The sequence below is a fragment of the Diachasmimorpha longicaudata genome, chromosome 7, assembly GCF_034640455.1.
Source record: "Diachasmimorpha longicaudata isolate KC_UGA_2023 chromosome 7, iyDiaLong2, whole genome shotgun sequence".
NCBI classification, from domain to species: Eukaryota; Metazoa; Arthropoda; class Insecta; order Hymenoptera; family Braconidae; genus Diachasmimorpha; species Diachasmimorpha longicaudata.
The window spans coordinates 531,934-596,132 of NC_087231.1; the positions used below are offsets into that span (position 1 = coordinate 531,934).

Here is a 64,199-nt window from a genome sequence, read left to right on the forward strand (position 1 = left end):
AATTAAAGAAATGGTGGCAGTTTTGTAGCGAGACGCGAGTTAATCCTTATGAGACTTCAGTTACTTTATTGTTAGAATGTCTCACAAAACTGTATAAAAAAGGGCCGTCATATGGGACCCTAAATTGTCGCAGATCCGCGGTAACACTGTTAGACGAATCGGATGTAGGTAGTGATCAAAAAATTAAAAGGTTTCTGAAAGGAGTTTCGAACGAGAGACCACCTAAGCCAAGATATGACGAAACTTGGGACCCAAAGATTGTTTTAGATTTTATTCAAAAGTTAGGATCAAATACTGATCTCACGTTAAAAAGTTTATCCAAAAAATTAGTCACGCTATTAGCTTTGGTAACCGGGCACAGAATACAGACTCTGACCTTTATTGATATCCGTAATTTTTCAAAGGAAAATAATATTTACGAAATTAAAATTCCACAAATGATAAAAACATCGAGGTTTGATCGCCAAAAACCACAACCGATCCTGATAATACCCTTTTTTGAAGGAAATCCTATGCTTTGTCTAGCAGTAGCCTTGGAAGCATACTTGCAAAAGACAAAGCCCACTCCTATCAACGAACATAAGTTGTTTGTTTCGTATAAAAAACCACATGTAGCGGTAGGCATTCAAACCCTCAGTAGATAGATAAAGACAGTCCTTAGTGAAAGTGGACATTACATGCATCCGTCTTTACTGCTTATAGCACGAGACATGCGTCTACTTCCACTGCCAATCGTAAGGGTGTCAACATTAACACTGTCGTTAAAACCCTAGGGTGGACACAGAATTCCAAAACTTGCGCGCGTTTGTACAATCGTCCCCTTGCGCAGTAGAAAACAGCGTTTGGAATGGCAATTTTAAACTAAAAATATAAATATTTTGAAATCTACATGCTGAAGAATTGTTTTTTCTTCTTTTGCGTGGTGTGCAATTCCATAAAAAAAAAGAAGGGTTGCACTCCGGGAGTGCAGGCAGAAGTGAAAACTTGGACTTATGGCGCGTTGGGCACTTTTTTGGGTGAGCATTTTTAGGTGCGCTTGCGACATCAGAAATCGTACATAAAAAATCAAGTTTACCAAAGCAATGTGGGCACTTTTTGAGTGGACATGAAGTATAATAATATCACGTCCCTAGTAAAGTCATCTATCGAGTTTTTTCTTTTTCTTTTTCGAGCATTATTTGAATCATCCGCATCCATTTTCAAGACAAATCTATAATCAAAAATAAACATGTGGATTTTTTTAAAGCTATAATCGTAGCATATGTATTTTTTCGGGTTTTCCTACTTTTCCGGCTTTCCCATAATTTTTAATTCTTAGCTGAAATGAGCATAGAGTTAATTTTCCTTATTCCCCAAAATTTCGAGATTCTCTGTCATTTTGTAAAAATTTATCAACTTCACACTTTAAATGCAGCGCCCTTTTGAACGCTAGCCCCAAACTTGTATTTTTGTAATGTAACTGTTGGTAAAACAGGAAGTTGTCTCCCTAGCCGAAGAAAGAGACAGCTGATATATACCTAGGCTTATACTAATAGTATTGTACACTATTGTAAACATATATATACCCCACGTGTTTCTCATTTTTTAGATAATTTTATTTAATAACGTGTTGCATTTGCTTATTTACGTAGCTGTTGTAATAATGTATACACAATATAGTAACACTATAGTAGACAAAAGCACTACAGGAATGTTTTCATTAATTCTATTAACCCTTTAGATTTGTTTTTTTTTTTAATACCATAGCAGCAACACAAGTCAAAAGAAATATTTAAATAAAATGCCAGAAGAGGGCAAAAATCCCACGCGTGGGAGTTTCATGCGCAACTCCCTCGCGCAACTACTGCTACGGCAAGAGCGCAGTGGTACGCGGAGTGCGGCTGTGGGCGACTTGGGGGTCCCGCATCTGGCATCACTGAAAAATCTCATCTGCCGCAAGCCCACCTAAAAACGCTCACCCAAAAAAGTGCCCAACGCGCCATAAGACGTTTTCACTTCAAAAAACTTTGAACAGCTAGCAATTGATCTCGAGGAAGAGGCGCGAAATACAATTGAATGATTAAACGAACTTACCTGTAAGTGAAGTTCTATCATAATTGTATGAGCGCCTCTTTCGAAGAGATCAATCCCACCCGAAAAAACCCAACCCTCAAATATTATTATTATTTTTTGTTTTTATTTTACGGACACTTTCAATACGAATGAGCTGGCACACTAGGGCCGCCGGGCGGTAAACGAAAAATCGTTTTACATTAAAACTGTGGCGACATCGCTATAGAATAGAGGTACTACCAGTTGATCTCTTCGGAAGAGTCGCTTCATACAATTATGATAGAACTTCACTTACAGGTAAGTTCGTTTAATCATCCAATTTAGTGGGGTTCATGAATACTTTTCCGCGTTTGAATACTCATATCCGATTTGAATATTTGTCGCAACCAGGTTTTGTGAAAATTGTAAAACGCTGCAACTCCAGAAACTGCGGTAGCACAGTTCATGCGTTAGACTTTACCGATAAAGTAGCCGATATGTTGGGATTTGAGAGACGTGTACACAACTTCACAAACGCCAAGCCCTATTGTGAAGGATCTTTACCAGCAAGTTTGGCCAGGGATTTGCCTGCGAATTTGTTCATCTACAGCGATCTTTGTGTGCCCTCCGTAACAGGTGACGTGCAGTCATCGCTGTTATGAGTGGTACCCTTCAGCGGTTCTACGTATACCTATGGGTTCATACACTGTACTCCGTTTTTCACTCCTCATTATATTCCGTTGATGAGGTATTCATTTCGCGCAATTGAAATAGATATAAGATGCAATCAGGGTGAAATGATTCCATTCACGTATGGTCCTTTGAACGTGACACTTCATTTCAAGAGGATTGATTGACTAAAAAATGAGTCCCTACATTGCATATGACGCAAACCAAGCTGGTGGAGGAACAGTGGATAGGTATACCGATTTTGGAAGGGTATTCGTTGGAACTCCTTATCAACGAGGTCATGGAATTAGTGCTTTCCTTGGAGGTCATTTTCGACGCATTCTGCCCTATCTGGCAAGCGCAGCCCGAGCTGTCAGTAAAGAAGCTCTCAAGGCGGGTATTAACGTTGATGGGGATATAGTGACAATTGGCAAGCTTTTGAAGGTGGCGCTGGAAGACCGATTAGCCGAGTGTGGATTAAAATTGATAAGGAGGGCCCAGAACAAAATTGGGTCAATGATGCGTGGCTCAGGATATAAGAGGAAGCTTAAACGCCTCGCCTCTCATAGGCTCACTGGCCGTGGTTCTGCTAAGCCATCCAAAACTCGGAAAAATAAAAGGAAGCGAGCCGTTGCAAACAAAAAAAGTAAGAAAGTGAAAAAAGTAACGAGACATAAACCAAAGCGGAAGACTCATGATTTGTACGATATTTTCAACTAATCATCATGTCGTTTCTACATTCGCACTCTTCTGGGTGTGTGAAGTCGGAGCTGGCCCTACTTACCATACCACCTACCCAACCAAGTATTGAAAATTCCCAATTCGTTTATTACAATGCTGTATCCACGCTGTTGAACGATACCCCTATTGAATTCATCGTACCAGGCCATAGAGAAAAATATATTGTTTTGGCACATACCTTGATCAAAGTTCGCGCCAGAATCCTGAAACCCGAAGGCGCTGCAGCTCTAGACCACTTTGTTGGTCTTGTGAATAATTTTTTACATTCAATGTTTAACCAAGTGGGTGTATACTTCAACCAAAAGGATGTTACGCCTCCAAATAATCTGTACACCTATAGAGCATACATTGTAACATTACTGAACTATGGAACAGATTCAAAGTCCTCACATCTTGGAATGCCATTTTGGGCTACGGATAGCTATGGGGCAATGGATTCTACTGCAGTAGCGGTGGGCGATGCAGGAACCAACAATGGGCTAGCGGCACGTCAGGCATTTAATAAAGGTGGAAAAACATTTGATCGACTGGGACATTTACATTGTGACGTGTTCGATCAAGATAAGTTTTTGGTGAATGGCGTATAGCTACGCGTTCGTCTTATCCGTGCAAAGGATGACTATTGCTTTATGGACGATATGGCCGAGAATTATAAGTTGCATATAGAAGAGGCCTCCTTGATTGTTCGTCGTATGAAACTCAGCCCCGGAATTTTGATTGCTCACGCTAAAACGCTTGCAAAGACAACTGCGAAATATCCTCTGACACGGGTAGAGGTCAAATCTTTTGTTCTTCATAATGGGATTATGCGAGAGACAACAGACAATGCGATTGTGGGGCAACTCCGTAAAAGAATCATACTGGGATCGGTTGAAAACACCAGTTTTAACGGATCGATGAAGAAGAATCTCGTCAACTTCCAAACTTTTGGGATACACTTATTATGCCTGAATGTCGATGGTCGCCAAGTACATAGGAAAACTCTGCAGCCAAGATTCACCTCTGGCGTCTGCCTAAATGTGGAAGCATTCAACACGCTATTTGCTGGTACTGGAACACATGTCAACCACCATGGAAATAGCATCTCTCGTCAGCCTATTCCGATGGATTTTGATTGTTCGCGGTCGATCTGACCCCTGATTTATCTGCAAGTTCCGCTAGCCATTGGAATTTGGTGAAAAGTGGAAGTATTGGCATTGAAGTCCGCTTCAATACAGCAACAGAGCAGAATGGAAATTGTTTGTTGTACGCCGAATATGACAGTCTGTATAGAAATTGATTCCACAAGGCGGGTTATTGTCGACTACACCCGATGAAAATGGAAGACTACGTAATAGAAGCGCATCGTAAGATCGCATTAGTTGCATCCAGACTGCTGTACGAGACCCAGGCTAATTTCCCGGATTACCGCCGTTCTATGAATACGCTTGAGCTTCTGGAGGTATTACCGCATACAGATGCATGCATTGGAGGTGTCCACCCTGCCGACCGTGTCCCCTGGTCATGGCCCCGACCCTGTGCTATCATCATCAACACCGACAACCACAATTAGGCAGGAAGCCACTGGGTTGCCATTTACCTCGGTTCAAATAGGCGAGGAGTCTATTTCGACAGCTTCGGAATGCGATCCTTCGATGCAAGAATCTCTCAGCACCTTAAGCGAAATTGCAATGTTTGTGAATCGAGCCAGAAAAGACTCCAAGATATATCGTCTGATATTTGTGGGCAGTACTGCATTGTTGTGCTTCCCTGGTTGTTCAATGATCGGTCTTCACAGTCCTGTCATGAACTAGTGACTTCAGACACAAAACGAAACGATCGCATTGTTATGAAAATGTGTAACAAAATTATTCATAAACACAATTGTAATTATAGAAATTCAAGTCAGCCTTTTCAGAACTTATCTGGTAAAGGTAGTTTGCACTGTAACGAACGGTCTTTAAAAAACGTATTCCAATTGCACTAATTTAATAATAATAATAATAGTTTTGATGACTACTATTTTTTAAATCCCTAATATTATGTACCCCCCCCCCTCCATACAAGTATAATTTCTGAATAAGTGATTTATATAATCCATAAATTATGTATTATATATTTATTTTATTTTCCACAGATATACCAACATTTCCCACGCCACCCACTTTCCACCCACCTCCCCTTTTGAACTACGTGACCCTTATCACCCACTTTCCACCTACTTCCTGTCGAGCGAAAACATTCCTTTGGGGACCCTCACCCTCTAGCGCTAGCGACATCCCAACACTGTCGGAGTAAGACGAGACGATACTTCTATCTCACTCCAGCAGTGTTGTTGTAGTTCGAATTCCTCACCGGATTACCCTTACCACTCTCGGCAAATTTCCTGCCGAAGACCTCCAAATCGAGTGTCCAAGACGACAGTAATATACTCTAGTCGGCACGCGTAACATTGTATATATATTATATTGCATTAAGAAACTACGGGTTATATATTTTTTTAATCGAACGTATATGTATATATAGTGTAGAACCAAACTCCGCTACATAATTGGTGACCCGGCAAGTGAATAATAACTTTTTTTCCAAATTATTCAATAAACCGCGCACGTGCTCGCAATAATTAATTTTATATCTAAACGGCGGCACATAACCGGCGGCATTTAAATAGTCGGGAGTGATAAAATCGCGATAACATCAACTAACTTGCTCAAGACACAGTGCGAGTGATTTTTTAGTTATTGGTGAAAAACAATCGGCAGTGCAAATCGCTTGGCAAATTTTCGCCACGCAGTCAATTCTTTCGACACGCAGAGAATACTTTCCCGTGCGGGCAATACCTCTCCGGCGCGTCAATACTTCCTCCGCGCGGGCAACACCTTTTCGGAAGGACAATATTTTTCTCGCGTGTCAATACTTTTCCGAGAGGTCCGTATTTTTCCCGCGCAACAATACTTTTTCGGGAGGACAATGTCTTTCCTACCCGTCAATGCTTACGCCGCAGGGTCAATAAATTTCCAGCGTGCCTAAAAACCCACGGACGGAAAATTACGTAATTTAGAAAATTATGAATATTTAAAATTAGTAATTTTTCCGAAATATATTACTTTTCGAAGTGCGTTAAGTGAATTCAAGTGCCGTATTCTCTGTCGTACACCCTCGCGCGCGTGTGATGCCCAATCCAGTGCTTCCACAAGACATCACACCCCCGCCCTTCCAGGATGACCAAGAACGCATTCTCAACGTCACTTCGACCACCCGCATTCAGCATCGACTCGATCAGAATATGGTTCACACAGGAGGAGACGAATTTTGCGATCGCTGGAATCGTCACCGAGCGCGACAAATTCAACAGGATCGTTGCCTCAATAGACACCAGCATCTGCAAGGAGGTTAGTGACGTCATTGACCCAATACCCACTGACTCACCCTACCAAAACTAAAGCACGCGCTGATCTCACGCTTCACAAGCTCGCAAGAAGCCAGGACGTCAGCTTTTAGACAAGGAGTCCCTCGGCAGTCGCACTCATCCAGCACACTTACGGCATCTCAGGGGTCTAGTCTCAGGAATCGGCGAAGACGTCCTCAAGTCAAAATGGCTTTCGCATCTGCCAAATCAGATGGAAGCTTTTCTCTCAGAAGACGAGGGCACCGACCTGACGAAGCTCGCTGAACGAGCCGACCGACTCAACGAGATCTTCAGTCCAGGATCAGTACCCATGGTCAATGCCCTGTCACACACGCCGACGCCTACGTCACAGGAGTCGGAAATAGCCGCACTGTCTAAACAAATCTCAGCTATCCAAGCTCCTGTCCGACAACTGAAGGCTACGACATCCAGGCCAAGCACCAGGGCTTCATGAAACCGTTCCTGCAACACTTCACGGAACAGGCTTCCCAACAACACTGGCGTCTGCTGGTACCACAAGAGATTCGGTAAGCAAGCAAAGAAATGTTTTCCCCGTTGCAAGCGTGAGGGAAACGCTAACGGGGGTCAGTGATGGCCGACACTGACTCTCACTTAGCTTCCCGCCGTCTGATTATCAGGGACGTCAAGTCGAATCTGGAGTTCCTGATCGACACTGGCTCAGACTCGTCAGTCATACCGTCCAGACGGCACCACACGAAATGCAAACAGGCGGAGTACCAATTGTTTGCTGCAAACGGCTCAGTAATCAAAATCTACTGCTACGTTCTGCTGAACCCTGACCTTTGTCTACGCAGATACTTCCCTTGGCAATTCATTGAATCCAACGTCTCACGGCCAATCATCGGGCAGATTTTTTGTACCATTATCATTTGGTACCTGATCTACATGAGGGCGTGCTCATCGATCAGTCTACCGGACTCAAGGTCACACGATCTCTCAAGGACGTAGCCTATTGCTCCATCAAGACACTCCAGGCAAACAGGACCTCGAAGTGGACGGAGATTCTCGAAGAATTCCCGGCGATTACTCGCCCTGATGGAAAACTGAAAGCCGCAGCACATAAGACGCAGCACATAAGACGCAGCACTACATCATGACGTCACCTGATCCACCGATTTCCTGCAGGTTCCGTTGCCTGTATCAAGACAAGCTGAAGCTGGCAAAGGCGGAGTTCACGGAGATGGTTCAGATCGGCATCGCTAGACCTTCAAAGAGTCCCTGGTCTAGTCCACTCCATATGACTCCTTAGAAAAACGGGGAATGGAGACCGCGCCGAGATTATCACCCACTAAACGCGAGAACAATCCCCGACAAGTACCCTATACGGTACATCGAGGATTTCTCGGCTAACCTGCATGGGACGATAATATTCTCTGCGATCGACCCAGTGAAGGTCTTCAACCTCATTTCTGTCGCAGCTGATGGCATTGAGAAGACGGTCATGATCACACCTTTTGGGCTCTTCGAGTTTCCTTTCATGACCTTCGGTCCACGGAGCGCTGCCCAAACCTTGAGACATTTGATCGACGAGGTCACCCGAGGTCTGCCGTTCACGTACGCCTACATCGACGACATCTTGATTTTCTCCAGAGACCCTGCGGAGCACCGGGAACATCTCCGAGCTCTTTTCGCCAAGCTGCAAGAATTCGCCCTCGTCGTCAACGTTGGGAAGTCAGCATTCGATAAGCCTGTAGTTATATTTCTCGGTCACCTCATTTCAGCACAGGGAATCAGGCCACCTCAGGACAGAGTCGCAGCCATCAGAGAGTTCCCGCGGCCTGCTACAGTTAAGTCCCTCAGGAGATTCCTCGGCACCCTTAATTTTTATCGACGATATATTCAGGAAGCTGCCAAAATCCTCTCTCCACTGAGTCACCGTCTACAATGCCCGGACCTAAAACGCTCTCATCCGGTGGAATGGACCACGGAACTGGACCAAGTTTTCGAAAACGCCAAGCGAGCCCTGGCAAAGGCCACTTTGCTGTCACACCCGAACACCGAGGTAGAGTGGGCAATTTTTAGCGACGCATCGGACCACGCCATCCGAGCGGTTCTCCAACAGCATCATCAGAGATCTTGGCAGCCGATAGATTCTTCAGCAAGAAGCTATCCGATTCGGAACTCAAGCACTCAACCTACGATCGAGAATTGCACGCAGTGTATGAAGCTACCAGGCACTTCAGGCATATTTTTGAGGGTCGTCACGTCACTATTTTTACGGACCACAAGGCCTTGATGCATGCCTTCGCCCATAAGCCGGAACGTGCAACTCCATGGAAGTCCACGCGGCTGAACTTCATCGCACCGTTCTCGACTGACTTACGTCACATAGCGGGAGCCGACAACATCGTCCCCGACACTCTCTCTCGCATTGAAGCCGTGTCAGCAGTTGTTTCTACCGAATAACTGACACAAGCCCAACGACAGGACGAGGAGCTTCAACAGCTCATCCAACGAGAGGAAGGCGACCTTCGACTCCAGAGAATCGACTTTCCTGAGCTGGGCACCGCACTATACTGCGACGTTCATCGAAATCAGTGCGGCCATTCGTCCCTCAGCCTCTACGGAAGCAGGTGTTCACTTCGCTGCATTCGTTGGCTCATCCACGAAAGAGGGCTTCACGGATATTCGTATTGGCTAGACCCGTCTGGCCTTCGATCCAAAAGGACTGCGCTGAATGGCAAACACTGCCTTGATTGCCAGAGGAATAAGCTAACCCATCATTGTGCAACCCCGTAGAGAAATATTTAACACCCATCGCAACGGTTCGAGAACATTCACATCGACCTTATTTCGCTGCCTCCATCGAAGTGCCATAGATGGTGCCTAACAATCGTCGATCGGTTCACCAGGTATCCAGAGGCAGTACTGCTTATCGACTCGAGCCTCAATACAGTCGCTCAAGCTCTGCTGTACCACTGGATATCTCGACATGGAGTGCCACTGAGGATCACGTCTGATCGAGGTGGTCAGTTCTTCTCGGATACCTTCCAGAAACTATCGGAACTTTTGGGCAAATGTCGACTGATGACAACGCCATACCACCCGCAAGCAAACGGCTTAATCGAACGACTCCACCGACAACTAAAAGCCACCATACACTGCCACGGAAACGAGTGGTACGACGCCGCCCCAATCGTGTTGCTGGGCCTACGAAACGCCTGGAAAGAAGATATCTCCACCACGCCAGCCGAGACGGTCTACCGTGAGCCGCTGCGTCTCCCAGGCGAATTCTTAGCCCCTTCAGCCGACCAGTCTCTAGCTTCAGACTTTGTCGGGAACCTGAAGAAGCGTCTCCGCACCATGGCACCGCAACAGACGTCTCAGCACGGAAGTAGGCAGATCTTCGTTTTCAAGGATCTGGTGACTTGCTCTCATGTTTTCGTCTGGAATGACCAACTCCGTAGGGCTTTTGGATCGCCTTACTCTGGCCCATTACGGGTCATCAGTCATCACGAGAAATTCTACAAGGTTCACTTCCGTACCAGACGATTCGGGGAATATCAGAGCGTCTACATCTCAATTGACCGACTAAAGCCAGCCTAGGTCCTTCCAGAGGATTAGGACCAGGTGCTTGGTTAGCCTCCAGAGCCATCGCAGCAGCAAGGTCGAGACGATCCTAAGCCGTCCACCAGCACGGCAACCAACCTGGCTGTATTGAATACCCAGGCCGGCCGCAAGCGAGTAACTTCCCGCCACCCAAGGCGAGCAAGATAGGCATCATAGCTATCGCAGCAGTTACCACGCCATACGTTTTTTTTTTTGTTACACATCTTTTTTCAAACTACCACGGCCACTTCACGAAACAAGGGAGCCATGCAGCTAGCTACATTCCAGCACTGTCTGATTGAGACGATACCTTCTGTCTCACTCCTACAGTGCTGTTGTAGTCCGAATTCCTCACCGGATTACCCCTGCCACTCTAGGCAAATTACCTGCCGAAGACCTCAAAATCGAGTATTCGAGGTCAGTAATATATTGGATCTATCACGGGTAACATTGTATATAAATTGTGTTAAATTAATAAACAACGTATTGTATTTTATAATCGAACGTTTATACTATATCTAGTGTAGAAACCCAACTCCGCTACAGGGCGAGGGTCCCCAAAAAATGTCGTTGTTCAATCGGAAGTGGGTGGTGGGTGGGTGGTAAAGTAATACGAGAGGCCCCAAAAACGCTCAAAATCATTCCATTGTTGTGCATTAAAATGTCATCCACGTGTCGACGGAAACTGTCCATTATTGAAGTGAAAACTTCTTATGGCGCGTTGGGCACTTTTGTGGGTGAGCAGTTTCTTGTGAACTCGCCACAGATGATATTTTACAGTGATGCGAGATACGGGACCCACACGTCTCCCACTGCCCCACTCCGCAGCAGTAGTTGCGCATGGGAAACAACTTCCTGTTTTAGCAACAGTTACATTAAAAGAATACAAGTTTGGCGCTAGCATTTAAAAAGGCGCTGCATGTAAAGTTTGAAGTTGATAAATTTCTACAAAATTACAGAAAATCTCGAAATTTTGGGGAATTAGGAAAATTATCAGTATGCTCATTTCAGCTAAGAATTAAAAATTATCGGAAAGCCGGAAAAGTAGGAAAACCTGAAAAATCGAAAATATACTCGTTTTATTAGAGAATTTTACTAGGGACGTGATTCGATGGCCGGGAAATCGCAAAAAATTATGGGAACGCCGGAAAACTAGGAAAACCCAAAAAATCGAAAATATACTCAATTTAGTAGAGAATTTCACTAAGGACGTCAATCGACGATCGGAAATTCGGATGGTCGGAAAAAATATATATGCTACGATTATAGCTTTAAAAAAATCTACATTTTTATTTTTGATTATAGATCTGTCTTGAAAATGGATGCGGTTTTATATGAAGAATTTGATTTAACGATGTCCAATAATCGCAATCTTAGTACAAAAAAATAGTAAACTACTAGTGATGCAGTATTCAAAAGAAATATAAATAGATTTAAATCAAAATTGTTCATTTCACACTTTAGTTGCCATAGACCTATTGTGTCAGTTTTAGAATTTGATGAAAATGCTGATAATCTTGATGTAAGAGTTGTTGAAATTATGGATGAGAATTGCTAAATTTTGTATTTACTATTCACTAATATTTACTCATTTAAATAAAACCACTTCCTTCGAATATAGTTTCTATATTATTATACTTCATGTCCATTCAAAAAGTGCCCACATTGCTTTGATAAACTTGATTTTTTATGTACAATTTCTCATGTCGCGAGCGCACCTAAAAATGCTCACCCAAAAAAGTGCCCAACGCGCCATAAGTTCAAGTTTTCACTTCTGCCTGCACTCCCGGAGTGCAACAAGTTTTTTTTTGTGCCTTAGGCCATTGTGGTTACACTCCGCTGTCCAAAGTGTCAAATAATTTGTCATTTTCGTATGGTTTTAAATTCGTTTATGATACGCGCCTCCGCGAAAATCTCCCGCGTATTTTCTTACGCCAAGGTCGCGCCTCCGTATAGAGTATATCCCGCGTCCGTCGTTTTAGCTGTTACGTGTTATGCTCTCGGAGCCCGTATGTTTTATGGCTTATGTTGCGTTATTAATTGCGTTTATGACGCTTCAGAATTTATTTAATAAATCAATTAAAAATGAGTTAAGAATTATAAACTGTAAGGTGAATTTTCGGGAATATTAATATTATTTAGTCCAACATGTAGACTCGTATATTTTCTTTTGTTTTATTTTGGTTTTTGATGAATTTATTGTATTAGATTAGATAGATTAAAGTTTGGGCCTCTCTCTCTCACACAAAAATATAGGGATTATATTTACATTATAATTAAGATTTGCAATATTAGAGAAAATTGTATTTTTGTCATTATGATCGGAAACTGAAAAATATAGTTCCGTAATGAAATATTGAGTATGTGTTGAGTTTTGAATTTATAGAATTAATAGCCCAGTGACCAGCATATTGGATTGTATAGTTTCATTGTCATAAGAAATACTTTCAGGGCTTATGTGTTCAAAACTGAATCGATGTAGAGAGTGCCGGAGCTTAATATAAATATAAACAATGACTCCATGTCTCCATGGCGAGAAGGGAATAAGGTCTCCTTTGTATATGGGTGACGATATTCTTGTTGGTCCTATGACCGTCTAGTTTGCTCAAGCAGCTCATCGAGTACAGACGTTTTTCTTCCTCGTGCATTTTAAGAATAAAGAAAAGTTATTTACAAACTGATGGCATTTTATATTAATTTAGTTTCCCATTTCCAATAGGTTATGGGCCCAGTTCACATTCTGTATTAACTGTGTATTTTTATTGATAAAAGTTTTAGTGTTTTTATAGTGTAAAAGTTTTAATAGTTTAAGCATCAACTACTTAGAGTGAGTGACAATGGATAAATCGAAAGACAGGAGAAAGATTACGCCATTCAATGGAAGCAAGTACAGTGCGTGGAAACATCGTATCAGGAATTTATTATTCGAACTTAAAGTGCTCAAAGTCGTGGATGAACAACCTCCTGTGCCAGTGACCAGAAAATGGTTGAAGGCGGAACGGATCGCCAAGTGTGTTGTTGCCGAATATTTATCTGATGCTTACTTGAAGTACGATACGCCAGTTAGTACTGCTAAGTCTATCCTGGCAAGTTTAGACTCTATTTGGGAGAGGAAGAATGCTGCCACAGAAGTGTCTGTCAGAAATCGATTGAGCAGATTATGTAAGGAATTTTTCAAGAATTCCTTAAAACATCCCGGGATCCAAAGAAAATATCCAGAAGGGGGTGAGTACGTCGAGAGAGAGAGAGCAAGAGAGGCTTAGATATAAGTTAGGATAAAGAAAATAGGGAAATTAGAGTAATCGGGAGAGTAACTCCCCAGCTCATGCGGGTAAAAAACCCGAGAATTATAGAAAAAGGGGTAATAGGAGTTAGTAGGATCGCGAACGTTAGGGATGCGGGGACCGAAGGGAATTCCCGGTTATGAGCCAAATTTACCGAGCTACGTGGAATTCCCTGAGGATCACTCCCCCCGTTTAGATTTTTTTGGATCTGTGTAGGAGTACATAAAAATACCGCTCGATTTAGGGATCAAGAGGGAGGGGGAGATACGTTTTGGGTTTAGGGTGGCAGACCTAGGGGCCTAGAGCAGCCCTAGTAACCCCTAAGATAGCCAAAGGCTGAATATTAAATAAAGAATAAAAGTTAGATTTTAGGGTAAAATTTAGGGTTCCCACTTTCCTCTGATCCTCGAGAAAACAACCAGAAGGATCTAATCGCGTTCCGTGGACAAAATGTTTAAGGATAAAGGAAAAAGTGATAATAAAGAATCATCTCCCGATCCACAGATGCTAGGAGGGTAGAGTAACCCCATTTGAATTTCGAATGCGGTTGGCGTGTGTGCCTCTGGTTGACACGGAGACGCCAGCGCCATTAGTGCCGAGTGCGACCGCAACTCGCCTATTGTGATTATTCCATTGTCGGAAAACACGTGTAACGGACGCTAAATATCGAGGTGCATTTAACAGTAAAATTCAAGTATAATTACGTGGTGAATACTCTCGTCGACGCGACATCAATTTAAGGAGACACCCTGGAGACTACCGGTAACGAATTGGGTTCGAGGAATAGGCTGAGAGAGGCTATCCGGTGGATTTTTGCCGGTCGTCGCCGGTCGACAATAGAACACGTGGGTAACGAGCCACAAGTGAGATTGCACCATTAATAATTAGGATAAAAGTAAAAAGAAATTTGCGGTTTTATGTTAATTAATTCCTCATCTCGATGCCGTTAAAGTTAACTCATATTATTTTTAGAGAATAAGATCTGTGTTAATGGAAATATACCACTTCCCTGGGCGAGGGGGAAGCGGAGAGAGTTCTTGTCGTCTCCCTTGGGCGTGGGGAGGCGGAGAGGGAATCGCCCAAAGACAATGGTGCCAAACGGCACAGATTTTGGGGAAGAATGTCAGTTGGATTTTTGAATAGAAAAATCGTATTAGAGCTCTTGATAGAGAGGAAGAAACAGTTCGGTTTTAGACTCTGAAGAGTACGGTAGAGATTTTTGATAGAGAAGTGTCGGTTAGACCACCGAAGGGTACGTATCGTGGTGCGAGTGATCAGTGTTGATCGAGTGCGGGGCGGTTAGCCAGGAAGAGCAATCGCGATGCGTGAGTGATACCCATAAGGAATCACCACCAGAATTTTAATCCTCTGAGGTAATTTAGAGGAATTTAGAGAATTATGTTGCCTCCCGATGGGTGGAGGAGATTTCCGCGATATCCGTTTCGTTTATAGGGATTTGTCAATTATTTAATTGGAAGTAGGGATTTGCTCTGAGCGATTCAGAGAGAAAACAATTCAAAGGGTTAATTACGCTAAAATTTAGAAATTTCGAGCCTCGTCTTTTGCGTTATCTCTCTCGGCGGACTCGTAGGTATTTAAAAGAGATTATGATGTATCACTTATGGTTATTTAAGATTCTTTAAAAGATAATAGTTTCTTTTGTTTCGGGTTATGGTTATTAATTAAAATAATGTATTAGAACTAATTGAAATACTATCAAAGGCAATAATTAAATTTATTTATTCAAAGTTTTAGGGGTTTTGTTATTTTCTTTTGCGGATGAAAGTCCGACGAACCACCTCCATCCGGACTACGCCCTCTCTCCACAACCTACCCGCTGAGCAGCGCGGGTATTCAAGGTCTTCCCATGGATTCGTAAGCAAAGCCATACGTTTTTCGTTCCGTAAATTTTGGTTTATGTTCAGAATTAATTTATTGAGACTCCGGTTTGTCGTTCCCGGTAAAAAGGACGGCTGGCGCCCAACAAATGTTGCTTGCGAATCCAGGGGAAAGGGCAGTTAACGGGTTTTTCTCAACCCCGAGGAAAAATCTCGTTACAATTAAGAATGAAGAGTGACACAAAACTGGTAAAACATTTTGAAGAATTTGACGACTTGATCACAGAGTTGGCAGCGGCTGGCGTGGCGGTGACAGAAAGTCAAAAAGTTTCGTATTTGCTAATGAGTCTCCCTAAGGCATACGAGACGGTGTCCACTGTCATTGAAACCATGACAGAAGATACAATCACATTAGATTTTGTAAAGAATCGACTCCTAGATCATGAGATGAAGTTGAAAAATGCAAGTGAAGACACCAGTGCCAAAGTTTTAAATGTAGAAGTGGAATATCAACGCGGTCAAAATAATACCAATCAGAGAGGCTACAGACGTGATCATCGAGGAACTAGGGGAAGAGGCAGAGGTTCATATTCTCGCCCAGGATTCAAATCGTATCATAAGTTGTCTCCTGGAAAATGCCATCAGTGTGGACGAGTAGGGCACAAAATGAGAGATTGTTATTATTTTAAAAAGAACAAACAATTCAGGGAAAATCGCAGCAGACCAGCTCACACAGTGCAAACAATAGAAACTCAATCAAGAGATAACGTATCCGGCATGGCATTCATGACTGGTGATTACCAGGAGGATGCTGGTAATAAATTGAAATTTCTATTGGACTCTGGTGCCTCTGATCATCTGATCAAGAGAGATGACATCTTTTCAAGCACAATCGAGTTGCATCCACGAATGAAAATCTCCGTAGCGAAAAACGGAGAGTTCATTACAGCGTTGAAGAAAGGAAGGATCCATCTCACAAGCAACATGGGAGTTCCAGTGGTTCTTGATGACGTCCTCTACTGTCCAGAGGTTCCGTATAATCTGCTGTCAGTTAGAAAAATGCAGCAGGCCGGTATGTGTATCACCTTTGATGATAAAGGAGTACAGATAAGCAAAGATGGTCAAATGGTAATGTACGGAAAACCTTTAAATAATTTAATAGCCGTTGAATTTGAAATTTCGGGGAATACCGGTATTAATAATTCTCAAGTATATAGTGTGAATGAGAACAGTTATAAATTGTGGCATCAGCGGTTGGGCCACATTGGTAGAGCCAAATTTCAGGAACTTAAAAGTAAACAAATGGTCCAAGATATGAATCATTTCGAAAAAGCAATACCAAACGACGATCTGTGCGAGGCTTGTATAAACGGTAGACAAGCTAGGTTACCATTCGAAAAAGTTAAAGAAACGAGTCACATAAAGAGGCCTTTGTTTATCGTACACACAGACGTGTGCGGTCCAATAACTCCCACGAGTATTAACAATAAGAATTATTACGTTTCATTCATAGATGACTTCACGCACTATAGTGTAACTTATTTGATTACTTATAAATCGGATGTTTTCTCAGTATTCAAAGATTATGTTGCAAAGAGCGAAACTCATTTTAATTCGAAAATAGTAAATCGATATTGTGATAATGGCAGGGAATATTTATCGAACCAAATGAAAGAATTTTGTATACAAAAAGGGATTAGCTATCACCTGACTGTCCCACACATACCCCAGTTGAACGGCGTTGCCGAACGCATGAATCGTACGATTGTGGAGAGAGCGCGTGCTATGGTAAATGGTGCCGGGTTAGAAAAAGAATTTTGAGGAGAAGCAGTTTTAACTGCTACGTATCTTATAAATATGACTCCAACAAAAGCGCTCAAAGTTGATAAAACTCCGTTTGAATTGTGGCACGGCAAAAAGCCCAAATTGAAATATTTAAAGATTTTCGGTTCAACTGTTTTCGTGCATAATAAAATCAGGAAAAGTAAATTTGATGAGAAATCCTGGGAAGGTATTTTAGTAGGCTTTGAACCAAATGGATATAAAGTTTGGAATGTTGAGACTGAAAAATTTGTAACTGTTAGAGATGTAATTGTTGATTAAATAAATTACTTGAAATCTCGGCCAGTGATGAAAGAAGTTGATTCAGGTAGAACTCATGAAACTGATGAACGTGTGGGAACGTCACAATCAGTAGAAGAGAGTAAATCTGATATTTATAAATCAGATAGATTGAGAAAGAGGAAATCTGATATTGATAAATCAGATGGGATGAATACTAGTAAATCTGATAATAGTGAATCAGATGAACTGAAGCCGATTGATTCAAAAGTAATGAAAAATCAAAAATTTGGTAAATCTAAAGATATCGTGAATAAAAGGAAAGAAAATCGTGATGAAATAAGTATTCGGAAAAGTGAAAGACTTAAGAATCGTCCCCTTGTTTCGTACGATGAAGTCTCGGTGTCGGATGACTACCTCTTATGCGCGCAGTCAGTTGTTTACAAAACACCCACCTCTTTCGAAGAGATAGAAACAAGGGCTGATAGAGTTCAATGGAAGAGGGCAATTCAGGATGAAATAAATTCACTTATGACTAATAAAACTTGGATATTAGTGCCGAGACCAAGTAACAAAAATATTGTGGATTGCAAGTGGGTATTCACGATTAAAAATGATGAATTTGGAAATCCTATGAAATATAACGCTCGTTTAGTTGCTCGAGGTTTTAGTCAACAATATCTAGTAGATTATGATGAGACTTTTGCACCAGTTGCGCGGATCTCAAGTTTTCGATTTGTTGTCGCTTTTGCCAATCAGTATGATTTGTTAATTCATCATATGGACGTGAAAACTGCGTTTTTAAATGGAATATTAAAAGAGGAAATTTATATGAGAGTTCCGGAGGGTGTCAAAAGTAATGGAAATCAAGTTTGCAAATTGAACAAAGCCCTATACGGTTTAAAACAAGCAGCTAGATGCTGGTTTGAGATGTTTGAAAAATCTCTAATTGAAAAAGGGTTCAAAAACTCCTCTAGTGATCGTTGCATTTATATTCTTGATAGGGGAAGTGTTGCTAATAATATATACAGGGTGCTCCGATTAAGTGTGTCGATTCTGACCAGGCATGTTTTGGGGGTGATTCTGAGCAGAAAAGTCCTTTTCCACTTTTCGCTCGGACGCACCCCTGCAGAGATATGGGGGTGAAAAGAACGGCCAATGGGGCGCGAGCATTGTGCGGCTCTCCGTCCGTGTGCCGCGGGTAAGCAGTGTGCGTGCTTCCCCTTCTCCTCGGGCGGACGTTCCATTCCGCTAGTGAGTGAGAGTGAGGGAGAGAGGGGGGGAAAGATATTTCAAGACAATCCTTTCGCGAGGGGGGGGGCTGGGGTGATTAAAAACCGATTATTATTTATATTAGTATTATTTATTAAAATACAAGATTCTGAAAACCACGGGCATCCCCCTTGTTTAGTTGATAATCAAGAGTTAGTTGATAATCAAGAAAACGCGTTTATTGCAGAAATATTAGCGCGAGGAAGGTCTGTTTTAAGGAAAATAGTGATTATGATGTAATATAAACATTTAGTTAACAATAGAGTTAAGTTTCTTACACAGTTAATACGAAATTAAGTTTAGATAAAATCGATTCATTTTTGAGGAGGTGTATTGGATTGTATAGTTTCATTGTCATAAGAAATACTTTCAGGGCTTATGTGTTCAAAACTGAATCGATGTAGAGAGTGCCGGAGACTTAATATAAATATAAACAATGACTCCATGTCTCCATGGCGAGAAGGGAATGAGGTCTCCTTTGTATATGGGTGACGATATTCTTTTTGGTCCTATGACCGTCTAGGTAGTTAGCTCAAGCAGCTCATCGAGTATAGACGTTTTTCTTCCTGGTGCATTTTAAGAATAAAGAAAAGTTATTTACAAACTGATTGCATTTTATATTAATTTAGCTTCCCATTTCCAATACAGCATACCCCGAACCACCCCTTTCTCCACAACCAACATCCTGAGCATCGTGAGCAAATACCACCTTTCCCTTGACCCTTCAGTTTAAGTTATTACGTTTAAGTCCTTAAGTTTACGTTTTAGATAGAGTTTTTGTCCGTTGTCGTGAGCTATCCGCTTCGGTTAGGTCTTCAGTTTGTTATTTTCCGTCGAGACAAAAAATAACTGGCGCCCTTTTGAGCATCAAGGGAAAAGGGCGGGTTAACTGGTAAGTTTTTATGTCAGTAAAAATCTACCACGTTATAGTATACAGATGTTCTGAAACAAATTGTCGAGTCTTACAACAACGCGTGACATTGTTCAATAAAGATGGCGCCTGCGGCTGTGACGATGGATAATGCACCATACGTATGGCGTAATATACAAAGTCGATTCAAGACGGAGCAACCACGTAAAGAATCCTTTAAATACAAAGTTGGCAACTATGTACACATCAGTCGAACGAAAGGCATGTTTGAGAAAGGATATGAAGCTAATAGGAGTAAAGAAATGTTCAAAGAAACGAAAGCTGTTTTCAAGCAATCATTGCCGATATACGAGTTGATGGATTTTGCTGACGAACCAATTGATGGATTTTTCTACGAACCAGAATTGGTGCTTGTCAATAATCCAACGGACAAGGACGAGTTCATAGTGGAACGTGTCAGATGCTCCAAGGGAAAAGAAAGAAATAAGCAGATTCTTGTTCATTGGGAAGGATATCCTGATAAGTTTGATTCTTGGATACCTGCTGCAGAACTGCATGCAATTGGGAAAAAATGAAAAGAAACGAATTTTATATGGTGCTCCCCAGCAACAGCCGCCTGAGCTATCATCCTGATACTACAGCATCGAAATTCACAACCTTGCTTGCAAAACAAGTTGAACTAGAAGGAAAATGGATAGTGGGTCTGAGTAAAATACAATTTTCTTGCAATTTTTTGCATATACGCGATAGGAAAGATGCTTCAATCAATTTCGTTAGTAATTCAATCCCCAATAAGAGCAAGATAAACTAACTACAAACATTTTTTCTACCTCCTGCAGTTTTCAAAGATATAACAGATTTAGTGGGGTTCATGAATACTTTTCCGCTTTTGAGTACTCATATCCGATTTGAATATTTGTCGCAACAAGGTTTTGTGAAAATTGTAAAATACTGCAACTCCAGAAACTGCACTAGCACAGTTCATGGAATAGAGTTTTCCGATAAAGTAGCCGATATGTTGGGGTTTGAGAGACGTGTACACAACTTCACAAACGCCAAGCACTATTGAGAAGGATCTTTACCAGCAAGTTTGGCCAAAGGTTTGCCTGCGAATTTGTTCACCTACAGCTATCTTTGTGTACCCTCCGTAACAGGCGAAGTGCAGTCCCCTCTGTTACAAGTGGTACCATTCAGCGCTTCGACATATACCTATGGACACTGTACTACGTTTTCCACTCCTCATTATATTCCGCTCTTGAGGTATTCATTTCGCACAATTGAAATAGATATAAGATGCAATCCGGGTGATATGATTTCATTCGAGTATGGTCCTCTGAACATGACCCTCCATTTCAAGAGGATTGATTGACTAAAAAATGAGTCCCTACATTGCATATTACGCAAACCAAGCTGGCGGAGGAACAGTGGATAGAGATACTGATTATGGAAGGGTATTTGGTGGAAGTCCTTATCAACGAGGTCATGGAATTGGTGCTTTCCTTGAAGGTCGTTTTCGACGCATTCTGCCCTATCTGGGAAGCGCAGCCCGAACTGTAGGTAAAGAAGCTCTCAATGCTGGTATTAACGTTATTGAGGATGTAGTGACAAATGGCAAGCCCTTAAAGGTGGCGCTGGAAGACCGATTAGCCGAGTCTGGATTGAAATTGAAAAAAAAGGGCCCAGGACAAAATTAGGTCCGTGATGCGCGGCTCAGGATATAAGAGGAAGCGTAAACGCCTCACCTCTCATAAGCTCACTGGCCGTGGCTCTGCCAAGACATCCCAAATGCGGAAAAATAAAAAGAAGAGACCCGTTGCAAACAAAAAAAGCAAGAAAGTGAAAAAAGTAAAGAGACATAAATCAAAGCGGAAGACTCGTGATTTGTACGATATTTTCAACTAATGATCATGTCGTTTCTACATTCGCACTCTTCTCAGTGTGTGAAATCGGGGCTGGACCTATTTACCATATCAGCTACCCAAACAAGTATTGAAAATTCTCAATTTGTTTATTACAATCCTGTATCTACACTTTCGGACGATGCCCTAATTGAATTCATCGTACGAGGCCATGGAGAAAAATATCTGGATTTGGCACATACCATGATCAAAGTTCGCGCCAGAATCCTGAAACCCGTTGGCTCTGCTGCTCTAGAGGACTCTGTTGGTCCTGTGAATATTTTTTTACATTCAATGTTTATTCAAGTGGATGTATATTTCAACCAAAAAGTTGTTACGCCTCCAAATAATCTGTACGCTTATAGAGCATACATTGAAACATTGTTGAACTATGGAACAGATGCAAAGTCCTCACATCTTGGAATGTCTCTTTGGGCTGCGGATAGCTATGGTGCAACGGATTCTACTGCTGTAGCGGCAGGTGATGCGAGAAACAACAATGGGTTAGTCGCACATCAGGCATTTACTAAAGGTGGCAAAACATTTGATCTACTGGGACATTCACATTGTGACGTGTTCAATCAAGATAAGTTTTTGACGAATGGCGTAGAGCTACGCGTTCCTCTTATCCGTGCAAAGGATGGCTTTTACCTTATGGACGATAGTGCCCTGAATTATACGGTGAATATAGTAGAAGCCTTCATGATTGTTCGTCGTGTGAAACTCAGCCCTGGAATTTTGATAGCTCACGCTACAACACTTGCGAAGACAACTGCGAAATATCCTTTGACACGGGTTGAGGTCAAATCTTTTGTTCTCCATAATGGGATTATGGGAGAGACAATAGACAATGCGATTTTGGGTCAGCTGCCTAAAAGAATCATACTAGGATTTGTTGAAAATACCAGTTTCAACGGGTCGAGGAAGAAGAATCCCTTCAACTTTCAAAATTTTGGGATAAACTTTTTATGCCTGCATATCGATGGATGTCAGGTACCTACAAAACCTCTGCAGCCAAGTTTCACCCCTCGCGTCTGCCTAGATGTGGAAGCATTGAACACCCTATTTGCTGTTACTGGAACCCATTTCAGCGACCATGGAAATTGCATCTCTCGTCCGGCCTATTCCGATGGATTTTGCTTTTTCGCGTTCGATCTGACCCCTGATTTATCTGCAAGTTCCGCTGGCCATTAGAATGTGGTGAAAAGTGGAAGTATTCGCATTGAAGTTCGCTTCAATAAAGCAACAGAGCAGAATGTAAATTGATTGTTGTACGCCGAATATGACAATTTGCTAGAAATTCATTCCACAAGGCAGGTTCTTGTCGACTACGGCGGGTGAAAATGGAAGCCCACTTAATGGACGCACAGCATAAGATTGCATTAGTTGCATCCAACCTGCTGAACGAGACCCACGCTAATTTCCCGGATTACCGTCGTTCTATGAATTCACTTCAGCTCCTGGAGGTATTACCGCATACAGATGCATGCATGGGAGGTGTTTACCCTGTCGACCGTGTCCCCTGGACATGGCCCCGATCCTGTGCTATCATCATCAACACCGATAACCACAATCAGCCAGGAAGTCACTGGGTTGCCGTTTACCTCGGTTCAAATAGGCGAGGAATCGATTTCGACAGATTCGGAATGCCACGCTTCGATACAACAATCTCTCAGCGCCAGAAAAGACTCCAAGATATATCGTCTGATGTTTGTGGGCAGTACTGCATTGTTGTGTTTCACTGGTTGTTCAATAATCGGTCTTTACAGTCCTTGCATAAACTATTTACTTCAGACACAAAACGTAACGATCGCATTGTTATGAAAATGTTCAACAAAATTATTCATAAACACAATTGTAATCATAGAAATTTAAGTAAACCTTTCCAGAACTTGTCTGGTAAAGGTAGTTTCCATTGTAACCAACGGGCTTTGAAAAATATATTCCGATTGCATTAATTTAATAATAATAATAATAATAATTTTGATGACTACTATTTTTTAAATCCTAATATTATGTACCACCCCCCATACAAGTATAATTGCTGAATAAATGATTTATATACTCAATAAATGGTGTATTATATATCTATTTCATTTTCGGCATATATACCCACATTTCCCACGCCACCCACTTTCCACCCATCTCCTCTTTTGAATCACGTGACCCTTACCACCCAACCACCACCCACTTCCTGTAGAACAATGACATTTTTTGGGGACCCTCACCCCTGGGGCCCTCAGAGCGGTGACGTCCTTTTCAAAGGACAATGGGAAAACCTGTTCGGACACATCGTGAAAAAGGGGGTAAGGGGGGTTATTTTTGGAATAAATTCGCTAATCGTGCCCACTTACTACTAATAACGCCCAGCGCTCGATGCGGACACATAAATCCTGTTTGTTCATGGTCATAGTAAATGCTTTACAGTCAGTTACGATTTTGAACGAAATCCCCAATAAATAAACTGTAAATTTCTTCAAGGACTTGACAATCGCTAATACTTCGAATTCGTAACTCCTATATCTCTCCTCGGCAGGAGATCTTTTTCCGTTCGTGAAGTCAAGTGGATGAAATGCCTTGTCTTCTTCACATTTCTGCAAAAGGATTGCCCCATACCCTAATTTCGATGCGTCAGTATGAAGCTGAGTTTCCGCTGCCGTCCGATACAAGCGTAGGACGGGTTGACTACTTAAGGCCATTTTCAATTGGTTAAAAGCCCTTTCTTGTTCTAAATCAAAATTGTATTTTACGCCAGATCTCAACAGGTTCGACAGTGGTGTAGCTAAACGCGCATATCCTGGGATAAATTTTCGGAAATACCCCGTCACCCCCAAAAAACTTTGAATATCTCGGACGCATGTTGGCTTGGGAAATTTCATCACGGCTATGATTTTATTTGGGGAGGGTGTAACTTTACCGTCTTCGATTACATGCCCCAAGTACTCTATCCCCGTCTGCAAAAATTTGCATTTCTTCCAATTAATCAATAATCCTGTTTTTTCTGCAATATCGATTACATACGTTAAATTTTCCATCGCGTCGTATTTATTCCCAGCTGGAATAATTAAATCGCCCAGTTTGGGGAATGTCTGAGTTTAGGGTGGATGTAGGTGGAAAATTTGGTGAAGGATCCTTACGACTAATCGGGGTGAAATTAGCACTCACTGTTGAATTTTCTGTAAAAATTTATTGGGGCCACATGCCACCAAAGTCGAGGTATTAAGGGGTTACATGGGTTTCAAGGTTTAAAAAAATCGATTTTTTTTGTCTTATTAAATTCTATAACATCTCTAGAATATTGTCCTAAATTTTCAAGTTGATCCAAGTAATAGTTTCGGAGATACAGCCCTGAAAAGACGGACGCTCGAGGTGAGGTAATTCAAAGTGTCTAGAGCCGTTTAAAGTGTCTAGAGCCCAGATAAGCCAGTGTTCGTCATCGACAGGAGCAAAAGGATGCCCTGGACATTGCAGCTGCAGCAGGTTCTCTACTTTATGGCCCAGGAATCGACCATTCAATGTAAGTTGAAAAAAAGATTTTTTTTCCCACTTTTATTGTCTCCAAAACTTTAAACGCGTTTTTCTCAAAACTATGTTTTCAAAGTCGGTTGTCAAGATGTCTCGCGAACTACTCAACCGATCTTAATGAAATTTTACACAAGTCTTCGAGATATCATTTACAAGGTCTTGAACGAAGGATTTTTTTTTTTAATTACAACTATTTAAAAATAAAAAAATTTCGAGAAATTTTCATCAAAATTTGCATTTTTTTATAAAAATGTCTGCCAAAAATCGAATTTTCATTTTTTTTCCTTCGTCCAATACCTAGTTTGTTGTCTTTACTAAAACACGAATTTTTTCCTTTCATTTCAGATAATCCTGAAAGAAGTTCTGCTGACAACGCGGAGACACCTTTTTTCCGAGGGACTGCCGGAAATGGCGTCGTAATGGCCGCCATCTTGATATTTTTTTTTGAAAATTTCACAAAATGTTTATTAAATATGTATCTTTTAAATAATAAAAAAAATGAGCCGTCATGGGACGCCTGGCAGATGTGAAACATCGTGTGTGTACAAGTAATATGCATAAAAGATAATATTATTACAGGAATTAAATATAGCCTAATGAAAAAATGAAGTATTACGAGATTCTTACAGTAAATGGTAACTTTATTTAATAAACATTTATTTACATGATATAAAAATTCGATATTAGTATCAAGTTGCCACAATTTAAATATTTTCATCTGTGGCTTCAATAATAGTTATATTCTATTTTTCCTCTGCCGGTATTACTGTGACGATTGGTCGATGATAACTAAAGTACGTTACAAAAGTATTGGATGAAACACCATCAAGATATCTCACAAATACAGCATCTATTGTTGTTCCATATTTGGTAGTAGATTCTTTTGGATCGTTATTGATTTGCCATTGAAATTCTTTTTGAAGAAATGTCATTAATGGCATTGATTCAGCTCTTGCAAAATTTACACTGAAATATGCAGCTAAAAATAATGGTAGTTTATGTTTATTCGTTTTAAGAATTATTGAACCTGTTTGACTATAAGGAAATAACCTTTCATGTAAAAATGAAATGAGATAATCCATTTTGTTATTAGGTGAAATGTATATTACAATCATAATTAATTCACTTCCGTCTTGTAGTTTAACATGTGAAGAACACATATTTCCAATAGATGCAATAGTTTAAAATAGTCTGGTACTATTCGATTAATAAAGTCTGACACAACATTGATAGTATGCCTTGTGTTTAACTGATCAGGGTGACGTCCAGTTTCAATAATAATATTTTGTGATCCTTCTGATGATTGTTGGGAACTGAAATATTTAAAACAATATGATATTGAAATACACAAAAAAAAAAAATTTAAGTGTGGCTTCAATATACTCATGAACTCAAATCTTAGTTAATTATTGCAATATATGACTAAAGATTTGCAAGTATAAATTTTATTAATAAATTTTTCTATATTAATTCCTTCATGAATAATAAAAGAATCCTTAATTGAAGATAATATTAATATAATTTATATAAATTATTAATATGATTAATATGAATATAATTAATTAAATATAAAAATATAATAATTACATTTATGGAGACTTGAAAAATACGATCTACTTACTGATGACTTGGTAGTATACCATAGTGTAGTTTCACTTTCTTTGCACAAGGTTGATCACTTTGATCTTCTGAGTTATCACTGTCACACATATTTTATTGTCAAAAATTAAAATGAAAAATTAAATAAAACGCAGGTTATGTGTACCGTAGTAAACAACAACGTCGAACTGAGTGAGAAGCCACACCGTACACTCTACTACACAGAATATAGATAGGCATACCTTAGTATAGCCTGGCGAATGCTCGCCACGGCAAGTATCGCCAGGCCAACGATTCAGTTTAGGGGTGCGCCTATAGATGTTTCACATCAAAAGTTTCATCTAAATATTTCATTTTTTATATGCAAAAAAAATTATTGAAAAAAGGCCGTTTTTTGCCCGAGGAAACCCATGTAACCCCTTAACACTGTTTTTAACACTAAATTGATGATGTACTTAATTAATTCGTTAGAATTGAGTCTCTAATGCACAATTGATGTATACACTGTTGGGTTAAATATATAAGGAAAAATCGTCCTTATATCTCTGATGGAGATGTACTCGTAGATGTACTTGGTGATGTACTGGTTAACAAAGTGGAGATTTTCTGACTAATGACGCACGTTACCGCTCTCGGTGAGTGACAACGATAGACTGGGGTGATTATTCGGACTTCCGGGGTCATCTCGTTGGTCTACTGACCCGAGGTGTCGCTGTTGACCTTTTGGTTCTGACCGATTGACTTAACTACTAATTGGCGCTAATTTTCTACGTTTCAAACACGTCCATATATGTAAACACGATATTTTTCGTGATTGCAGCAAGAAAAACCGCGTTTATGAATCGTTGAAATACCGACAGTGAATTACAAAGACCGAATGGCATCTTTAGAAATTCATACTGCCCGTTCGGTGTCACGAATGAAGTATACTTCCGACTTTCTTCCGCTACGTCAACGTGAAAAAATCCATTCTTAAGATCTAGTGCTGTAAAAATTTTCGCGCCTTGGAACCGGTCTAATTGATCTATCAACGGCAGAGGATAACGGTCTTTTACAATCTTTGTGTTCAATTTACGGTAATCTACGCAAATTCTCGTCTCACCATTCTTTTTTCCAACTAAAACAATGGGACTAGCAAATTCTGAATTCGATGTATGGGCAATCCGCTGCTTCAGCCATTCACCTACTGGCCTGTCTACTTCTTGTTTTTCAAAAAATGACAATCGTCTTGGCCTCTGAAATACCGGGGTATCTTCTGTCAAAATTAACTCCATCGTCATTCCTACGTCTGGCGTCATTATCAGCTTGTATGTATTAATAATACCACTAATGTTTTCACGCAACTCTGCATCGCAGATGTGAGATAAATCTAGTGAATTATTTTCGACAATATCAATTTTTAAAACTTCTGGAATCTCAGCAGAAAAGCAGAAATAGCACCTACGCTAAAACTATCATATAAACTATGGCTCTAGACTATCTTAAGAAAAACATGTGTGTTCAAAATCCCGCGGTCAATTCAGTATGACCAACCGGACGACCTCGGCCAATCACCCTTGACCATCGTAACGAGAGGTCACGATCGATCTCGGGATCGTTACGATGGTCAGTACGCCATCATCTAGCATTTGGATAAGACATACGGTGGGTCTTACGGAAATTCCACCGGGGAATTATTGGTTACCATCGGATAACCAACGGGGTTAGATCGGCAAATCAAACACGGCGGAAAATACAGTCCACTATTAATTAACGAATAGTTTTAACACCTGGGAGTGCACACAGTGTATATAATATTTAAAGAAATAAATCGGACATTCATCACACCAAGTGCCAATTATTCGTCATCTCCGTAACTTCCTCACCCACCATCCCATCCGGCCCAAAACATCCCGGAACATCACAATAATTCAAACATTGGTCCTTCGAGCCGGATTCGGGAGTGAAGTGTGTGAAGTGCAGCGGAAAATTCAACGTGGGAATTCAACGTGGGATAAAGGGACGCCGGCCACGTGGTAATCTACGGGGCCCACTTCATAGAACCCACGGTCTCGGCGAGGACATCGGCCAAATTCCTCAAGGGATTACGCACGGAACAATAGCAACGGGCTTTGTTTACATCGGTTTACTTGAGAGGTACCAAGGTCGAGCACATCGGGCGCTCAACTCGGCATCGAGCGCGTTATCGATCGACGAGGCGGTCGGTAACACATCGGAGGTATATTAAGAATAGTCGGTAAATACTTACCAACCAATCGGTAAGTCAACCATCAGCGTCTATACATCCCGTGTCAACGCATGCGCCACTCATCAAATAAGGGATACATAGTTAGTTGGGTCCAAATTTAATAAATTTAAATCACAATTTAAAGGGACACTCATCAATAATAATGGAACGAGATCCCTCCCAATTATGGATCACGATGATGGAGGAGAATGATCGGATTCTCGCATCGATGGGAATTTCGGAGGATCCCACGACGAAAATTCCCGGCAACGCATCGGAGGAGGCCTCCTCCAAGGAACTGGTATCGGAGCCGGTTACCAAGACTAGGAGGTCTATCACACCTTGGCCAAGTAGTGTGGAAAACCGGATCAGGATCCAACTAACTCGGATGAGATCTCTACGGGAGATCACGGAAAGATTGCGGAGCGAAGAGGCAGGAGCCCTTCGCTATGATGAGCTCCAATCAAATCGGATCGTGGTAGGGGACACGTGGTCCAAATTCTCGGCCTACCACGAGAAGCTGATTGAGGAATCAGGCGAAGAAGTCATGGACCACCCTTACTTCGCGGAGGATATGTTCGCCCAGGCGGACAGGATCTATCGGAAGGCGATGGACGAGCTAGGCCGCAGAGCGGCTAGTCTCCCACAACGCGGATCGGGGAATCCACAGGGACCCTCAACCAGCCATTTGGAAAGATTACAGGTGCCGGAGTTCCACGGCACCTACTCGGAGTGGAGAAACTTCCACGACGCCTACGTATCACTTGTCCACAGCCAGGCCGGCTACTCGGATATGGACAAGATGATACGGCTAAGGAAGGCACTAAAGGGATCGGCGGCAGAGCTCATCACCAACATCGGGACGGGAGCTGCCCACTACGAGACAGCCTGGAAGAAGCCCATAGCCCGGTACGAGAACCCACGGCTGATTATGGCAGCTCATCTAAATCGGCTGCTAAAACTGAAGGACGTGAAGGAGCTATCGTCTAAGAGCCTCCTTCAGGTAATCGACGCGGTTACGGAATCGCTCACGGCACTCAAAAACCTCGGGGCACCGACAGAGTGGTGGGACATCATGATCTGTCACCTTATCAGAAGGTCTCTGGATCGGAACTCCAGCCAGGACTGGGAGCTGAAGCTGGGAGACTCTACAGATCCCCCGCAGCTGGAGACTTTCCGCGAGTTCCTCAGGGCCCGAGCAAGGGCCTGGGAAAATATCGAGAGGGAAGGGGAAAAGCTGACTTCGGAACGGCCGAAACAGTCAGCAAAGGCTCATCACGGAACGTCATCGGGACCATCATCAGAGGTTAAGGGAACCTCAAGCAAAAGGACGGCATGTGTGGCCTGCGGAGGGCCACACTGGATTGGACCTGAGTGTGCCAAGTTCTTCGGCATGAATGCCGTTCAAAAGAGGCAGTTCCTAGTAGACGAGGGACTGTGCTACAATTGCTTGGGGCCTCATCGGGCAACCAAATGCAAGAGCACCAGGAGGTGTCGCCATTGCAACGGGTTGCACCACACTCTTATTCATGAGAGGAGGCACGATACACCGGAAACCTCAACAAAGGCCAGCACATCTTGGGAGCCAAGCACGAGCGGTTAAGTAGCACTTTATTATTCACTATAATAAATACGGCTACCTTAACCGCTGTGTACGTTGACAGGAAACATCACGGGAACCGGAACCGGAGCGAGCATCAAGGCGGTTCCTGTCAACGAACAACCGGGACCACCATCACGCCAGGACCAGCAACACGGCGCATCACCATCGGGGAAGAGGTCGACGACCTCTCAGACTCATCTCGGGGAATCTTATAACTCGGAAGTGTACCACCATTCGGCAAATCTATCGGCAAAGCAGCAATATTCGGGTGATCATCCACATTCGGCGGAAAATCAATTCGGACAGAAATCCCATGTAGAAGCCATGCCTCGTGAAGAGGAACCATACTCGGAGAAGCAACCGGACAATCACCACGGGGATCAATACCAGTCGGAACCGCAGTCGGTCAATCAGGTGGACACACGCAGCGTATTGGAAGTTCAACAGAGCTCTCAGCAGGGAAATCAACTGGTCGTCCTGGCAACCGCAAGGGTTATTGCCCTGAATCACCACGGATATTCAAGACCAGCAAGGATCCTCATCGACCAAGGCTCAGAAGTGTCATTGGTATCTGAGCGCTTGGTCAATCAACTACAATTGAAACGGAGGTCCTCATCATTATCAATCATCGGCATCGGAGAAACTTCCTCGGGAAGCACGCGTGGGGTTGTGTCATTCGACTTACAACCGAGACACAATTCTACTGCGTTGCTCAACTTGGAGGCTCACATCATGAGCAAGCTCACAGCAAAGATCCCACCATTTGCCTGTGACACACGGACTCCCCAGGAACTATGGGAACTCAATTTGGCGGATCGGACATTCCTACAACCTGGGGCTATTGACATAATCATCGGAGCTGATTACTACGGGAAAATTATCACGGACGGAATTATGAGATACAACGGAACGGCTCTCATAGCCCAGCAGACATCCTTTGGCTGGGTAGTGTCGGGGCCAGTCTGCTGTGCAGGCTGCGCTAAGAAGCGGTCACTGAGGGTGACCACACGGACTATCAACCAACAATTATTGGACTGCTTAAAGAAGTTCTGGACGCAGGAAGGAATACCGGACAACCCATCAACGGTAATGAGTAAGGCTGACACAGAATGCGAGCAGCATTTTTTGGAAACTCATAGAAGAGACGCAACGGGACGGTATACAGTACGTCTACCGTTTAAATCATCGCCTGCCATCCTAGGGGATACAGCATCGACGGCTCGGATTCGCTTACAGAAGCTCAACAGGCGATTGGCGGCAGATCCACAGGCTCATACACTATACCGGAAATTCATTAAGGAGTATGAGGCCTTGGATCACATGCAACGGGCACCATCGACGTCAGAGACACGGCTGGCATACTACTTCCCTCATCACGGAGTGTTGAGACCAGATAGCACGACGACCAAACTAAGGGTCGTATTCGACGCTTCACATCGAAGCTCTACGGGAGTGTCACTGAATGACATCCTTCATTCAGGACCGACACTTCAAACGGAGTGCTCTGACGTCCTCATCTGGCTTCGTCGGCATCGATTGGTCTTCGGAGCGGACATAGAAAAAATGTTCCGTCAGATTCGCGTCCATCAGGATGATTGGGACTATCAACGAATCTTCTGGAAGGACGACGACGGCCAGATCATCGAATACCAGTTAACAACGGTCACTTACGGGACCAGCTGTGCACCTTGGCTGTCTCTTCGGGTGCTGAAGCAGCTGGCAATCGATGAAGGTCATCGATTTCCTTTGGCTTTATCAACGTTCGTACGGGGGCGATACGTTGACGATATCTACGGAGGTGCAGAAACCGAAGAGGAATTGGAAGAAATAATCAAGGATCTAATCGGACTCTGCATGGCGGGCGGCATGCCACTGCAGAAATGGTGCAGAAACGCGCCACGGACACTCGGACAACTCGGAATATCGGCGGAATCAGCTCCAACTATCGAATTCGGGGAATCATCAGTGAAAGTGCTGGGCCTCTGCTGGCAGCCTCAGACAGACACTTTCCACTTCAAGGCAAGAAACTTCAGCGGAGACACCATCACCAAACGCGTAATCCTGTCCGAGATTGCGCAAATTTATGATCCTTTGGGACTAATAGCACCGGTCACCATCACGGCAAAAATATTTATACAAGAATTGTGGCTGCTCAAACTCGACTGGGACGAGCAAATACCAATGACACACGCTAAACGGTGGAGAAGTTTCAGGGAGGAACTTCAACGGCTGAGCAGCCTATCAATACCACGATGGCTACACCTTTCAGCGGGAAAGAAAATACAACTTCACGGATTTGCGGACGCATCGACCCTGGCAATGGGTGCATCGGTCTATCTTCGATCCTGGTCAGCATCATCGGGAGTCAATGTCAACTTGGTTTGTGCCAAAACCAAGGTGGCTTCCCTCAAGAAGATGACCATTCCACGGCTGGAGCTCACGGCAGCTGTCATGGTCACAAATCTAATGGCCTATGTACAGCGAACTCTGGAACTTGAGGATGCGGAGCTCTACTTATGGAGCGACTCATCAGTAGCCATCGCATGGATCAACGGAGATCCATCACGGTGGAAGGACTTTGTGCAGAACAGGGTTCTCAAGATCCAAGAAACCCTGCCTACTGCCAAATGGAATCACATCAACGGCATGGAGAATCCAGCGGACTGCGCATCAAGAGGAATATCACCAACGGAATTGCGGGAGCATCATCTCTGGTGGACTGGACCATCATGGCTTGTCCAACCACCAGAACAATGGGTAGCAGCATCAACGGAAGCAGCATCAACGGAATTAGCATCAACCTCGGAATTAGCATCAGCGGTGGCAATGGAGGCGAAACCACCCACCACCAGCTCATATCCAGTGCACATTGTCGACGAAGATGCACTGATCAACCGGATTTCGTCATGGAACAAGGTAGCTCGAATCACAGCCTGGGTGAATCGAGCAGTAAATAAATTCAAGGGACAACCAACACCGGATTCTCCACAACTCGGAACTACGGAAATAGAGGACGGAAGACTGTTCTGGGTTAAGTACACCCAACAGCGATACTTCGAACGGGAAATCAACACATTAAAGGCTGGAAGATCACTGGCAGCCAAGCATCGTATGGCGACGCTGACGCCATACCTGGAGAACGACGTCATGCGCATGGGCGGACGTCTTCGGAATTCAACATTGGATCCGGAGGAGAAGAATCCAATTATTCTCCCACGTCACTCACCGCTATCATCACTCATCATTGCGGAAGCTCATCAGAGGAGCTTCCACGGGGGAACGCAACTCACGTTGGCACACATCCGGCAGAGGTACTGGATCATCGGAGGACGGGCACCAGTACGCTCACACATATTAAAGTGCGTCACCTGCGCACGTCATCGAGCTGTGCGAGCTCAACAGCTGATGGGACAGCTGCCATCGCGACGAGTGACACCATCACGAGTCTTCCTTCACTCAGGAGTAGACTTCGCCGGCCCAATCAACATCCTGAGGTGAAGAGGCTCCGGGGCAGGCAAAACGATGTACAAGGCGTACATTTGCTTATTTGTCCGCTTCGCCACATCCGCCACACACTTGGAACTGGTCACAGATCTCACGGCGGACGGATTCATCGCAGCGTACAAGCGATTTACGGCAAGACGGGGAATTTGCGCGACCCTGACCAGTGACAGGGGATTAAACTTCATCGGGGTAGAAAAGGCATTACGGCAAATTATCCACCAGGCATCCAGCGAATCGGCAACCATCAAGAACTGGCTAGCAACAAACGGAACGGAATGGAGATTTAACCCGCCCTACTCGCCACACATGGGAGGCAAGTGGGAGGCCGCGGTTAAATCCACGAAACATCACCTACGGAGAGTGATAGGAACTTCAACTCTGACGTACGAGGAATTTACGACTCTTCTGACTCAGGTTGAAGCCATCCTGAACTCGAGGCCACTCTGCCCGATAAATAACGACCCGCAAGACACAACGGCATTGACACCAGGGCACTTCAACATCGGCGGATCGCTGACAGCGATTCCAGAACCAAGTCTGGAAAACATCAACACGGATCAGCTAAACCGGTGGCAACTTATCACGCAGAAGGTGCAGAACTTCTGGGACCATTGGGCACGCGAGTGCGTGCATCGCTACCAACAAATCTATCGGTGGAGGAAACCAACGGACGACATTAAAATTGGGACGTTGGTTCTCATATCAAATGAGCAGGAACCGCCAACCAGATGGCCCCTGGCTCGAGTCATCAGGATCCACCCGGGACGGGACAACTTGACCAGGGTTGTCACACTTTGGAAGAGCAACAAGGAAACGCAGCGGGCAATACATCGTTTGGTACCACTACCAATCAACGGCGACCTACTGGAAGGTCAAAATTAAAACGGACAGTCTACATCGTCACCCAGGGGGGTGACGCAGGGCGGGCGGTGTGTTCAAAATCCCGGGGTCAATTCAGGATGACCAACCGGACGACCTCGGCCAATCACCCTTGACCATCGTAACGAGAGGTCGCGATCGATCTCGGGATCGTTACGATGGTCAGTACGCCATCATCTAGCATTCGGACAAGACATACGGTGTGTCTTACGGAAATTCCACCGGGGAATTATTGGCTACCATCGGATAACCAACGGGGTTAGATCGGCAAATCAAACACGGCGGAAAAGACAGTCCACTATTAATTAACGAATAGTTTTAACACCTCGGAGTGCACACAGTGTATATAATATTTAAAGAAATAAATCGGACATTCATCACACCAAGTGCCAATTATTCGTCATCTCCGGAACTTCCTCACCCACTATCCCATCCGGCCCAAAACATCCCGGAACATCACAATAATTCAAACACGTTGTTTTTTTTTTGTTTTAAAAAAAAGTCCCAGTTGCATCCCCTTTCAGCTTTTGATTAATTGAATCTCAACGAACGGAGCTGCCGGAGTTATTGGAGCTGAGAGCGGAGAAGTGTTTTTATTTACGGTGGTCATTCCGTTTTAATGACCTGGCGCCTGACGGATTTTTCTGATTTGGTTTGAGGGGTGTTCTGGTGCCAGAGGGCGGGCGAATGGACGGAGGGTTCCGCGAGCCTTCGAAAATACGTCACAGCATATCGTAATATAGAATTCGTGTACAGGCTTCAGGAGGACTAACATAGGGAGTTTCCACATAGTTACGAATTTCGTCATGATCTATAACACCTTGATCTTGATTGGATTCAGATTCTTGAATTACCACAGCAGCGGCATCGTGCCCTTTATAAATATACTTGTAAAGATATTTAACCGCTTTCACGCTTGTAACAACTTTTACATTGATGTGGCAATTGAACATCAATAATAATTGTTGATTATGAGGGACTACATGACGATTATCAAAAACAAAACCATCGCGACGAGTGTAAGACGTAGTATTTTTACGTTTATAATGAGGATAACCATCTCCATCCATAGTTGTTCGATCTGAGAAAATCTTGGGGAATTTCTTTGAACACTTACCTTTATCGGCTAAACACCAAGCACCGCAAGGACCATGGATCATATTGGTATAAATCTTGGATTTTCTGATGGACTTGGAATTTCAGCGGAAATATATTTATCTACGATTTCTGGAGTCGTAATTTTGGAATTGGGTTTCAATGTTAATAATAGATGAACATGCGGTAGTCCGCGTTTTTGATACTCAATCACGTACACATACGCTTGGGGCTCTCCAAAAAGTTTCTCTTTCTTTATCAATCTAATCAACTCATTTTTTTTCTATTCAAAAACACGTGTTACTAAGTCTGGTCTGTCAGATGCAATTTGACCATCTGACAGATTTTCAGTAATCTCAACCCACTTAAGATTACAAGTCATTGTGATGAATAAATCAGGTTTGCCGTATTCACGTACTATTGTGATAGCATCTTGGTACGTTTGCTTCATATATCGGGGTGATCCTACGAAAGTAGAAGGAAGAATGAATATTTTACCTATTCGAGTATTCGTATCATTTGCTAGATTCTGCAAATGCTCTATTAAACCTTGGTATGAGTCAACGCGCAGTTCTGACTGTTTTCTTCGAAAATAATTCATTCGGTCTCTTTCTATCTTCACGTAAGAATCCACAATCCATTGCTGAAATAGTCGACGTCCTTTTACAACGTAATTGACTTCGTCATCTCGGATTGTCATTCGATATTTGAAATATGCATTTCGAGTACCTTTGCGTGAACCCGTAACTTGCGGAATATCGTCATGCCAACCCTTAGTTCCAAGTGGATAAAATAAGGGGTAAGTCCACGGCTCAACATTATCATTCATCGAACTTACGAACTGTAATTCTCTCTTATCTTTATTGTATATAGTAACATACGATTCTGGTATTTTACCATTTGTCGTGATAGAAAATACTGTGGCTACTTCGTTGACTCGTTGGAAATTGTAACGTCTTCTGTCTGAACCTTTTTTGAGTGTGAAGAGTAATTGCATTTCAGGTTCTTCATTATTATTTCTTATTCTCATTGATTCTATCTCTTCCTTCATCATTTTATACGATTCAGCCAAGACATTATATTGGCGCATTGCGTTATCAATGTCTCGGAGAATTTCTGCATTCAAATCGGGATTGCGACTGAGTCTGCAATCTGTTGCTTCATTTGAATCGATGATGAAAAGTTAGCCATCACTTGGTAATTCATTCTGAGCTGAATACAAAGAAGTATTGATTTGATAGTAGATCTGTCCCCGAATTTTAAAGCAGTATGGACCGGGTCGAATGTTTTGAAAATCCATAAGATTTGCATTAAAAGACGCAAAAGAAAAACAATTGTGAGTATCGCGAATAATTATGGGGAAATCCCCATAATTAAAATAATAGTATAAACAGATGTTTTTCTTAAGATAGTCTAGAGCCATAGTTTATATGATAGTGTTAGCGTAGGTACTATTTGTGGGGTTTCCCCACAAATAGGCATAGATTGGTACAGGAATGAAAGCCTGTACTATAAATGCACTTAGAGGGTCTGTGGGTTTATGAGGCCCACAGATGTGCCAGATGGAGATCGGTGCTGCCAGCGTGGTCCAGGGATGTTAGGACCACGTGACATGATTAGGGCCCAGTCCAGGGTTGCAAAGAGGGACAGGGCCAGAGTCGTGTTTTAGCAACCGTAGACGATAGACGCTTTGTAGACGTTAGCCGTATTTTAGATAGACGAATAGTTAGAGGTTTTTGGTGTAAGTGTTTAAGAGTGAGCAGTGAATTAAGAATAGCGAATATACTGAATTTAGCATTAGAATCATTTGTACACTTTTCATTGAAAATATACTGATTTATCTTTTAAAAAGTAACCCTACACAATTATTATAATAACGGATGCGTTGATAAAAATGATCCGAAAACTCATGGGTATCTTCAAAAAGGTGTTTAAAAGACAAAAACAAAACATGTTTTTGTAAAAAAATGCGCCAAGCATATATTTCGATGTTGTTCATTTGAAAAACAAAATTGAAAAAAAACTTAAAACAACAATTACTTAAAAAGTGAAGCCACAATTATGGAAATTTGAAAAAACTACAGAAATAACAAAAGACGCCAAGCTCATTGATTGAATTTACCAGTGGAGAAAGCTGGTGATAATAGGAGTCCTTAAACCCTTTTTGAGTTCTCTATGAATATTTTGACTAAGACGAGTACCATAATATCCTACAAAGGACATCGCAGTCAATTCAAATACTCGACTCAAATCGAAAGGGGTAAAAAGTCCTTTGTGAATCAACAAATTATTCAGCCATATGGTCAGGATCAACGTACTTGGCGCGGTTTTTCCTGATGACCTAGCCCATTTGGATATGCGATCTTTCCTTTTTTCGTTAAAAACCGCCCGTGAGTCTTGACCTGAGCAGTGCTGACCCGTATAGCACTGCTGACTGAGAAGTTCGTCGTAAGAATCTTTCATCCCTATGCATCAACTGAGGAACTACGATAGTTTGTGTCTCGAACATAGTTGAATGGTAGAAAATTCACTAGTCCGATGGTCTGCTCGTCAAGATTCTCATCCCTATGCATCAACCGTCGACCTACGCTAGTTAGTGTCTCGAACATAGTTGAATTGTAAAAAATTCCCTAGTCCGATGGTCTGCTCGTCAAGATTATCAAACTCATAGACCTTTTCACGATAACCAGATGGAACTTTCGGTTCAATTTTTCGCTTTGTTGATTCCCCTAGAATTCCCAGACTAAACGACAGTTCGTGTAATAGAGGAAAGTAGTCTGTTGTCGCTAGTTCTAAAGAGAAAGTGGTGAGTTTCGAAAAAACTGCGCCAAGTACGTTGATCCTGACCATATGGCTGAATAATTTTTTGATTCACAAAGGACTTTTTACCCCTGTCGATTTGAGTCGAGTATTTGAATTGACTGCGATGTCCTTTGTAGGATATTATGGTACTCGTCTTAGTCAAAATATTCATAGAGAACTCAAAAAGGGTTTAAGGACTCCTATTATCACCAGCTTTCTCCACTGGTAAATTCAATCAATGAGCTTGGCGTCTTTTGTTATTTCTGTAGTTTTTTCAAATTTCCATAATTGTGGCTTCACTTTTTAAGTAATTGTTGTTTTAAGTTTTTTTTCAATTTTGTTTTTCAAATGAACAACATCGAAATATATGCTTGGCGCATTTTTTTACAAAAACATGTTTTGTTTTTGTTTTTTGGCGGATTTCAAGCATTTTTTCAAAATGGGCAAGAGATTTCATACCTCCACTACCCAAGCTACTATCGAATGAGAGTCTTACTATTACTTAGATTTGCTCCGTTCTAAAAATAAAAGATAGACATCCTTAGAATTTCTCGACCATCGCATTTTGGCAATGTTTGTATCGTCTGTTTTTATCCATTCGGTTTTCTTATCCCTAAGCAGTCTAATATAGTGGTGTTTTTTTCCGATTTTGCCATGTAACACGGCACTATGGACGGAATATGAATCACCACAGATTTCAACTATAGTTGTTGGAACTGCTTTAAGTTTCCAACTGCTGATTTTTTGTTTAACATCCTTTTTATTGAACGAAAAAATGTTCAATTTTACAATAAGTACCCCGCAGCTACTACTTAAGCATGTTTTTCGTGAAGCATCAGTGACATGTCCACAATTATCACAATGTTGTGAAACGTCGTACCAACATGACAGTGATCTTGTGATCAAATCATCTAAGGACACTGGTTCTTTGATGTTATTAAATGATAAACTCAAAACAATATTATTCTCTTTTGAAGTTTTCATATAATTACATACTTTACATCGATCAAGATGAGTAAATTCATGTTTAAAATTTTGTTGTAAATCACGCACTTGGTCACATAAACGCTCCAGAAAGATTACGGGATCCTGCTCGTTATCAAGAGAAAATTTATCATCGACGAATTGTATGAGTGCACTTGCATTCAAAACTTCAGAGCCTTCTATGTATTTTTTCAATAATTCATTTATTACTGAGTGCTCATCTTCGGGGGTGAGCAACAGTACTTGGCGTATTACGAGGGACCCAAATATGCATTGAATTACTGCATTAGCATAACTGGCACCACCGGCAGAATTGCATAGCCCACAGATAGACGAACTTATATCGACTTGTTTATTTTCTACATTCGTCTCATCATTTGAACCAATTTCAAAAGCCCACTGGGTGTCCCATACCTTCGGTCAATATTTATCGGGCAGAGGTATTTGTTTCATATCAGGTCTGTATTTTGCCCCAAGTCTATTGTATTCTTCAATGGCCGTAATGGAAGCTTTTGCCGAAGATGGATCGAAATTGATCAAATGGCCGCCTCCCAATGTAGTTACTCGTGTAAGAGCGACGTACGTTTGGCCAGAAGAAAATATGGTTTGTCCCACATCCATAACAGCAAGGTGTAAACTCAAGCCTTGACTCTTATGAATTGTAAATCCATAGCTCAAACAGATGAGAAACTGTCGTCTCGATATGTAAGCTCCACTCATGATTTCGAATTTTACGTCGATACGTTCAATTTCGTATTCTTTCCCCGATTCTAGGCGAACGGTTATAGAATTTATATATTCTGCTGCCTTATTAACGGATTTAGTAACTGCTGTTACAACTCCAATAGTTCCATTAACCAAACCAGGTCTGATTCTCTCTAATCTAAAATTAAACAGTTGCCTCAACTGGTCGCGTTTCAGGATTCATCCAGTGTGATAGCTCCTGCTGATCACTGGATGATTCTGATAAATGTCCATATGTTACCAGATCTGATTCTCTTTAATCTAAAATGAAACAGTTGTCTCAACTGGTCGCGTTTCAGGATTCATCCAGTGTGATAGCTCCTGCTGATCACCGAATGATTCTGATAAATGTCTATATGTTACCAGATCTGATTCTCTCTAATCTAAAATTAAACAGTTGTCTCAACTGGTCGCGTTTCAGGATTCATCCAGTGTGATAGCTTCTGCTGATCACTGGATGATTCTGATAAATATCTATATGTCACCAGACCTAATTCTTTCTAATCTAAAATTAAACAGTTGTCTCAACTGGTCGCGTTTCAGGATTTAGCCAGTGTGATAGCTCCTGCTGATCACTGGATGATTCTGATAAATGTCTATATGTTACCAGACCTAATTCTTTCTAATCTAAAATTAAACAGTTGTCTCAACTGGTTGCGTTTCAGGATTCATCCAGTGTGATAGCTTCTGCTGATCACTGGAGGATTCTGATAAATGTCTATATGTTACCAGATCTGATTCTCTCTAATCTAGAATTAAACAGTTGTCTCAACTGGTCGCGTTGCAGGATTCATCCAGTGTGATAGCTTCTGCTGATCACTGGATGATTCTGATAAATGTTTATATGTTACCAGATCTGATTCTCTCTAATCTAAAATTAAACAGTTGTCTCAACTGGTCGCGTTTCAGGATTCATCCAGTGTGATAGCTCCTGCTGATCACTGGATGATTCTGATAAATGTCTATATGTTACCAGACCTAATTCTTTCTATTCTAAAATTAAACAGTTGTCTCAACTGGTCGCGTTTCAGGATTCATCCAGTGTGATAGCTCCTGCTGATCACTGGATGATTCTGATAAATGTCTATATGTTACCAGACCTAATTCTTTCTAATCTAAAATTAAACAGTTGTCTCAACTGGTCGCGTTTCAGGATTCAGCCAGTGTGATAGCTCCTGCTGATCACTGGATGATTCTGATAAATGTCCATATGTTACCAGATCTGATTCTCTCTAATCTAGAATTAAACAGTTGTCTCAACTGGTCGCGTTTCAGGATTCATCCAGTGTGATAGCTCCTGCTGATCACTGGATGATTCTGATAAATGTCTATATGTTACCAGACCTAATTCTTTCTAATCTAAAATTAAACAGTTGTCTCAACTGGTCGCGTTTCAGGATTCATCCAGTGTGATAGCTTCTGCTGATCACTGGATGAATTTAGTAAATGCCTATATGTTATGTTCGCCAATTAATTTAAAATTAGAAAAATCAAGTTGAAAAATTGTGGAAGAATAATAATAAATTCGTGTCCTAGCTCGTCTTAACGTGAAAAAAATTGATTATATCATCAAGCTAAAGAAATTGCTCAAGCACATTTAAATACCAATATAAGCAAGTCTTATTTAATCCTAATAACTGTTATCGTACAAAAATAAACCTGGACAAAATTCGATTGGTCGCATCTCTCACTCTCTATTCCTTTCATTCTTGTTTTCATGCTCACGTTATATGGAAACTAAAATCGTTACTTCTTGTACTGAATTACCAGAAGAAAAAAATACAAGTTATTGATAATTTGCATAATTTGAGGGTAACAATTAAGTCGTCGACTGATAAATTTGAATTATTTTGAAGAGTTCATTTTCGACGATCTCTAGGTCCACGACACTTTTGCCAACCTCTCATTTCTCGCGCTCGTCGCTGATTGCGAACCGACCACACAGCGCCCGTAGGAAGCAAATGCTGTCAACTGTTGAACAAAAATCTGACCGTTTCATTCTGAGATAATCGGACCGTGGAAAATATGTAAAAAAATCCGTTGCTATGCGCGGATCTTTTTAATCAGGCGTTTAATTCGGAAAAACTTGACATAAATGAATATAGCATAGGCGGTTTAGGTAATGTAACTAAGTGTATTTTTGCTGCAAATTGCCGCGTTTTCACTCAGTTACGGAAATTAGTTTTGGAGGTAGTGGAAGGGGTAGTTGTGTCGTGTATAGATACTTGGGAGCACTCGGCTTATTTATTCGAGGTTTCGAAATATATACTTGGCCGAAACGCTCCCGCGTATCTCGATGATGAGCGGTGGTTCTGGCAAAGGATCGAGGGCAACTTTTCCCTGATTGCAACAATCAGAAAATGAATTTCCTTTATTCGATACTCTTTCCGCAGAAAAATGCCGTGCTTTACAATGTGTGCAAAAAACATTCATTCTACCGAGATAAAATTCAGAAATACTATCCAACTCCATTGTCATTATATGGCGATTCGTACGATTTGAAGTTGATTGAGATCTTTGAGAACTTCTCTGACATTGACTTGGTTAATCTAATTGATTATTATCATTGGGTTCTCGTGGTTCATTAGATTGCGGTCCTATTATATTCAACGATCTTCTTATACTAGCAGCTAATGATCCACGGTGGATCTGATCATAAGAACTATCATGGAGAAGAAAATTATTATTTGCGTGAGTTTGTTATTTCAGCTATTAGCGAGCTGATAGGTATGCTAGACACACCGGGACGATTCATGATGCTTCGAAACAGTAAATTAGTTGATATATGATCCGCTGAAGACGCTGAATTTTGAGTTTTTTCATTATATTTAACAGAAAAAGTTTCTCGTTTTGGTAAAGTCATATTATCAGAAATGTTATGTAGTAATCGAGGGAGTAGAGGCACATTTTCTTGACATTTATTATATCGCTTCTGTAACTGCGATGGCAAGTGTTGCGGTTGTAATTCACTCAGTTGAAGAGATTGATTTTAAGTGTGCGTTTTTGGCGATTTTGAACTTTCTAATAAATTTCCCCCATTAGTGTAATTTGTTTCAGTGGAGTCAAAATTTTTCATGTGAAACATCTATAGGCTCACTTCTAAACCGAATCGTTGGCGTGGCGATGAATCGCCACGCTATGATAAGGTATGCGTATATACAGGGTGTCCCAGAATTGCACGTCCAGACTTTAAACTAAAGTTGGGGGTGAAATTTTGGATCGAAAAGTCCTGAGCGACTTTTTGATCAGACGCACCCGCTTCAACTTATTCAGGGTTGAAGTTGGACGAATTAGGGGCGTGGGATAACCGCTCGCACGACAGTGAGGAAAACATGCGAGTGTGGTGGTGTCCCCACCATACCGTACTACTCCCCTGCGGCGGCAGAAAGAGATGACTGGCGGAGGCGGGTAAGACGAAGGGGAGGGAAATGAAAAAAATGAACACCCGCCCGCTACATAAAAAGTATTTACTCCTCCCCTAATTAATGCCAAGGGATGAAACCAAGGGCATTCCGTGTAGGAATAAATTCCCCATCGATTGAGGCCCCTTACATCTCTTAATCTAATCGAAAAGGAAAAAAAAAGCGTTGAAAATTACAGTGCTGGAAAAAAAACCCGGCGATTTAATTTTTTAAAGCCCCATTGGCCCTGTATGAGATTTTAATTTTTTCTTTCAGCGAAGGAGAAAAACAATGATCAATGGCTGATGATTTTTTTTTTTTTGGGTGTGCATTTTTTTCATTTCCCTGCCCTTCCTCTTACCCGCCGCCGCCAGTCATCTCGTTCTGCCGCCGCAGGGGAGTAGTACCGTATGGTGGGGACACCACCACACTCGAACGTTTTCCTCACCGTCGTGCGACCGGGTATTCCACGCCCCTGATTCGTCCAACTTCAACCCTGAATAAGTTGAAGAGAGTGCGTCTGATCAAAAAGTCGCTGAGGACTTTTCGATCCAGAATTTCACCCCCAACTTAAGTTTAAAGTCTGGACGTTCAATTCAGGGACACCCTGTATATTATGTGTAGTAGAGTGTACGGTGTGGGGATGAGTCGCTACGCTATACTCAGGTGTACCTATATATATTATGTGTAGTCTAGTGTACGGTGTGGCTTCTCACTCAGTTCGACGGTGTTGTTTACTACGGTACACCTAACCTGCGTTTTATTGAATTTTTCAGTTTAATTTTTGACAATAAAATATGTGTGATAGTGATAACTCAGAAGATCAAAGTGAGCAACCTTGTGCAAAGAAAGTGAAACTACACTATGGAATACTACCAAGTCATCAGTAAGTAGATCGTATTTTTCAGTCTCCATAAATGTAATTATTATATTTTTATATTTAGTTAATTGTATTCATATTGATCATATTAATAAATTATATAAATTATATTAATATTGTCTTCAATTAATTATTCTTTTATTATTCATGAAGGAATTAATATGGAAAAATTTATTAATAAAATTTATATTTGCAAATTTTTAGTCATATATTGCAATAATTAACTAAGATTTGAGTTCATGAGTATATTGAAGCCACACTTAAAATTTTTTTTTTCTTTTTTTTTGTGTATTTTAATATCATATTTTTTTAAATATTCCAGTTCCCAACAATCATCGAAGGGATCACAACATACTCTTATTGAAACTGGACGCTACCCTGATCATTCAAACACAAGGCATACTATCAATGTTGTGTAAGACTTTATTAATCAAATATTACCAGTGTTTAATGAGGAACCTGGATCGGAGGGGATCGGGGTGGGTGGATGCGAACCGCCCCAAAAAAAAGAAGGAACAGTTACACACTGAGCACGTGTCACACAAGTCGCGTTTATTTAGTAAAACAACCACAATTGTATGTTGGAACAATGTTAATTATAGTAAACTATTGATGAGCGGTCCGTTAATATAAAACTAGTTACAAATAAACCCAAAGAGCTGTTCCGCGAGTATAACGAGTCAGAGTGGTCTAGAAAGATCGATTTAGATATCTGAACGGCACTAAATAATCACGTGTTGCTAATACAATAATCCGGAAGCGAGTGAACGAGCGAATCGCCCGATCGATCGGATGAGTCGAATTCGGGGATCCTCGTGGTCGGTGGTGGGGGCAACTTTCCTATGCAGGATAGCTAGGAGCGGTCCAGGAAGTGGCGCCCCCTCATCGAAAAAACGTGAGGTAGGCCCATGGCAACGACCGATTTGTTATGGTCCTGCCAAACGGTGAGCTGGCGTGATTGTGTTGGTGTGGACCTGCCGATTAGCAGGAATTCCAACAACCAGACGATGTTAATTTTTATCTTAGATTTTCTCAGCCCCGGACGTGCTCTATAAACGAGACGAAGGGGACGGTCTGAGTCACCAACTGAGCGCGTTCACAAGTGGCGGATAGGGGGACGGCCGGAGAAAGAGTGGCACCTCGGGAACGGAGACAGGAGGCTGAATAACAGCACCTGACTCCAGGATCCTGGGGCACACTTCGGAACCCGGCCAGCGACAGCTATAACGTCGACCTACGGAAGTAAAAACCCGTCAGGAAGACCCAAGGCATCGCCGCGGACCAGACTCCCCAAGCTAAGGTGGAAGTGATCGTGCCGAGGGCTGAATGACCCTGGGGAACAGTGTCGTAAACGATACCCTTGGAGAACCTGGCAGTACCCCATTGTATGCATGCCTTACCCCCGCATCCAGGCTCTGCGGGGGTGGACCGTTTTTTCCTGGACACTCGTGGGAATCATATGAACCCATCTACTAATATTAAAAATTTTAATGCCGATGACGGTGCCCTCTCTGAAGGAACGACAGAGGCATACAGGTCAGAGGAGAAGATGATCTGCGCTAGGGCCCCGGAAGGGGAACAAGCGCAGATACGGATGGAAGTGGAGGGGGAGTCAGCCTCAGAGGGGCCTACCAGTGGTGGGCCCGCTGTCGCTGGGTCCTCCTACCCAGGGGAAGAGGAGGAAGGGTTAGACGGGTGCGGAGAAGCGCGGGGCCCGCCGATGTGGCCATGCCCAAAAATAAAAGGGCTATGGAAAGACTAGGGGCACTCTCCTTCAGAGAGGCGGTGAAGCGTGGCGGCAGGGTGGCCGTAGTGCCAACTGGCCATCCTGAGCTGTCCCTGACGAGAGAACAGGCCGACCTGGTTCAGGAGGCGCTAGTGGCGGCACTGTTCGGGACTGACCTAGACGGTCAGGTCCCGAGCTTTGACGGCCATTGGTTTGACGATGGCGTGTTGTGGGTGGCATGCACGGACAGTCAGTCGAGAGAATGGCTGAAGACCGTGGTGCCCACCCTGGTACCCTGGGAAGGGGCCTCCCTTATCCTGGTGGATAAGGAAGCGATCCAAAAGCTGACCAGGGTTACGGGCTTTCTCCCGGGAAAACCCGTGGGAGCGGCTGTGGCCCTTGAGAGGCTGAGGGTGCAGAACAGGGCCCTCACCACAGGTAAGCGGAGGGTCAGGGACTGCCGGAGCGGGGTGGAGGGGCTCAACCTGGTGTTGGGTGTGGACCCCAAGTCCCTAGAGGCCCTGAAGGGTATGGGGATGGCCCCTTTCTACTGCCTCGGCCGGGCTCGTTTTTATGAGACCCAGTGGAGAGCGGCGGGGGGAAAGGCGCCCCAGGCGCAGCGAGGCCCAGTAGACGCGCTTGCTGACCAGAGGCGGTCAGGGACCGCAGGGGATGGGGAAGGGCGGAAGGGATCGTCAAAGGGTCCAGGTGGCCCGGAGAGTGCCCCAGTAACTGCCGGGGAAGGCGCCCGCGAGGGTGGGGAAAAGGAGAGCGAGGAAGGCTCCCTCTTACAGAGGGACCTCCGTGCCCGTGCACGGCCGCCGCTGAGCGGACGCACCAAGGGCTGGAGAGGAAGGCCGCCTCTGACAAGGGGGGGGGCGCGGCGGGAACTGGGAGGGGGTCTCAAGGGACCCTCAACTGGGCCCTGCGGGGCTCATCCCACTCGGGGCAGGTAAGGGGGCCAACAGGCGACCCTGCCTAACGGCTCACCAATGGCCAGGCGGACGAGGGGAGAAGGAGCAGAGGGCAAGATGCAGGGAGACGGTTTAGGCTCACTGTTAGGCCACTGCTCCCAGATTAACTTGCAGCACTGCAAGGCTGCGACTGCCCTGCTGAGTCGCAGTCTTGCAGTAGGGCACACTGACATATGCATTATGCAAGAGCCCTGGCAACACGGAGGCCCGGTAAAAGGCCTATCTGGAGGCGAGGTGGAGCTATTCTATGCTCGGGGCGACCTGGGCCCCAGGGCCTGCATTGTTGTCAAAAGAGCGTGCCGAGCCATGGAAATGGCCAACTTCTGCCACAGAGACTTGGTGGCGGTTGTCGTGAGACTTCGGGGGGAGGCCGGTGCGGAGGATATTGTGTTCTGCTCGGCTTACTTCCCACATGACTCGCCGACACCACCACCCACCAAAGAACTGCGTGATCTGGTGAATCACTACAGATCCAAAAAGCTGCCAGTCATCATAGGGTGTGATGCAAACGGGCAGAACGTGGTGTGGGGCAGTGAAAGATGTAATGACAGGGGCACTGCTCTCCTGGAATTTATGGCAGACGTGGACCTGGAGATCCTAAATAGGGGCCAGAGGCCCACGTTTGTCACCTCTCGCTGTCAATGTATCATTGACGTAACCATGTGCACCCGCCGGCTGGGGGGCGATGCAGGGACTGGAGAGTGGACCGGGAGGACACACTCTCCGACCATCGACGCATCAAATTTAGAATGAAGGGCTGTGCCAAACCGCAGCAGGACCACTTGCGCAGAAACCCAAGAGCCACCGACTGAGACTCCTTTGAGAGGCACTTAGAGGGAAGGCTCGGGGTAGGACGCGTAAGGCCCTGCAGAGAGGACAGGTTGGAGGACGAGGAGTCCTCCAACCTGTCCTTCGAGACGGCATGCCCGGCTAGACGATGCAGGCAAGGAAACAAAGTGCCTTGGTGGAGTCGTGAGTTGGACCGGCTGAGAAGCCAGTCCAGGAGACTCGGGAACCGAGCGCACAAATCGAAGAGAGCCGAAGACTGGACTCTGTACAGAAATGTGCAGAGGGAGTACAAGAGGCTCATAAAACGATCAAAGGACCTCACCTGAAGGACATAGTGTGAGGAATTGGAGGCGCTTTCAGGCATCTCCAGGCTTCACAGAGTCTTCTCGGGGGGCCCTACAGAACGGCTGGGTGGAATCACGCTGACAAGGGGAGAGACCATCACAGAACCGCGAGAGGTCCTTGAGCATCTGGTTCGCGCGCACTTTCCGGACTCTATTATAGAGCATCCTGGAGAGTGCGCGGAAGTGGACTGGAAGCGGAGAGGAAGCGGCGATCCCGACTGGGAGCTAGCCGCAAGCATAGTAACGCTGGACAGGCTGTAGTGGGCGGTGGACTCCTTCGAAATGAACAAGAGTCCGGGTCCGGATGGGATACATCCGGCCCTCTTCCAAAAAGGGGGACCATTGCTCCTGCACACACTGATACCGGCATTCAGGGCCTGCCTAGCATTGGGCTATGTGCCTGGCAGGTGGCGGGAAGTCAGGGTTGTCTTTATCCCCAAACTGGGTAAATGCAGCTACGACAACGCGACAGCCTACAGACCAATCAGCCTGAGCTCCTTCTTGTTGAAGACGCTGGAGAGGCTGGTCGACAGGCACATTAAGGCGGGGGCACTGAGGACTAACCAGATATGCTCCTCACAACATGCTTACCAAGCTGGAAGATCAACTGAGACTGCGCTGCACCACTTGGTAGGCACAATAGAAAACGCGAAGGAAAAGGGGGAGGACACCCTTGGTGTCTTCATAGACATCGAAGGGGCTTTCGACAATACTTCCTGTGATACGATGGAGAAAGCTGCGGCAGCTTTTGGGATCGAGAAATCGCTCATCAAATGGATAGCCGCCATGCTCCGCACAAGAGTTGTCCACTCCTCCCTTCGGGACAGTGATGTAAGGGCTGCGGAGGAGAGGGGCTGCCTGCAGGGGGGAGTTATCTCTCCTCTGCCATGGCTCCTCGTTGTTGACGGCCTCCTCACTGGACTCGAGGAATTGGGGGTAAGGACAGTCGCATACGCAGATGATGTGGCACTGCTGGTAACTAGCAGGAACGCGAGCACGCTACATAGCAAAATGCAGAAGGCGCTGGACTATGTTCAGCACTGGTGCACATCGAAGGGCCTAAGGGCAAATCCAGGCGAACCGGAGATGGTGCACTTTACATGCAGAAGGAGGGGTGCTGTTAAATCTCCCTCCATTTATAACACACTGCTGGAATTCTCGGGGGAGGTCAAATACCTAGGTATTTGGCTCGACAAGAAGCTCAGCTGGAAAAGCATATCGCCATGCAGACTAGCAAGGTCACTATGACATACTGGGCGTGCAGGCGAATGTTCGGAAGCACATGGGGTCTAAGGCCGAGGATGGTCAAGTGGATCTACACGGCCATTATGACCCCACAGCTAACATACGCAGCCGCAGTGTGGTGGACAGCCTTGAACAAGGCCTGCCACAGGAAAGCGGTGGACAGAATAGGCAGGCTTGCGATGCTGGGCATAATAGGGGCCCTCAGAATGACCCCGAGCTCAGTGTTGGAGGCCCTGCTCTTTATGCAACCGCCACACCTAATTATAAGGGAGGAGGCGATAAAAGCGGCCGCGAGATTGCTGCTACAGGGAACATGGAAGGGAGTTAGGAATGGGCACGCTAGTGTCCTCCGCGCGGACGGAGAGCTGGAAGGGCTACTGTCGCGCAGTGCTGACGCCTGCAGACCCAGATGGCACTTTCGCAGAAAGTTCTCCGTCAACCTTGGGTGGGGGGAAACCCCGTCAGGAAAGGATGCGGACTGGGTGCCGCCCCGCGGTCTAGTCTGGTATACGGACGGATCACGGGCGAGCGGACGGGCAGAAGCGGGGGTCTGGTCAGAGGGGCCCGCAATAACGAGGACCATTGGGTTGGACTCGCACGCAACCGTGCTCCAGACTGAGTTGGCTGCCCTACGGACCTGCGCCAGGATGATCCTGGAGAGAGGGAACAAGGGCAAAAAGATCTTCATCTATTCAGACAGCTGGCGCGCGCTGAGGGCAATACTGAGGTATGAGTGTTGCTCTAAGTTAGTGGGTGAATGCGTTGAGCTGATGGAGGAAATTGCCGTAAATAATCGGCTTGAGGGGGCTTGGATTCCGGGCCACGCTGACATCAAATGCAATGAGAAAGCCGATGAGCTAGCAAAGAACGGTAGCAACAGGGCCTTTCGGGGAGAGGTGGAGCACGTAGGCGTGCACACCGACTTTGTGAAGGACCTGGTCAAGGAGCGTGGGGATAGGAGGATTGTGGAGAGATGGGACTCGGAGACGGGTGCCAGGCACATGAAATCCTTCCTAGAAAATCCCACTAGGAAGATCGCAGAGACTTTGTTGGGTCTAAACAGGGCTAAGCTCCGCGCTATAGTGGGGCTTATCACTGGACACTGGCTCCGCGCTATAGTGGGGCTTATCACTGGACACTGGCCCCTGGCTCTGTATTTATCAAGGAGGCAAGGGGACTGACCCCCTATGCAAAAGATGCGGGTTGACGGAGGAAGATCCTCTTCACCTATGCACAAGATGCAGCGGGCTCGATGAAGTCCGGTGAGATGTTTTTGGGTCTACATGCACAGATATACGCGTCGACAGGGACGGGATCAAGGGGCTCTATGAGTTTGCTCGTACGGCACAGATACTCGATACCAGCGACTGGACGGCTGCCTAAGGGCAGGGTGTGAAATGGCCGTGAGGCTGATTGCACCTCTGGCTTGGACCGTCTAAGAATAATAAGTGATAAGTGATCTTAGATTTTATTAACATATTTATATTTTTTATAAATATAAATGTGTTTTTATATTTTTTAATACGGAACAACAATAAATGCTGTATTTGTCAGATATCTTGATGATGTTTCATCCAATACTTTTGTAACGTACTGTCGTTATCATCGACAAATCGTGACAGGAATACCGGCAGAGGAAACATCGAATATAACTATTACTGAAGTCACAGATGCAAATATTTAAATTATGGCCACTTGATATTAATATCGAATGTTTATGTCACATGTAAATAAATGTTTGTCAAATAAACTTACCATTTTCTGTAAGAAATTCGTAATACTTCAATTTTTCATTAGGCCTTATTTAATTCCTGTAATAATATCATCTTCTATGCATAGTACTTTTACGCACACGATGTTTCACATCTGCCAGACGTCCCATGACGGCTTACATTTTTTTTATTGGTTCTACCTTTATATTGCTACTGGTATTCAATTGTAAAATGTGTGTTTTAGAATTCGTCGATATGGGTTTTAGAATGGTGCTTGAATAAAGAGATGCTCTTTCATATCTATCAGTTGATTTAGCATAATTATGATCAATTTGCACTGCATTTGGTACAATTGTATTAAGACATGTTTTTTTGTGGAATACATGCTCAGTTTGATAATGGTTTGTCTTTTCAATCATTTTCATAGGAGAATGAGATTTAGGATTTTGAAATATGATATTAGCAAGTCTTTGTTTTCTCCGTTCAATATATGTTAACTTTGACTGTTTCGTATTTCGACCTTCGTGTTGCTCAATGTCTGGTTCTTGCAAACGTCTCTTCAACATCTTTGTAATTTTTTATCTTTCACTGTTCTGGTGTTGTTCTGTTTTTCTTTCAAGTTCTATTTATTGTGTTCTTTTGCTTTCTTAATTGCTATTTTCTTGGTTGAAAAAGGTTTTTGTTATTCAAGTGTCAATTTTTCTTATTTTAGTTTAATTTGATTTCAATTTGAGGGTTAAGGGATAGAGTGAGGTTTCATGAGATATAACAAGACTATAATGGTTATCAATCTTTTTATTAGAAAAATAAATACACAGCTCCAATTCTCCGAGATACGATGAAATTCGTTGAGTTTCCCTGTAATAAAAAAAGTTAGTTCTGTCGTTGAAATAATAATTCAATCGAACTATATTTATGAAAAATAAAACATTAAAAGTTCTTACCTCCCTCCAGAAATCAAATATTATGAAGAATTAAATTCCAGAACGGTAGTTCCTTGAATAATTCAAAGGCTGAAAGAAAAATATCATTATGAAAACGTTTTTTTCGCAGTGTGTTATTATGTTGTGAGGAAATGTTTAAGATATGACTTTTCGTTACGCATAACGATTTTAGCATTTTAGAATCGAATTCAAAATTTTCTGTTTAATTCTTCATAAACATATTTACTTGAAATGGTATCTTTTCGTCTTGTTTATTTGTTAATTTATTATTTTTGGCTAGTTCTGAAGTTCAGATTTTTTCACACTGCACGAATTCCAAATTTCTAGATCTAGAATTTTTGAGCTTTCAGAATTTTTTATTCTTGAGAATTTGAAGACTTGTGAATTTTGAAATTGAAAAAAAAAATTTTCTTAATTTTTACATTCACGGAAATTTTACAAAGAATAAGCCGTTACAACGCGTGGGAGCGCGTGAAAATCGAGAAAAAAACATTTCAACTCTTTTGGGAGATTGGCGATTGGAAATTCAAAATAGTTCACCTAAAAGAGTTGAGAAAAGTTGTGAAAATTGTAACGAGATTTTTCCTCGGGGTTGAGAAAAACCCGTTAACTGCCCTTTCCCCTGGATTCGCAAGCAACATTTGTTGGGCGCCAGCCGTCCTTTTTACCGGGGGACGACAAACCGGGGTCTCAATAAACTAATTCTCAACATAAACCAAAATATATGAAACGAAAAACGTATAGCTTTGCTTACGAATCCATGGGAAGACCTTGAATACCCGTGCTGCTCAGGGGGTAGGTTGTGGAGAGAGGGCGTAGTCCGGATGGAGGTGGTTCGTCAGGCTTTTATCCATAAAAGAAAATAACGAAACCCTAAAAACTCTGAATAAAATAAATATATTTAATTATTGCTTTTGATATTATTTTCATTAATTCTAATACACTATCTTAATAAATACTATCATCATTTGAAAGAATCTTAAATAACTATAAGTGATAACATCATAATTATACTTCGTATCTCGTTCTCGATGATTACATATGTAGTTAGCCTCGGATGAGGTAAACTTCACAACGTTTTAGAGATTTGAATTCAAAATTTCTGCCCGCTACTGTCCGTAGTGCCATCCTGATTTGAGTCACTCAGTTTCGTTGTGCGGTAGACTTCACAGCTACGGAGAACAACGCGTTATTAAAATTCATCTTCTAAGTTTTTTATTCCTATTTAAAATAATGTCGAATGACAGAAAAAGAAAGAAGTCGAGATCTAGATCAAGGGACCGTAAGAGAACGTGTTCCAGAACTGATAGAAGGCTAGAGGCAATGGAGCGGCAGATCTCTAACCTCACTTCTCTTGTCACATCTCTTGCTGAGAATAAAGGAACCAATAATGCTGAACATAATGGGTTAAATAATCCTGGAAGGAAAATTGTGACTCTAGACGGTAGGTCAGATTAAAACCCTTAAGAATAAACTTGCACACGAAGTTGTTCTTCGCAGACGTTCCATACGAATGTTGCGGGCAACAAGCCATTAGAAATCCTCAATAATTTTGAGTTGAAAAGATTCGTGGGGTTCTTTCCATACGAAATTTCCCCAATCTTGTATTCGATATTCTCGAACTTAAAGGTCCACACGACTTTAAGAAAGGAAAATTTCCTTACGAGACCTCCTCCACATCGAATTTGTTTTTTCAGACATTGAATCAAAAGAAAACGATCAGAACGGTATTAACATCGACGAAGATCCAGAGAGCGTGCAGATAGAACGCTCAGATGCTGCCCAGGGCAATGAGAAGACCGAATGTGGTGAAACTGAGCAACTGGACGTCAAAATTCTCCAGATGATTGGAAAGGAGACAGCAGCCACAGCAGACCTCAAATTGCAAGAGGAGGTGAAGACAGCTTGGAGAAATTTCATGTCGGTGGGTTTACCTGAAAAAATTAAAACCAGCATCAGTGAGTAGTATCCCAAATCGGGTTCTCTATTTGCTGAGGCTCCCGGCATCAACCTGGAAGTACACCCAGCTCTGACAGATATCACTAAGAAACGTGATAAACATTTTGGGAACACACAAAATGACATTGGTACAGCCATTGTAGCCCTGGCAGCAGCAGTGTCAATGATTCTGGAGGATCCTGAAGGGGGAATCGATTATACTCAATTCGCTAGCTATCTCTGTGATGCGGGGAAGATGTTGGCGGATATATTCCACCAACATTCGATGACTCGACGATCTTTTATCACTCCTCTTCTCAGTAGGTCAGTCAAACCCACAATCGACGCGACCAAGCCTGATGAGAAGTGGCTTTAGGGGCAAAAGTTCGCAGATCAGGTGAAGGAAGCCAAGGTCACTGAGAAAGCTTGTACCGAAATCAAAGCAGTGGAGAAGCCAAGGACGCAGGCTAAAGCATCTAATTCGGGAAACTGGAAAAACCCACCTGCAAGGAGACATGTGGGTCAATATCAAGAGGGCCGTCTCCGATTGAAATTCAGCCCGAGACCATCGACTCGCCCAGCAACAGCTCGTTTGACGCCCCAGTCAACGTCTCGTCAATCCAGACCGTTAACTCGCAAGTAGAGGAGGTAAGAGAGATTGCAGGGCGTCTATCACATTTCATAGAGAAATGGAGACAAATAACCTCAGACAAATTCATCTTAGAAGCACTCGAAGGCTATAAGATCCCTTTTAAGCGATCACCGGTCCAATTGTCGCAACATTCACCTAACATTAGAAATTCTCAAGAGTTAATCATGATTAAGAAGGAAATCAACAAATTAATTGCGAAAGGAGCTATTGAGGAATGTGAGCCAACAGAAGGAGAATTCATTTCTTCATATTTCCTAGTACCAAAACCCGACGGCTCATATAGATTTATTATAAATTTAAAAAGATTAAAGAAATTCATTTCTTATACTCATTTTAAGATGGAAGACCTGAGGACAGCCAGAGACCTAATGTGTAGAGGAACTTACATGAGCTCTTTAGATCTGAAGGACGCGTATTTTTTAATCCCAGTCGATGAAAATAGCAAAAAATACTTGCGATTCAGATTCGAAGACAAATTGTATCAATTTAATTGCGTACCCTTTGGTCTTGCTACCAGTCCGATTGTTTTTACCAAGGTCATGAAACCGGTTGTGAATAGATTGCGATCACAAGGTCTATTATTGGTTATATACTTAGATGACCTCTTATTATTTGGTAAAAATCGGGAATTATGCCGCGTAAATGTGTCAAAAACCATCACTTTATTAGAATCGCTAGGCCTGGTGATTAACTACAAGAAGAGTTCAATTGAGCCCAGTAAACAGTGTAAATATCTTGGATTTATCTTAAATTCAGAGGATTACACAATTGAATTACCTAGTATAAAGAAAGAAAAAGTATCGGAACTTCTTGACCAGTTTAGCCTAGGACAGATGGTTTCTATTCGTAAATTTGCTCATTTATTAGGTGTACTCACAGCATGCTGTCCAGCTGTAGCATATGGCCGAGTTCACTGTAAGAGCTTAGAGAGACTTCAATATCTACAGTTACTAATTAATAATAACAATTATGAAGCAATGATGAGGTTAAGTAAATCAGTGAGCGATGATTTGGTTTGGTGGAAAAGAAATTTACTATTAGGAATTCATCGAATCAGAACGATATCTTACAAAATGGAAATATTTTCAGATGCATCCCTTAGTGGGTGGGGCGCCTTTTCAAGGGGTATAAAAACTGGTGGTTTCTGGACCCTTAAAGATAGAAAACATCATATAAATTATCTTGAACTTCTAGCTTGCTTCCTAGCCTTAAAAACATTTGCCAGAGACTCATGCAATTGTGAAATTCTTATTCGAATGGACAATACAACTGCGATAGCATACATAAACAAGACTGGTGGGGTTCGGTTTCCTCATCTCACAAAACTTGCTAAGGAAATTTGGCACTGGTGTGAGACTAGGAGAATTTGGATTTTTGCTTCTTATATCCCTTCAGCTGAAAATTCAGAAGCAGACACTGCTTCTCGTGTTAAAAATATTGACACAGAATGGGAAATTTCTTCGCAGGCTTTTCATATAATAAATAGGAAATTTGGTCCTTTTTCTATGGATCTCTTTGCATCCAGAAATAACAAAAAATGTCAAAATTTCTGTTCAAGGGGTCCAGACCCTGAAGCTCAACATATTGATGCTGTCACGATTAATTGGTCGAGAAAAAAATTTTACGCATTCCCTCCGTTCGCGCTATTGACTCAAACTATCAAGAAAATCATCGTAGATGAAGCACAGGGTACAGTGGTTGCACCCCTCTGGCCTGCCCAACCATGGTAACCTCTGCTCATGAGATTGGCTTGTGAGAAACCACTCATTTTCGATCCAGATAAACAATTACTTCTCTCTCCTAACAGAAAGATAGTACATCGGCTAGCCACGAACCTTTCCCTGGTGGTCGTGAAATTATCCGGCAAGCGTATCTAAATAAGGGGATGCCTCAGGAGTCGGCAGAGTTTTTCATCAAGTCAATCGAAGGATCAACACTCAAACAATATGAGGGACACCTGGATCAATGGTGGAAATTTTTACAGGCCATGAAATGCGACACGTTTAAAGCCGAGATACCAATGATCATAAAATTTTTGACTAAAAGATTCTATGAAGGAAGCAGTTATAGCTCACTTAATTCAGCTCGTTCGGCAATTTCTCTTATTTCCAATGCTGATATTTCCAATAACAAATCTCTATCAAGATTTTTTAAAGGCGTTCATAAAGCACGTCCGAGTAGAGCTCGATATTCAAGTACCTGGGATCCTTCGGTAGTACTAGATTTCATTGAGAAAATGACTGACTCTCGTAATTTAATGATGCTTTCACAAGAGACAGCTACCCTTATAGCACTCACAACAGGCCACAGGCTCCAAACCCTAGAGAAGATTAATATTGAGAATATAGTAGTGTCAGAAGAACATATTAGCATAAAAATCCCAGAGCGTATCAAAATGTCAAAGCGAGGTAAGCCCCAACCAGACTTAGTGATTCCATTTTTTCAGGGGAACAAGAGACTCTGTGTAGCCTCTCATGTAATTAGGTATTTAGAGCTAACCAGAGAGTTAAGGGGTGACAACAAACGGTTATTTATATCAACCAAGAAACCTCATAAGGCTGTGACATCTCAGACTATAGGACACTGGATTAAAAAACTAATCAGTAGAGCAGGTATTGATACTGGAATATTCAGCGCTTATAGTACACGTCATGCAGCTGTGTCAAAAGCTTTCAAACAGGGTGTAGATCTTAGTATAATTCGAAAAACAGCAGGATGGTCTGAGAGGTCAGGAGTTTTTGCTAGATTTTATAACCAACCTATAGAGCCTCCAAAGGAGACCTTCGCATTATCAGTACTTAAAAAATGAAAAAAAATTTTAAAAAAGGAATATAATAATAATAATAATAATAATAAACAAATAAAATAACGTGTAATGTGACAGCATAAATATTATAATGATGAAGAATAACGCAAATAAAGTGAAATTATCCAGTCTCTAAACATCTACATATGTAATCATCGAGAACGAGACGCGAAGTATAATTGACAGATCGGGCTCGACCGATCTGTCAATCTCTTTTAAATCACACGAGTCCGCCGAGAGAGATAACGCGAAAGACGAGGATCGAAATTCCTAATTTTTGGCTTAATTAACCCTTTCAATTGTTTTCTCTCTGAATCACTCAGAGCAAATCCCTACTTCAAATTAAATCATTATCAAATCCCTATAAACGAAACGGATCTCGCGGAAATCTCCTCCACCAATGGGGAGGCATCATAATTCCCTAAATGTCTCTGAATTATTTCAGAGGATTAAAAATTCTCGTGGTGGTTCCTTATGCGTACCACTCACGCATTGCGATTACCTTCTTGGCTAATCGCCCCGCACTCGATCAGCACCGATCACTCTCACCACGATACGCACCCTTCGATGGTCTAACCGACTCTATTCTTCCTCTCTATCAAAAACCCTACCGCGGTGTTCCTATTTTAGAATCAAACTGAAAAGGTATTCCCAAAATCTGTGCCGTCTGGCACCATTGTCTTGGGCGATTCCCTCTTCCGCCTCCCCTCGACCGCGGGAGACGGCAAGAAACCTCTCCGCGCTTCCCCTCGTCCAGGGAAGCGGCATATTTCTATATACACAAGATCTTATTTTCTAAAAAATAATATAAATTAATTTTAGCGGCACCGAGATGAGGAATTAATTAAAATAACATCACAAATATTCCCTTTACTCCTATCTTAGCTATTAAATGATGCAATCTTACCTGTGGCTCGTTACCCACGTGTTCTGTTGTCGACCGGCGACGACCGTCGAATATGCAGCGGATAGCCTCTCTCACCCTATTCCTCGAACCCAATTCGCTGCCGGTAGTCGCCAGGGTGTCTCCTTGCATTGGTACCGCGTCGTCGAGAATCTTCACCACGTAATTGCACTTGAATTTTATTTTTATTCGCACCTCAATCTTTGGGGTCCGTCACACGTGTTTTCCGACAATGGAATAATCACAATAAGTGAATTGTGGTCGTACTCGGTCTTAATGGCGCTGGCGTCTCCGTGTCAACCCGAGGCACGCGCGCCAACCGCGTTCAAAATTTGAATTGGAGGTTTTTCGCCATCCTATTATTTCTTGATCGGGAGGTGATTTTTCGACTATAATTTTCTTTTTACCTCTAAACGTATTGTCCGCGGAACGCGATTAGATCCTTTTGGTTGTTTTGTCGCGGATCAGAAGAAAGTGGGAACCCTAACCTTTACCCTAAATTCTAACTTCTTATCATTTATTTGAAATTCAGCCTTTTGGCTATCCTAAGGGTTACTAGGGCTGTTCTAGGCCCCTAGGTCTGCCACCCTAAACCCAAAACGTATCCCCCACTCCCTCTTGATCCCTAAATCGAGCGGTAGTTTTACGTACTCCTATACAGATCCAAAAAAATCTAAACGGGGGGAGTGATCCTCAGGGAATTTCACGTAGCTCGGTAAATTTGGCTCATAACCGGGAATTGCCTTTGATCCCCGCATCCCTAACGTTCCCGATCGTACTAACTCCTATTACCCCTTCCTATCTAATTCTCGGGTTTTTTACCCGCATGAACTGGGGAGTTATTCTCCCGGTTACTCTAATTTCCCTATTTTCTTTTACCCTAACTCATGCCTAAGCCTCTCTCGCTCTCTCTCTCTCTCTCTCTCTCAGCGTACTCTCCCCCTTCTGGATATCTCCTTTGGATCAGGGATGTTTGAAGGAATTCTTGAGAATTCCTTACAAAATTGAGAAATTCCCCGATTTTTCCAGAATACCTGAATTTCTCAACTTTGCCAATCTTGGATGGTTGATCCGACCATGAGCACGTTATTGAGAGACATCTTGGAACTAGATGGGGCAGAAGCATCGAATACAACCCGTACCTTCATGGTCAGGCTGGTCTCCTTGATTACTGAGTGATGTGGAAGATAGAAGCCCTCTTCAATATCGTTCTCCACTTTCTTCATGTGACCTAGTTGCAGATATTCTTTCAGTACTGCTGAATACTGGTTCTTGAATTCTGGATTCTGTTTGAAACGTCGTTCCAGTCCGTAGAGCCGCTGTTCCGCCTGCTTGCGAGAGCAACCGAGTTGATGCACGTTGTTGTTGAAGGGAAGAGCGACCACGTATCGGCCTTCCTCACTCCTGGTCACATGGTTGAGGAAATGTTCGTCACACAAATGGTCCTGTTTGTCGGACTCATGAGATTGAAGCCCATCTTCAATCTCCTAGAATCGTTTGAATTCATCTAAGAGCGATAGGTGATGGCGCCTTGCAATTTGACGACCCTTGCTCGGGATGTTACCACCGATGACCCAACCGAACATAGTTTTTTGGAGGATAAGATCAGTCTCCGGAGTTGACGACAATTTGATTTGTCCGCCACTCAGAGCTGCCTATGTAATACCTGACCCAAGAATGAGATCCACTGCCGCTGGTTTATGGAAATCTGGATCCGCCAATTTGATATTCTTAGGAATATCCAGGAGATGTCGAGGTATTTGCTGATCAGGAGTACGCTTGGAGATGATGCACAATGTGGAACTGGAGCTCCAGCTTGAAGTCGTTGATACACGATTGAATTACAGCCGAGATGAAATGATGGAACATCGTTGTATTTTCATTGATGCTGCCCACTGGAATAGCACTCTTCGTTTTCTTCAGGCTCAATTTCTTTGCGAAATCACTTGTGATGAAGTTGGCGGATGATCCTGTGTCATGGAGTGCACGACAAAGCTCTGGTTGATGTCCGTCATCAAATACCTTGATGATCGCAGTGGTGATCAAGTTCTCTGACATCTCCAGTTTGAATGTCCTCGCCACTGTTTCCGCTTTGAGCCCTTCATCTGATTGTAGTCATGCTGTTGAGGTTGATGGTGTTGATGATGCTGCTGCTGTTGAGTCTTCGGTAGTAGACACTGATGTGCTATATGATCCCGGCTTCTCATGGTGGAGAAGTGTGTGGTGAGTTTTGTTGCACCTCTTGCATTTGAAGGTGCTATCTTATCTGTCACGAATACTTGAGCCTTGGATTTAACCTGATTCTTCAGGTTTCTGGGTAGTTTACTCCTGGTTATTGAGACCATTGGAAGTGGAATTGCGCTTGAGCAGGTGCCACGTACTTCGAGAAATTCCAATAATAATTTGTGTGAGCACATCTCCTCATTTTTTAATTCCGTTTCCTACTGATGGAAGGTCTGGGCACTGATCTTGCATGATATTAGATGAATGATCTAGGATTCCCAAGTGTCGACGGGTTCTCCAAGGTTCTTCAAGGCACTGAGATGTTGGCGTATGGTGTCAACTAGATCCACCAAGGCTTCAGGGGTATCACGATGCAGGCTAGGGATGGAATGTAACAGTGCGATGTGTCTCAAGCTATTTTTTCTCGGGTTGTCGTATTTATTTTTTAAGTGAAAACTTCTTATGGCGCGTTGGGCACTTTTGTGGGTGAGCATTTTCTCGTGAACTCGCGACAGATGAGATTTTACAGTGATGCCAGATGCGGGACCCACACGTCTCCCACTGCCCCACTCCGCAACAGTAGTTGCGCAAGGGAGTTGGGCATGAAACCCCCACGCGTGGGATTTTTGCCCCCGTCTGGCATCACTGCTATTAGTATACGCATAGGTATATATGAGCTATTTCTTTCTTCCGCTACGGAAACAACTTCCTATTTTACAACAACAGTTACATTAAAAGAATACAAGTTTGGCGCTAGCGTTTAAAAAGGCGCTGCATTTAAAGTTTGAAGTTGATAAATTTCTACAAAATTACAGAAAATCTCGAAATTTGGGGGAATTAGGAAAATTATCAGTATGCTCATTTCAGCTAAGAATTAAAAATTATCGGAAATGCAGAAAAACCTGAAAAATCGACAATATACTCGTTTTATTAGAGGACTTCACTAGGGACGTGATTCGATGGTCGGAAAATCGCTAAAAGTTAAGGGAAAACCGGAAAAGTAGGAAAACCCGTAAAATCGAAAATATACTCAATTTAGTAGATTATTTTTCCTATCCAAATTTCAGCCAATAGAATTGCACCATTTGTTGATATTTTGTATTGCCTACCTCGAATTTCAGCGACAATTTTTCTGATAATTCTGCGGGTGGGCTATATATAAAAAAACTGTAACAGACATGTGGGGATGTCTGTTAGGAACACCCAAAAGACGGGAGGAATACCACCAAATCCCGAGGCGACCAATAGAATAAATCGTGAATGAGAGGGAATAGAGAGAGAATATCTTTATTTTTGTACATTTCCACCCCGGTGTGGCTAAACCCGGAAAATAGGGATTTTTATACTTTTCCCTCCACCTTCAGGTGGTTAATTAAGGAGTTTGCTCGCCTTCTACCGACCCAAGTATGAATTTTGTGAGCCCATAAAAATTGTCGCGAAGAAGGGCCAAAATAAGAGTCATCCGGTAGCTTTTTTTTTGGGATTCAACCTTTGGTAATCTTACGGGCATTCGAATAAGCCCGGTTGAAATACCGACGCTCCAATAAGCGGATTTTAGGGGGATTAATTGTTTACGTTTTAGTTTTTGGTGGAAGGTCGCTCGAAGCAGGTACAGCCCCTGTCTTCGACGAATTGCCAGGCTCTTTTGGATTTGAAGAATTAGTTTTTGGTTTTGTTTAAGTTTATTTAACCCCCCTGGATCGCGGAGAATCAACCCGTGGGAAGCGCCAAAACCCTCGAATTATCTGTGAGCAATCACCTAATGAGAACCGATCGGTAAAGGGGAGAGCTAGAATCAAGGTTAGACTAATTAGGCTAGAGAGGGTGACACTACCCGGTGCCCCTCGGGAAATTTCGGGAGAACCTCGGGAAATAGGGCGGAGCCTCCCGGCTCTTACCGATCAGATCACTGCGATGTGATGGATCAGTCGTATTCTGCGGATCGAAGAGATAAGGAGTTACAGTTAAATGGTCGGTTAAGATATAGTCTTTGTTAAGTTGAAAGTGATGGGAAAGGGCAGGCGTAGACGCCTGGATTGTATAGTGAGTTAATTGTTTTATTTATTCGCCTTGGGTTAAGCCCAAAACGCCCTTTCTCCACTTCCGGGTGGTTTACGATCAGGGTTAATAATCATTTTTCCCAAGTTGTAACGACGTACCCGTCAATAGGGCACGAGTGTTCTGCATGTTTTACCTGGCCCAAAAATCCTTTTGGAGAGTTTAATTAGTATTTCTTTTTTGGTAATTCCAAGCCGTAATGAGTGAATAGAAGAAACGATGAAATAATGGTTGCGGTATTGCGTAGTAGTGTAAAGGATAGAGCGGGGTGGCGATTGCATCATCCCCCCGCTCGATCTCCCGATCAAAATTCCGCCAAAACTTCTAATGGTTCCCGGTCGGCCAGTAATGATGCGAAATCTCTCACATTTTGTGAGATTGTTCGGGGAAGTATTCTCTTAAAATAGGCTGTTGGATTTCGGAAATCCACTCAGCCGTTTTCGAGATATGTTAAATCGCCGGTTCACCGGTTAATTCCCCCCTTGGTGTAACACCTTGAGTGGGCCCATTGGAGAGTATTCGCGTTTCCGACAGGATTACGGTGATCCTGTACGGCCAGAAATGATTAGAAATTATTAAAATTTTACTGAGAACATCTACTAGGGTATCGCGATTTAATGGGCTAAAGTTTTTGAGTTTCGCCTCTACGGATTAGGCGTTTTCGCGAATCTCCGGAAGCATGATTTCCGGCCTTCGAAAATCTCCCCCATGCGTGGTGGGTTTCGCTTTCGTCTCTCTCGCTCTCTACCTCTCTCTCTCTCGCACGCGTTATATTAGATGCGCTGCAAAATCTCTAAGATTAGTTGATTATTTGCACCTTGTTCGGAGGAGAATTTTTAAGGGACATGTTATGTCCTCCCAGATGTCACTAGGAAAACAGCGCCTTAATTTGAATTAATAAAAGGAGGCAGGAACGTTTCCCAGCTGAAGCCCGTATGGGCAATCCAACGAAGTCCAATCCAAAATGATAATCGACAAACCCTTAATGTCAATATTTATTGGGATGAGGGTTTGTTTA

At 43.0% G+C, this 64,199-nt stretch overlaps 6 protein-coding genes and 1 long non-coding RNA gene across 8 annotated transcripts in view; 4 read left to right on the forward strand and 3 right to left on the reverse strand.

The window, feature by feature from the left end:
- Positions 1 to 644, forward strand: part of LOC135164542 (uncharacterized) — a 1,615-nt gene extending 971 nt beyond the window's left edge. The window contains exon 2 of the mRNA XM_064124999.1: positions 1 to 644. This exon is cut by the window's left edge and continues 145 nt beyond it. Within this exon, the coding sequence (XP_063981069.1) occupies positions 1 to 644 (644 nt within the window).
- A 2,781-nt stretch (positions 645 to 3,425) lies between these two features.
- Positions 3,426 to 4,574, forward strand: LOC135164543 (uncharacterized protein F54H12.2-like). Its single transcript, XM_064125000.1, has 2 exons — positions 3,426 to 4,013; positions 4,056 to 4,574. Exons 1-2 carry the CDS (start codon positions 3,426 to 3,428, stop codon positions 4,572 to 4,574), a joined length of 1,107 nt encoding a protein of 368 aa, XP_063981070.1.
- A 21,069-nt stretch (positions 4,575 to 25,643) lies between these two features.
- On the reverse strand, positions 25,644 to 26,979 carry LOC135164221 (uncharacterized). Its single transcript, XR_010299249.1, has 3 exons — positions 26,770 to 26,979; positions 26,199 to 26,461; positions 25,644 to 26,127 (listed from the first exon to the last, which is right to left on the reverse strand). It is a non-coding gene; the product is annotated as an uncharacterized LOC135164221 (long non-coding RNA).
- An 8,501-nt stretch (positions 26,980 to 35,480) lies between these two features.
- Positions 35,481 to 36,120, reverse strand: LOC135164546 (uncharacterized). The gene is made up of 2 exons (XM_064125003.1): positions 35,715 to 36,120; positions 35,481 to 35,533 (listed from the first exon to the last, which is right to left on the reverse strand). The coding sequence occupies exons 1-2, from the start codon at positions 36,118 to 36,120 to the stop codon at positions 35,481 to 35,483; spliced, it is 459 nt and encodes a 152-aa protein (XP_063981073.1).
- Positions 36,121 to 36,338: 218 nt separating this feature from the next.
- On the reverse strand, positions 36,339 to 37,355 carry LOC135164547 (uncharacterized). The gene is made up of 2 exons (XM_064125004.1): positions 37,250 to 37,355; positions 36,339 to 37,207 (listed from the first exon to the last, which is right to left on the reverse strand). The coding sequence occupies exons 1-2, from the start codon at positions 37,353 to 37,355 to the stop codon at positions 36,339 to 36,341; spliced, it is 975 nt and encodes a 324-aa protein (XP_063981074.1).
- An 11,626-nt stretch (positions 37,356 to 48,981) lies between these two features.
- LOC135164548 (uncharacterized) lies at positions 48,982 to 51,125 on the forward strand. The gene is made up of 2 exons (XM_064125005.1): positions 48,982 to 49,937; positions 50,093 to 51,125. The coding sequence occupies exons 1-2, from the start codon at positions 48,982 to 48,984 to the stop codon at positions 51,123 to 51,125; spliced, it is 1,989 nt and encodes a 662-aa protein (XP_063981075.1).
- Positions 51,126 to 55,137: 4,012 nt separating this feature from the next.
- Positions 55,138 to 58,373, forward strand: LOC135164392 (uncharacterized). 2 transcript variants are annotated; one of them, XM_064124673.1, is made up of 3 exons: positions 55,138 to 55,186; positions 56,749 to 56,916; positions 56,998 to 58,373. In XM_064124673.1, the coding sequence occupies exons 2-3, from the start codon at positions 56,914 to 56,916 to the stop codon at positions 57,997 to 57,999; spliced, it is 1,005 nt and encodes a 334-aa protein (XP_063980743.1). In that variant the 5' UTR covers positions 55,138 to 55,186; positions 56,749 to 56,913; the 3' UTR covers positions 58,000 to 58,373. The 2 variants fall into 2 exon arrangements, with proteins under 2 accessions (XP_063980743.1, XP_063980744.1); XM_064124674.1 differs by lacking the exon at positions 55,138 to 55,186 and having other exon boundaries at positions 56,289 to 56,916.
- The last annotated feature ends 5,826 nt before the right edge of the window (positions 58,374 to 64,199 follow it).

Excerpts from the sequence above, each read along its gene's own strand:
- LOC135164548 (XM_064125005.1), top strand. The coding sequence starts at position 48,982 with ATGAACAAGAGTCCGGGTCCGGATGGGATACATCCGGCCCTCTTCCAA. Across the intron at positions 49,938-50,092 it reads TCGCCATGCAGACTAGCAAG|GAAAGCGGTGGACAGAATAG; the intron begins GTCACTATGACA and ends GGCCTGCCACAG.
- LOC135164546 (XM_064125003.1), bottom strand. The coding sequence starts at position 36,120 with ATGATCCATGGTCCTTGCGGTGCTTGGTGTTTAGCCGATAAAGGTAAG. Across the intron at positions 35,534-35,714 it reads TGTTAGTCCTCCTGAAGCCT|CTCCAATAACTCCGGCAGCT; the intron begins GTACACGAATTC and ends CTCCGCTCTCAG.
- LOC135164543 (XM_064125000.1), top strand. The coding sequence starts at position 3,426 with ATGTCGTTTCTACATTCGCACTCTTCTGGGTGTGTGAAGTCGGAGCTG. Across the intron at positions 4,014-4,055 it reads TCGATCAAGATAAGTTTTTG|GATGACTATTGCTTTATGGA; the intron begins GTGAATGGCGTA and ends ATCCGTGCAAAG.
- LOC135164547 (XM_064125004.1), bottom strand. The coding sequence starts at position 37,355 with ATGGATTTTCAAAACATTCGACCCGGTCCATACTGCTTTAAAATTCGG. Across the intron at positions 37,208-37,249 it reads AGCTCAGAATGAATTACCAA|ATTGCAGACTCAGTCGCAAT; the intron begins GTGATGGCTAAC and ends ATGAAGCAACAG.